Source organism: Rhinolophus sinicus, chromosome 8, assembly GCF_057876585.1.
Source record: "Rhinolophus sinicus isolate RSI-liver-muscle chromosome 8, RSI-T2T, whole genome shotgun sequence".
Taxonomy (NCBI): Eukaryota; Metazoa; Chordata; class Mammalia; order Chiroptera; family Rhinolophidae; genus Rhinolophus; species Rhinolophus sinicus.
In genome coordinates this window covers 77,254,499-77,315,446 of record NC_142508.1, presented here as the reverse complement: position 1 = coordinate 77,315,446, position 60,948 = coordinate 77,254,499, and the positions used below count along the sequence as shown (strand labels likewise).

Below are 60,948 nucleotides of genomic sequence, written 5' to 3'. Positions count from 1 at the left end.
TGTTGCCTAAGGCCACACTGCGAGCTAGGCCTGTTGGTTCCCATTTTATTGCTTTCTATGCAGTGTGCTCCTGAAGCTCGGGAAACAGGATAAAGGCTGGACTGAGGAGGGACAAGAGCAGATTGAGGCTTAGCTTTTCTAAAGACGTCCATTTCATTCTGGGTGCTTATGGCAAGGGAGATGGGTGACCTGTTTACTAGCACTGTTAGTAATCACTCATGTGACTTCTTTTATGTACTCACTGGTTTAAATTCCCCAGATCTGCAGAAATAATCACTTTCCACTGGGGAAATTTTCCCTCTCATGATTAAACACACACACACACACACACACACACACACACACACACACACACACACCTCTTCCTTCCTCAGTATTAATCACCTTCTCCTATAATTGGTACTTAAAATGTCAAAGGAGAAGGGATTAATTAACAGGAGTATCCAGTGCAGCAAAGCATGCTGCAAGCTCTGAGACTGATTATAAAAAGCACTTCCTTAAATATTTTGAGCACTTTGGGGAATCACAAACCTCCCTTCTAATTGAAAGATCCTTAACTACACCCCAAGTCCTGGCAGGTGGCCAGGGGTGCAAAGCTGAGTGAGGCGACATGTGGCAATCCCTTCACCACCGTAGGGAGACGTCCCTCCAACCTGGGATAGGTGGCCAACAGAGGTTCAGAAACAGCCAGTGTCCCAGGCCCAATTTGAGAGAGAGGAGGAGATCTAGCCTGACTGAGCTCCTGCTGCGCGTCAGGAACTTTCCAGGCGCTATTTCTCAGCAATCTTTGTAAGGCAGGTAATAGGATTATCTACATTTTACAGACAAGGCAATTGAGGCCGAAGGTGTGGTTGTCAGTCTCACACGTCAAGCAGGGTCCCACTGAAAGCACACAGGATTCAAACTTAGGTCTGATTCTAAAGCTATGCTTTTTCATGGAATCCTGATCTGCAGTGCCCAGCTCGCATCTGGACTGCTTGCCACCCCTGCCCCAAACTCTCACTCTACGGGGGGAGTTTTGACAGCTAAGCCTTGAGCCCAGACCCGGGCACCGCAGGTGGAGCAGCGAGAAGCAAGGCGCCCCGCCCCGCCCTGGTGTCAGCCAACGGTAACGCGGCACCCACAGTCCCTCGCCCAATCAGCCAGAGCTCCCGCCCTCATCCTCCGCTTCTGCTCCCCTTCCCTCCGCTTTCCCTTTGGCTCCACCGAGCTTGACGGAGCGGAAAGTCCCTACGGTCCGCTCTGAGCCGGCAGCCATTGGAGGAAGGTCTGTCACAGGGTAGCCCAATCAGAGCGTGCGCAGGAACGCAGCTCGGGCTGTGATTGGTTAGTGCGGCCGTCGCCCCCACCACCCCCGCTCCCGCTCTCTCCCCCGGGCGGATCGGAGGCGGGGCAGGTGGGGGCGGGCCCAGGTAGCAGGTTCGGTTGCGCGGGGGCCGCGCGTCGGAGGTAAATATTAGGGCGGTGGGTGTGGGGCACTGGGGCCGGCCCGGGACTGGGGCTAGCGAGGCGAGGGGAAGGGGTGACGCCCCGCCGCCCGAGGTGAGTGAGTGAGCGGGCGGCCGAACCGGCGAGCGGTGGGCCTCCGGGTCCCCTCGGGCGCCCCTCCCCGACCTCAGGGTGCCTAGAGTCGCCGCCGAGGCCGTCGGGCCCTACGGGCCGGCCCGTTAGTTGTCCGGGCTCCGAGCGAATCAGGCCCGCGGGGTGCTGAGCCCGCTGACGTCATCCCGGGCTTCCCCAAGCTCGGGGCACCCCCCCCCCCCCCCCGTCCCCGGGCCCTCTGGAGAGGGCTCCTGAGTGGTGGGAGCGCGGTCGCCGCCGTCGGGACCTCCGGAGAAGAGAGGACTTGGGGTGGGAGCAGCGTAGGAAACCGTCTCCCCCTTCGGCCCCGCATTCACGTATGGGGAAACTGAGGCACGGGCCGCTGGCCTAATCCTGACCTCCCGGGTTGGCATCGAGAGCCCCGGGCTGTAATATCTCACATCCGTGCGGTGGGGCGTATCGATGGATCGGTTCTGGGGTGTTTGTGGCTCCCGTCCAGGAAGAGCAGTTGGGGTTCAGGCCTCGTTAATGGCGTGTTCTGCTTTTTCTTTCAGTTTACCTCTTTCCAGGGTGAGGAGGATTTTCACACAACCCGGAGTCCTTTAGTTGAAAGGTGCGCTCTGTTGAAACAAGGTATTCTTTCTTTTCCTTCTTTTTGTTTTTCCTTATTTATCGTATTAAAGATCTGCGGAGACATCCTAAAGTCTTGAAGGAAGATAGTGTTCCTGAGTTTGGTTCTCAGTTGGGTCAGCTGCCCGGTTATTCACGTCCTTGGCATCTTTTCTATTCCACCCCGTGGCATTAGCGTGTTTTAGAGTGGTTGTCATCTTCCAGCCACCGAGCCTGTCAGTCTCCCAGTCCCCACCTTCCCTGCTCCCCTCCTGTCCCCAGTCTCCCTGGACAGCTGTATCCTTAGCTCAGCTAAGGAGCATTCCCTACCTTGTTTTTGGATTCAGGCTAATAGGGATCTTACTAAGATTGTTGTGTTGCAGTCATTGACTCCTAGAGAAAAATCCAGGCCGTGAGAGAGGGTGTTCATTCAAGTTTTGGTTTTCTGCACGCCCCCTCATATCCCAAGCAGACTGAATGGCCCTAAGAATTTAGCTGCCAGTTCCCCACTGGGTAGTGGGTGGATTTGAACTAGAACACTATTAGGAGGAAATGATTTGCTGGAAATTCTTGAGGAAATTCGTGTACTTTGAATGTTGGTAACACCCAGAACATTCTCTAATGATCTGCTGCAAAATTTTGTAGCATTCTTCGGAAGAAGCCTTCCTTTGGGTGGTAGCATTTGTGAGGAGCTGGGAAGACCAGGGCATTTGTTATGTAAAACAAACATTCTGGAGCAATGATTACTTGCCTAAACTGTGATTTTGTTTGATTTGAGGAAGTCTTTTAACACAAAAAGAGAGAAAGGCGTAATTATCCTGTTCATCAAACTATTAGTATTTTGTTCCTGACTGTCACACCAGGATCTTAAATTTGTTGAGGTTATTTTTATTGGTTATACAGAATTTATAGGCGAATCCATAAATTGTGAGAATCTAGGAAGCCAGTTTCAAATGAACCTCAAACAAGTTGTTTTCATAATTGTGAAATTTTCCTTATTCGCCTCTTCTTATGTGTGTAACAATGAAGTGGTGTAAAAATTGACCATAACTTTGTTGTGAATTAGAATTATTATTTTTCAGGAATTAGGTAAAAATCATTAAATACTCTCAACTCTTGAGTCTTTTACTCTTCTCTTTTTCTTCTTTTAACCTGGAGAAAGCTTTTGATCACTAAACAGTTAGGATGAGGAAATGGAATTTTGGTTTTCACTGTTGTCACCTGAGTTAATTAACTCGTTCATTTCTTATGTCCTGAATGCCTGCCATTTGATAGGCACTGGCTTGGGCAACAGAAATATAAAGATGAAGGACTTGGGGGATTCAGTCTGGAAGCGTAGTGGCCAGGTTTCACTCTAGTGAGATAGCAGAGAGTCGTGTTCTTTTGCCATGGATGTGCAGGTGTGAGAGCCAGACATTTTCTTAACCTTGTAAATCCCCCCCCCCCCCCCCCTTTTTGTTTTGTTTTGAGGGACTGCATACTTGTGTGCCTGGATCACAAATTAATCCGTGAGGAAAATTAAAGCTGTCTCTCTTCTGGTCATGGAATCTCAGCATTTCTATTCTTTTGCAGTCTAGGAATATAACAACTTGTTCTTTTAGTGAGAGAGAGAGTCTTTCTTAAAATGGTAATTATTCTAACTATTCAGAAACGTTTGGGAAAAGTCCCATTGTCTTCTTTCTTTGGTATTCAAGCTGACTTTGCTACCTCTTTGCATTTATAATTAGGGGCAGGATTTTAGTATTGTAGTTTTTATTCTGATTTAGATAGCCTCCTGTGGTCTTTAGAACAAGGTCGGATATCTCAGGAGATGCAAACTGTTCTTGAGTTAGGTCTGTCTTGTTTTCTTTTAGTGAAGTTCTTTGAACAACGTAAACCTGATAACTTGAGAATCAAAATGACACTATCTTCTGATAAGTTAACCATTATCAATTTTATATGGCTGCAAAGTGCCATTTATTTGTGCTATATATTGTCTTTTAGAATGTGGTAATCCTGACTGTTAATATTTTCTTATAAAACTGATTTCTTCATCAGCTTTTGCATAGAAAGGAAACTGATAAGTAATTGTGTCCTCTAACCCTTATCTTAGTTTAATGGCTTTATTTAATACAATTAAATTCTTCTTTACTCAGAATCCAGACCATCAACCAGCTCAGATAACCAGGTACATTTTCAGAACTTTTGACCCGGAACTGCTCCTCATCTCAAATGTTGTCCAAAACAAGGCGTCCTATTCAGTATGATTTTAGGGTTAAATGTATTCCTGTATTCCAGTGCTTTGGTAATCTTCATTTAGTACTTACAGTAATTATCACGATATTCGTAATCACTCAGTTTTCCAGCCTGCGTTAAGGACGATGGTATTCAGATGAATCATTTGTGATATATTAGTGCTCAAAGTGAAGTGCACTATTAGAGGCAATTTTTAAGCAATTAGACCTAAAAGGTAGTAAGAGAACACTAATGAGGGTAGTCACTGTGTTTTATATCTAATGTATTTTTCAGTGTCTACCTGTGCTGAGTGCATAAAAATACTAAACAAACTGACACCTTCTTGATTGATAAAGAACTCATTGGTAATGTGATTTAAATCTTTCCCAGATAGTCTCGAGTCAGTTTTACTGCTAGGGGTTCTTAAGACATAATTTAGCTGTTCTGCATATCCCAGTGAAAGAAGAATATTGGCATTATATTCTTTCGAAAGGGATAGAAAGTCTCTTATTAACGTATTTCTGCTGTAATGCCATTATATTGAGGTATTGATGACCATTACATGTATCCTTTTGTACGTCTCTAAGAGCCATCAAGATCCCCATTCAGAGTTCTCTAACTGTCAGTTGCAATGAAGAGAATCAATTTTTAATACAATAGTTCCAAACGTATTCTTTCTTAATGTATTCTTTCTAAAAGGGGAAAGACCATGCCCTTTTTATTTTTGGATATTGCTTTTTAAATATTTTATAGCTTTTGCTTTGGCTGTTCTAATTGTCTAACATGACAATTATGTCTAAGCTTACTCTCACTTGTGCTAATGCAAGTTAGAGAAAAACCACTGCTCCTTGTGTAGTTCACTATAAAATATGGTTCTTGATCACCATTGTTAAATTGCCCTTAACCTTTCTATAAACCAAAGCAGTTATATCAGATTTTACTGTGGACTGTCTCTTAAATGATTTGCAGAAAACACTCTTGTAATGAAAACATGTAACGTATAGTGTCTTAATGCATTCATATAGTAATTTAGTTTCGTCTTGGTCATATTTCATTAGCACTGATGGTTTTATTTTAAATTGTGGCATGAATCATTAAGCTAGAGAACAATAGAGTAGGCATTGTTGGCATATAATAATCATTAAGATTAAAGAAAGTTCTTCATTTTAATATTGGAAGATATAATTTTTAGGAATTAAAAAATAATTTCTTTTCAAAATAGAATTGCCATACTTAGAAATTTTGGTGGGGGCCAAAAATATTTCAAAACAGTTAAGGAGAATGAAACAACTATTCACTTTTTTAAAAGTTGCTTTTTGACCATCTCAACCTTCTGGAAGCAACCAAATATTATTTTTGCATATGTCTGTACACTGAAGCCTATGCACTTTACTCTTTAAAAGACCTGTTCAGAATTTATGTATTCCTTTTTTGTTATTGTTGTTTTGTTTGTTTTTAAGCACACACACATATTTCATCAGATGGCTTCCCAGAACTCATTAGAAGCAGTAATTTGAAAAGCAACAAGGCCATAAAAGGAGTCAATGTATATACTGCAGGAAACCACAGAAAATGGCTGGTGGCAAGGGAAAACTGGAGTCTGTCAACCTTTAGAAAGCAGACACAGGAACTCAGAAAGCACAATCTAAAGCCTTTTAACAAAGCGACAAACACCTTTGACTATTGAGAGTCACACATAATAATTTATTTCATATTGATAATTCAGTGATCAAGAAAAAATATAGCTATTTCCTTGCTGAAAAATTTAAAAAGAATTCTAGTCAGAAAGAGCAAACACTTTGTTTTGGTACTTGTAAAGGAATAGGGGCACATTGAGTGTTGGGTGGCTGTTTGCGTAACCCTCAGTTGGGGGTTTTGTTTCTGTGGTGCCAAGATCAGGGTTTCACAGGTGTCTTATGTAAGTGGCAAATAGAAATTGATCCTATTCCTGCTGAAGGAGACAGTGCCCTCAAGTGGAATTACGACAAACACATAAAAAAAAGAAAAGGAAAAAGAGAACCACTTTGGACCTTGTCTGCCCCTGCGCTCACTAAATGTTGCACAGATGTTTCAACCGTGTGGTTTTGAAGGGGTGCCCCACTCTCTACCCTGTCTTGGGGAATCTCCACGTCTCACTCTGGCTCCTAGAAGGGCAGGCTTTTAAAAACTTATCATTATAGAATAGCTCATTATCTTACAACGCATCCTAAAGGAAAAGTTAGTCTGTGTATAGATTTGCCAGATTATTTATTCAATCATTAACTTAAATGATTAAACTTAAAATTCAGTTCTTTAGTTTTAGGAGTATTTACTCTTTAATTGCAAGAGCAAAACAGATAAATATGATAGTGCTGTCAACTGGCTGTTACCCAGGGTGATGGAAATGGATCCCTCTCCGAGAAGGGTGGGATGAGTATCGTCTTTAGAAACCAAGGAGCCACATTCATGTGACAGAGAATAGATAGGAACTGTTGTTTTTCAGTGAGTTAATTCATTAAAATAATGAATTAAAGTCTCAATTTGAATTAATGAGATTGTGTAGTTTTTAATTACCAAAGTAGGGTTGAGAAGGCCATTTTAATTGTGAAAGATTAGTATTTGTGAACAATTTTAAATGAACATTTGAAACTGAAAATCATCTTTTGTGTATTCTTTTCTAGTACACATAGTTAAAATTGTGATAGACGAGCATTTTGTATTTGATAGTATACTGCAATTATATTTCCTTGTTAAGCAGTCCAAGTTCTGACTACAGAATTGATTTTTTCAGATATCTTTAATATAATCAGATTTACCAGATCTGATATATGTGATTGTGATAAATTAAATGATAGTTATGGTTAATATGATTAACATTTGCCTAAGGATGAAATATACAAGCTTAAGGAAATGAAACTGAGTCAGAGATAAAATGTTCCATTATCAAAATATGGCACACAGATAAATGAATTGTGGTTGAAGTTTCAGAATGTGATCTTATGATATTTTATTGTTAAAAGATGTTTAACATAATAGTTATGATGGATAACTTTTTACTTAAACTCTGTATACATACAGAAATAATAGCCTTTGATTTATGTGTTTTTTTGGTCCAAATGCAGCAGCTTATCTGTTTAAGTTAGGCAGGATCTATTAAAAATGCTACTTTTTGAAGTTTAAAAATGTCAGAATATACCCGGGGTGCCAAAAAAATGGGCAAGCGGACACTTTGGTCAATGTTGCCCAAGCAGTAGTTCGCCGTAATCAGAAGTGTCTGGACATTGATGGTAACCACTCTGAGCACCTCTTGTCATTGCAGAAGTCACACGTGACTTGTATTCATCTTTTGTTATCAGTATATATTGAGTATTACAGTTTTAATACAGTTTTCCTTTCTTAAAATGTGTATACATTTTTTGGCACCCTCTGTATACATGAGATTATCTTTTCCTAGAATTTTGTTTTACAAACTTCAGTGCCTTGAAAACAAATATTATATTGTGTTTGAAGATACTTTATAATTGGATCTCATTAATTAAGTATGTAAAATTATAGTAGGTACAAGTAATATATGTCTTTTAACCTTTGTAGATATTTTTGGGAGTGTGTGTGTGTGTGTGTGTGTGTGTGTGTGTGCTTAGTAGCGGAATGTGATTTTTAAAATTTTAGCTCGTGTAGCATGAAGAGTAAAGTTTCTTTTTGCTTGTCCTCCAGGCATTGCGATTTGCTGTCTTTTTACAGCATGGGCACCAAATTGCTAAAAACGTGCTTTGGGACTGCCAGTGAATTGATCTTTTGCAGTTTTCCTACAAACTCTGTAGTTCCCTTTTTTTTGAGTTAATAATTTTGGAGTTAATATCACAATGAGTTCAGGCTTATGGAGCCAAGAAAAAGTGACTTCATCGTACTGGGAAGAGCGGATTTTTTATTTACTTCTTCAAGAATGTAGTGTTACGGACAAACAAACACAAAAGCTCCTTAAAGTACCAAAGGGGAGTATAGGGCAGTTTATCCAAGACCGTTCTGTGGGCCATTCGAGGATTCCTTCTGCAAAAGGCAAGAAAAATCAGATCGGATTAAAAATTCTAGAGCAGCCGTATGCAGTTCTGTTTGTTGATGAAAAGGATGTGGTAGAAATAAGTGAAAAATTCACAGAGTTACTTTTGGCAATTACCAATTGCGAAGAGAGGGTCGGCCTGTTTAAAGACAGGAGCAGACTAAGCAAAGGCCTCCACATAGATGTGGGCTGCCCGGTGAGAGTGCAGCTGAGATCTGGGGAAGACAAGTTTCCCGGAGTCGTGCGCTTCAGGGGACCCTTGTTAGCGGAGAGGACAGTGTCCGGGATCTTCTTTGGAGTAGAGTTAATGGTAAGTTTGCTAAAACCATTGTAGTGAGCTCTGTGTGTGTGTGCGCGCGCGCGTCTGCATGCACGCACGTAGTTTTTTCCCCTTTAAATACCAGATCGCACGTAGTTTTTTCCCCTTTAAATACCAGATGTGTTCCCAGGCATCTTCTGTGGTTTTTAATATTCATAATCCTTAGGATTGACTACTTTCTAGTAATAAATTGAGATGATACAAAGACGATGCTTTGACAACTTTAAAAAAACTACTTCCCACAGTAGGAAATAAAAACAGCGTGCAATTATTAAAGATTTTCATACCTGAGAAATGTTAACATTGTCTGTGTTAAAAACGAATGCTAACGATTCTTAACTAATTAATCACTTCACAGAACTGTTCATTATCTTGTGACGTGATCATCAGTTGCTTTCTCAGTTTTTCTCTTAATGTGTGCTACTAAGTGATGGAATTTGGATCTAAGACTTTTTCTTAAGAAGTTGCAGCAATTTCAACTTGCTGATAATTGTCCCTGATGATGTATGTGAAAGTCATCTGGGAATTTATTTCTACTGAAAAGGGAACCAAGAACTCGTGATATGTTTTCAAAATTAATGTTGATTCTCGAGAACTTAAATGCCAGTTACATTTTGACATTCTTGCAGATAGAATTTCAGGACTTGTTTGCTTCTTGATTTAATTTTCTAAAGCAATGATTTTAACGCAGTTGGTGATTTGAATCCCAGCTATGTCACTTAGTAGCTGGGCTAACTGGGTTACTTACTGAAGCTACTTCTCGGAATGGGCTTCCTCATCTGTAAAATATTGATACTAGTACGCAGGTTGCAGGGTTTTTGTGTTACATTGATTCAGGATTTAGCATGGTGCTGACACATAGTATGCGCTCAATAAACGGTGCTAACATTACTGTTATTTTATAGTAACATTTTCTTTTTATGACAAAATTATTGTTAAAATGACAGTGTGGAATCCAGCCCAACTTTCTCACAGTGGAATTATGATTTGAAATTATCAAGTCATTTTATTTCCACATCAAATACAGCGTCTTCCTTATTTTTTTTAAATACCCTAAATCCAAAAGCAACTGCTAATAATTATATTTCTTATGTGTCATTTAGAATTTTTTCAGTGATTTCCCTGAAATCCCCAGAATGGATCTTTTTTCTTATGGATCATTTTTCTATTTATCTATTTTCTACCTATTTACCCAACTTTTTCTTCTTTTAAAAACTAGGAAGAAGGTCGGGGCCAAGGTTTCACTGATGGAATATACCAAGGGAAACAGCTGTTTCAGTGTGATGAAGATTGTGGAGTGTTTGTTGCCTTGGACAAGCTAGAAATCATAGAAGATGATGACAACGGATTGGAAAGTGACTATGCAGGTCCAGTGGACACGGGCCAGGTTGAACTTCCCCCTCTGGAAATAAACTCCAGAGTTTCTCTGAAGCTTGGAGAAACTATAGAATCTGGAACAGTTATATTCTGTGATGTTTTGCCGGGAAAAGAAAGCTTAGGATATTTTGTTGGTGTGGACATGGTAAGAAATTTTGGATTATATTACCTTTGTGAATATATCTATAGTTTTATGACCAATTTAGGTAGAAGTAAACACTTTGGATATTTAAAACGGACTAATTTGGAGTAATTTAAAGAACATGTTCTGATTTATCTTTGTTAAAGGAACACTGATGTTGGGGCAAGAGTCTACATAGAGAATTACATTTCTTCTTTTTTCCTGTTTGAATAAACTGGAGTAATGTTTCCCATCTGTAAATTTGCTGTATGATAGCTGACCAATAGAAAAAAAACAACACACCCAAATATATTACATAATGTCTTATTTTTCTTTACTTTGAAAAGGTTGTTTTTTTTTTGTCATCTGTGTTTCTTTTTTTGTAATATCTGCAAAATTGTATTGGCTGATCTGATTTTAATGAGTAGTGTAAAAATCATTTACAGAAAATACCTGAATAGAGGAAAAGCATATTGTTTTAGCGGAAAACACAACTGAGTATTTTCTTACACTGTAACTCACTCAAAAATTTTTTTTATTGTGCTAAAATATATGTAACATAAAACTTACCATTTTAACCATTTAAAAAAAATGAATTAGGGATTTTTATTTTTTAAAAACTTTTATTTATTTTAAGTGTGTTTTCCAGGACCCATCAGCTCCAAGTCAAGTAGTTGTTTCAATCTAGTTGTGGAGGGTGCAGCTTATAGGTCCATGTGGGGATTGAACTGGCAACCTTGTTGTTAAGAGCACCGCACTCTAACCAACAGAGCTAACCAGCCGCCCCCTTTTTAACCGTTTTTAAGTTTACTGTTCATTGGCATTAAGTACATTCACATTGATGTACAACCATCATTACCATCCGTCTCCAGAACTTTTTTATCTTCCAGAATGAAACTCAGTCCCCATTAAACACTAACTGCCATCGCTCAGTCTCCTCAGCTAATATTATGTTGACAACCACTATTCTACTTTCTGTCTCACACTCTGTGAATATGCCTACTCTAAGTACCTCATATAAGTGGAATCATACAGTGTTTGTCCTTTTGTTTGTTTCACTCATTTGTAATGTTACCTTACACTCATAATTGTTAATAATGGTACATTCCAATTTGGGAAGTTGAGTGAGACCTATGGGACTAAGAGAAGGAGAAAAAAAGGCTGAGAACAATTTTTATCATAGATTGAAAATATAGACAAGAGTTTGTTAGGTATAAAGAAGGAAATTCATGCAGAATTATTAGACACTAGAATGAGTTAGGAGAGGATGTGAGAAATAAGACTTGTACTCACGATGTTTGTGGTGATTATTTTTATTCAGGTATGCTTTTCGGTAGGGTATGAATGTTCTAGCATAAATTTCTCTTACCTGGTTCTTGGAAGTTCTAGAAAATTCTATGTGATACCCATCAGTTCGACACATATTACTATGTTGTTTAGACAAACATTTACTGAATATTTACCACGTGAAAAGTTAGAGCCAAAGTCAAGCCTGTGCTTCTGTCAGGAGGGCTATCAATTGCACACACGTTCAAACCCTTGTTCTTTCATCTTCAGTGTTAAGTTAGAGGAGAGATTGTGGGCTGGGTGGAGGGAAGGTTGGAGAAAGAGGGCCACTGGTCACTGGGGTTAGTCTCCCTGGCTTCCGGTCATTTGGGCCTCAAATTTGGCAGAAGCCAGATGGGCCTTCCTCTCCTTCGACGGCTGTCTGGGGATCACCTTGTTCACTCGGCTCAGGCTGCCCAGAGGTTTGCTCCACCAGCTTCTCCCGCTGCCTCTCTGTCCTCCAGTTGGCTTGTGCACGCATTCATTCCAACCCCGTCTCGCGCGATCCTTGAAAGGAAAGTTCCGGTAAACGCAACATTCTTCATCTCCTCTTATTTCCAGTGGCATTTAGCGTGGTGTTCACTTTGGTGCTCAGGGTAATTGTCTGACTGCCCATGTCTTCATCTAGTCCATGGACAGCACTGGACTAGTTGGTGCTACCTTGGAATATGAAATAATTAAATATGAAAGTCTCTATTTTGGAAGGAATTCCTACATACCTGTAAAATGACAAAAGAACAATTAAGAATAGACTATGTACAGAAAGGCATATGGGAGTTCAAATTGAATAAGTGCTCAGGGAATGTAAAGGAGTGTTTAGAGCAAGCTGGGGTTAATTAGGGGCAGATATCTGGGTAGAAGAGTGTATTAAAAAATCTCCTCATGCAGGTGGGTGTTATTATATAGGCTAATATTTATTATCCAGGAAAGCGTGACAAATACTTTTGACTCCTTGCTCGTCTGTGGATTTACAATAGCTTGATTATTCTTGTCTCGTTTTTGCAAAACCAAAAAAAACAACAAATGAACAAACAAAATATCTTATTGTGGTAGTTATTCCTGATATATTTACCAGTGTAAAATGTTTTGGAGGATCCTTTCATGGAAAATGCAGACTTTAACATTGATGTTTTATTGAAGAGTGTTTTAAAGTTTATTCTATTACTTAATTTCTAGGATAATCCTATTGGCAACTGGGACGGAAGATTTGATGGAGTACAGCTTTGTAGTTTTGCAAGTGTTGAAAGTACAATTCTCTTGCATATCAATGATATCATCCCAGGTATGTTTTCTTTGTGTTTTATGTATTAATTAGGCAGAGTTTGAAAGACCTGTTTTGTTATGAGGATATAAATATAAGCCTCAAGGTGTGTTTTTGGAACTTGACTTTTATATTACGGGATTGTTATTAAATAGAATAATATCCTTTCTTACCCCACAAATGAAAACAATACTTACAGATTTTTATTTCCAAAAGTATGTGAGTGTGGTGTGGCACTTACATGTATTATTCACTTTTTCATCACCTGTCCATTCTAAGTGGGGGAATAAAAGCCCTTTCTGATAATTGGAGGATTCAGAAAATATAATACACGTAAACTGCTATCAGTTTGAGTGAAAGCCTGGTTTAAACTAGAAGCTTTTAAGCAGAAGTGGTCATTTAATATAATCTAATATACAGTGGAGGGGTTCTTACCAGGTGCCCTATAAGATCCTTTGGTTTTGAGACTGTGTAATTGATCAGGATTCATGACACTGTGGTCAGAAACAGATCACTCAACTTTACATCGTAAAAAACTCTTAAGCATCCTTTCGTTTTACCTCCAACAAGTAGTAATACCTGATGGCCCCTGTCAACTAATTGATAAATTCCTGCTGATAGCTACAATAGCACCTTCTCCTGCTCTGAGTAGAATTCTAGTTATAGGCTAGTTTATTGGTAATATGTTAATCATAAAACTCACAGGCAATCAGGGGTGGTGTTTCTTACCCAGCATTATGCAACTCTGAGTAAAACGTCAGAAAGCCTGCGTTTAGTAGCCAAAATGTATCGATCCCTGAATTAGATGACCTGTACTTTTTTTATATTCTTGACAAACTCGTAAGGTAGGTCTGCATTATCCCCATTTTCCTGATAAAAAACTGGGGCTTAGCTAGGACCAGATAGGGCCATGACTGAATCGGATCAAGTAAGATCCTACTTGATTCTGGGAAAACTGGAATTCAAGTCCCGAACTGTCAAATTATAAAGCTTTGCCCCTTTCACTCCTTCCTCACCCCAAATCCTGTGTGTGTACGTGGGATATGAAGACTGCATAGGAAAACATGCTTCTCAGCCTCACGTCTATGCTTGAGAATATTGTTTCCATGGAGATGTATTTTGTCTCTAATTCTATAAAAGCTAAATTTTACTATAACAAGGATCACAACTGAACAAAATGGTTCATTTGCTCCCAGTGTTTTTCCGTTATTGCTAATTTTGACACAGAATGCTTTTGAGTTCCCCACAGGTCACTACACGTCCTCAGTTTCTTTTTTTGTAAAAATGAAGAGGCTCATAGTAGATAATCCTTGAGATTCCTTCCAGCCTGCACTGTTTGCTCCGCTTTTTTTCCCTGTTGGCTTGCAAGTAGTAAATGCTTGTTTTGCTCAGTTAGGAAATGGTTTCTACTTTAGCTTTACAGCAAGAGTACATTAATTTAGTTGGAGGTTTGGGATTCAAACGATACCTTTATTTCAGTTTTGCTTTGTAAAAGTCTGACATACTTTGCTTTTCTTGATTTCTTTAAAATCAGTTTTTAATTTCTTGCAAATTGGATTCCTCCCGTGTTTCCCCGAAAATAAGACCTAACTGGACAGTCACCTCTAATGTGTCATTTGGATCAAAAATTAATATAAGACCTGGTATTATATTTTATATTATATTATACCCGGTATTATATTATATTATATTACACCCAGTATTACATTACATTATATTATACCCAGTATTATATATTATATTAAGTCCCGGTCTTTTATTATAGTACAATAAGACTGAGTCTTATGTTAATTTTTGCTCCAAAAGACGCATTAGAGCTGATTGTCCGGCTAGGTCTTATTTTTGGGGAAACATGGTACCTATTGCTTTGCTTCTCTTTGGAAACAAATGGTTTACATTCAGAGGAAAGCATATATGCTTCATATTTTACCTAGTAATATTTAATTTGCCTTTTCATGCTTAATTGTGAAAATAACACAATTTATGATTTGATAAATTGAAATACTTTTTAATGTTGTAATTAAGGGCTTATTGTTTAAAAAGTAATTTTATAAAAAGGTCGTTCATTCACTCAAATATCAATAAGCCCTTACTTAGGCTTCTGTTAGGTGTTGAGGGTATAGTAGGAAGCGAAACACATGGATTACTAAATAACTGAAATATATGGTCAGGTAGATGGTGATTGGATGGAGCATGACAAACAATGGAAGGGGGAAATGGAGTGCTTCATACTTTATTTGGTAGAGCGTCCCATGAGCCTCTAAAGCAGCGATGTGAGGTTTGAGTTCTTGACCTGAAGGAGATTTGAGAGTGAGCCACATGGCTTCTAAGTGGCTTCTAAGGGACGGGCCTGAGGCTGCAGCCAGCTCGGCCAGTTGGAGGCATAACCACGAGTTCAGTGTGGCTGGAGCCTGTTGAGCGAGGGAGAGAGATAGAGGTAGTGGGAACTGGACAGGCAGTGCCAAGTGGGCTGGGATTCTTGGCCTTAACCTTGAGGGAGAGTCTGAGCAAAGGACAACTTAGCCTAATGTAGGTTTTTAAACGGTAGGTTTTAAAATGGTTGCTCTGGTACAGGTTAAAGGGTGGCAACAGGGAGACCAGGAAGGAGACTACTGCAGTTACCCCTGTGAGAGGCGATGGTGGCACGTGTAACGTATTGTTTAGTTTAGCCTGTTTTTAAACTCAGTATAAACAGAATCATACCGACTGTATTCTTTAATTACTTGGCATCGGTTACTTAAAATGTATTTGAGATTCTTCCCCGTGGCTGAGGGTATTGATAGTTAATTCTCCCTGGCTGCTTTATAGCACATTTCATTGTGTGACTGTCCCACGACTTAATAGTGTATTCTAATGTTAATGGACATTTGGGTTTGGGTTCTTTCCATATCCTCTTCAACACTTGGTACTGATTAAAATTTTGCCAGTCTGATGTCTGAGAAATGGTATCTCAAGGTGGTTTTAATTTGTAGTTCCCTGATTACAAGTAGGGCTGAATAACTTTTCATATATTTATGAAATATTCGTGTCTTCTATTAAATACCTGTTTGTGTCTTTGATCATTTTTTTGGTTAAGTTATTGATTTATGAGTTCTCTGTTTCAAAAATTTAACATTTCTCTGTTTTAACATTTTCTTATGAAATTGTCAAACATACAGAAAAGGTGAAAGAATTTTTTACTGACCATGCCTATTGCTGCCACCTAGATTCCACAATTAAGTTTATAGTACTTGGCTTTGTCTCATATTTATTCATCCCTCTATCCATGCACTGATTCATCTTGTTTTTTTTTATGAATTTCAAAGTAAATTACAGACATGACATCAGTACACTTCCTAAATATTAAGTGTGTATATAATTAGCTAGAGGTAAGTATTTCGGTTTTTTGTTTTCCCTTTTGAGATAAAAGACATACAGGTAATGAAATGCACATTATATCATTTGAGTTTTGACTAATGCATATACTGTTGAATTTAGTAACTCTCAATTACTAAGAAATTTTTAGTGAGAAATACATTCACCTCTCTCAAATCAAAATAATGAAGTACAGTAGAATGTCTTGTTTCCATTCTTATCCCCTTCACTTGCCCCCTCACTCCATCTCTCGCCTCCCACAAGTAACTATTTTTTAGTTTCTTGTCTATCTTTCCAGAGTTTCTTTATACAATATAAATGCATGGTCTTATTCTCCTTCCCCTTTTAATGCATGTAGCATAATATTTGCAGTATTCTGCACCTTGCTTTATTCTTTTAACTTTGTATCTTGGTGTATCTGAACAGAGAGGTTCTTGTTTTTTTACAGTGTATAATTTTCCATTGTATCATGGTTCCATAAGTTAGTCAACCAGATTCCTAGTGATGGATATTTGGTTTGCCTCTAACTTTTTGGTATTTAAATTTAAGTCTTTAATTTGTTTCATGTTCACTTTTGTGAGTGGTGTAAGGTAGGGGTGCAGTCTCACTCTTCTGCCTGTGGTTGTCCAGTTTCCCAACACCATCGACTTAAGAGACCATCCTTCCCCCACTGAATATTCTTGGTTCCCTTGTCAAATGTTAGTGGACTGTCTGTGCATGGGTTTTTACTTCTAGGCTCTCATTTGTGTTCCATTAGTCTGCACATCTGTTTTTATGCCACTGCCATACTGTTTTGATGACTATAGCTTTATAATATAGTTTGAAATCAGGAAGTGTGATGCTTCTGGCTTTTCTTTTTCAGGATTGCTTTGGCTATTTGGGGTCTTCTGTGAAAGTTTTATTTTTTCATAAATTTTTCCATTTAATATTTGTTTTAAAAGTTTTTAGCATAACATTGTTCATAAAATCCTCTTATTTTCTGTCAAATCTCAGCAGTATCAGCAGTTATGTCCTGGTATTCACGCACAACGTTATTTGTGCCCCTCGGTTTTCTTTAAAAATCTTATCAGAGTTTTATCACTTTCATTTATTCAAAAAACCCATCTTTTGGCTTTTTTAATCTTTTTTAGATGTATTTGTTTTCTGTTTCAGGAATTTCTGTTTTTTTTAGTTTTGCTTTGACTTTTGTGGATTTCTTGTCCCCTAACTCCTTGAGTTTGGATGCTTAGCTTACTAATTTTTAGCCTTTTTTCTAGTGTTAAACATCTAAGGCCATAGGTTTTCTCTACGTACCCACTTAGCTACATTCTACAAGCTTTGTTATATATAGTTACTTTGTTATAAAATTTGAAGCATTTTGTATTTGCCTTTATGATTTTTTTTTTATGTAATCCATGAGTGATTTTAAAATGTGCTTTTAAAATTTCAGGTGTGTGGTGTTTTGTTCTTGTCATTATTAACTTTCAATTCCATTGCTTTATGATCAGAGAATATGATACCAATCGTTTGACATTTGTTGAGGCTCACTTTATGGCTGAGTACATGATCAACTTTCAGAAATGTCCTGTGTCCACTTGAAAAGAATATTTTCTCCAATTGTAGTTGCATGAATTGCATGCATATTTTATATGTCCCTAAGGTCAAGCTAATTTATTATGCTATCCCAATTTTATATATTGTTACTGAGTTTTGAATTGCTAGATCTATGAGTTACTAAACAAGGTATGTTAAAACATCCCAATATGATGATGGATTTGTGAATTTCTTCTTAATTCTATAAGTGTTTAATTTTGAGATAGTTATTTGCTGCATACAAATTTAGAATTGTTAGGTACCTAGAGTTTGGAATTGTTACATCTTTCAGGTGACTTGAACCATTTGTCATTGTGTAGTAACCACCTCCAATGCTAGTAATTCTTTTTGCCTTAAATTCTGTTTTGTATGATTAGATAGGTTTTCTTTTGGTTAGTATTTTCCTGTTATTTATTTTTTTCATCATTTATGTTTAGGTATGTCTCTTATAACAGCATGTAGTTGGCAATCCTTTCTTAATCTAGTGGTTGATAAGTTTTGTCTAAGATTTTCATCTATTAATATTTATCATCACTGCTAATTGGATTGATTTCTATCATCACATGAGTTTTCTATTTGTCCTACTTTTCCTGCCCAATCCCCAGTGTGTTTGTTTTTGGATTGAGATGTACCTAGCATGGTTTTCTTCATATTTCTCCTGCTTGGCCTTTGCTAAAAACTTCTTGGATTTGTAAATTTTATCTTCCAACAAAGTAGGAAGCATTCTAAACATAATTCTTTCAAGGGCTTTTTCTGTCCCTTTCAGTCTCCTCTCTTTCTGTGACTCCGTTAGACACAGGTCAGCATTTTTGATATTGTCCTCTAAGTCCTTGAGGCTCTGTTAATTTTTTTCAACCTTCTATATCTCTGTTCTTTAGATAATTTCTATTGTTCTGTCCTCAGTTTTACTGATTTCCTGTCTATTATTGTGCTGGTTGAGCTCATCCTATGAATTACTATTTTTCAGATATTATCTTTTTAAGTTTTTAAAAGTATTTTTAAGACTTTCCACTTGATTCTTTTTTTTTTCTTTCTTTAAATAATTTTTATTTCTCTGGTGGGATATTGCTATTTTCTCTTTCACTGTGGGCATATTTTTTTACTTCATTAAGCATAATTATAATGGCCTCTTTAAAATTCTCCTCTGCCAATTCCAACATCAGAATCATCTTTGAATTAGTATCCATTGTGGTTTTTTTCTTTTGAGACTAGGTCAGTTTCCTTTTTTTGGTCTGTTGAGCAATTTTGGATTGTCTTTTGTATTGTTCCCTTTTTTTAAATTTTGTGTCTCCTCTATAGTCTGCCTGCTTTTTTTCACTCTCTAGTGCCGGAGGGCAGCTGTTTTTTGTATTTTATCAAAGTTAAATGTATTATTTGAAGAGAAATGGTCTGGTATGAGCTTGCTCCATAATAATTTTATTTTTAAGTATTTATTTTGGAATATGGAGCTCATTTATATAAGGGAAAAAAAGGGATTTCTCTGGGTAGGTATGGTAGTTTTTATGATTAGATTTTATTTTTATAGTATTTGATTGAAATATGGTGTTGTTTCACACTGTAACTATTGTTAACTATTGCCTTTTAAGTGTTTTTTTGTTTGTTTTTTTCTTTAGCATTAATACAAAACCTTTATCTTTAGCATTAATACAAAACCTTTCTAAGCCAGTTTTTTTTTTAGTTTCAGGTGCACAAAACAATGTAATAGACATTTATCATTTAAAAACCAGTCGTTCTTAACCTGGGGTGGTTTTGTCGCCAGGGATCATTTGGCAATGAATACAGGCATTTTTTATTGTGACGTCTCGGGTGAGAGCACCACCTGAATCTAGTGGGTAGAGGCAGAGATGCAGAGAGCTGACCCCCCCCCCCCCCCCCCCTAAATAGTGATCTGGTCCAAAATGTATGCTAATTTTGTAATATTAACCTGCTGGATGGCTAAGGGGAATCCCTTGTAAAATAAAATTTCATTATTTATATATTCTTGCAGGGGTAACCAATTCTGTGTTAATATTGTTTCTCCAAAATCACATGGATATATGTAATTTACTTGTCTTACCAAATCAAATGCGTTTGTGGGTTTCCTTCTTCATTTCCTTTTTTTTTTTTGGAATTTCCCAAAGGTACTTTTTGAAGCTCAAAACCATATTTGTATCACCATACTTTTTACTTACCTTAATTGGATTTCTTTGAATTTTGAATTTTACAACTGGATATAATTCATTATATTGAGTAAACTGGGAAACTAGAGAAATCATTAGTTTAGTATTATAATTTAAGAAAGAAAAAGATACCTGAAATATGAAGTTGGCTTATGTATAATTTATTGTGTTTTTCTCCGTCTGCAGCAGAATAAAGATTTGAAATGCTTTTTTTCCAAACTCTAGAGCTGTATTTCTTTCTGTATGTTTTTTTCACTTCTCAATGTGGTTTGAAATGTAAATCTTGGGTTCTACCGTAGCACTTGAAAAGAAAAAGCTACCATTTCTATTTTTCCTGCGATGGAATTAATGTATAACCTGACGAGAATTCTGTTTTAGTAGTATCTATCTTCAAAAACACTTATAGTTTATTTAAGTAATGATATAGGATTAAAATAACAAAATTAGTTATAGGGATCTCTTGGGCATCATATGTCAGGCACCCTTTGATTTTCTAGCTCAGCGGCTAACACTGTCATGACTGGCTCCCAGAGCAGTGACAAGAAGGGAAAGGCACGCTTTTCCTTTTAACGCTTGATTTTCGTAAACCCTGAATGGAAGATAAGTAAGCATGATACCAGCTTTTATAGCATAATTCACAAATTATACTTTTTTTGCCAACAAAATAAAGCTTGCAAATAGACTTTAAAAAATTGAAGATGTGTCAATGAAATTAATTTAGTTTATTTGACTGGGTCTTCATCTGTATTGTGTGTCATCATTAGCGCCCTTTTCTTAAGACAGAAAAAAAGAGTCATGGTGGCTCCTTTAGTTCCTTAGTTTCTTTTTCTTGCCAATTACCTTCATTTGTAGGACAGAATTAATATTTCCAGCACTGAAAACATGTTTTTGAAGCAGTTGAACAGCTGGTGAGATTAGGAAAGAATGCATCCCAGTCGGTTGCTTGTTACAGTGGGTTTCTGAAGAATGCCTAAAAGATGCAGGAGTCTTCCGCCTGTTACCAACTTTTCCTCTCTTCCTTTCTGTTTTCAAATGTTTCAAAACTCTAACATCTACTCTGAGATTATGTTCAGGTTCTTCAAGCTGTTGTGATGAAGTGTGTCCTTGAGTTCCACATCTAAATTATGCATCTCTGCTTTTTCTAATCCAGTCTGTGTGTTCTGTTTTAGTTTTGAGGGCTGGGAATGGCAGGCTAATTTTAGTTTTTAGATTATGGCAGTGCACTCACATTTGCACAGAATCTTAGAGAACTTTCACTCCTAACATTGACCCCCAACTAGTTTCTTTTTGTATCTTGATTGTTTTCTTTGTGTCATTCAGTGTTTGCATATTGTATCGCTTTTGCACTTTCTTTTTAAAATTGTAACAGTTTTAGTGAGATACAATTAACATACAATAAACTGCACACATTTAAAGTATATAATTTGGTATGTTTTAACGTACGTGTGTGCCCGTGACACCACCACCACCATCAAGAATGTGAGCATATCCGTCCCCTCAGAGTCTGTCCTTTGTGACCCCCCCTTCTGCCTGCCCCCTCAAGTCCCGGCATCCGCAGATCATCTGTGTGTCATTACATGTTTGTTCACGTTTTCTAGAATTTTATATACATGGAATCACTCAGAGTGAACTCCTTTTTTTGTCTGACTTATTTCATTTAAGGTAATTATTTTTTGACTCGTTTATGTGTCTTTTTATTGCTGAGAAATATTCCATTCTATGGTGTGTAATCATGTATGTGTATATATCTCTGTATATGATCTCTATATATCTATATGTCTCTGTTCCCGATTCTTGCTAATATTCACTGATATTCGGTCTTTCACCTGGATTCCTGACACAGGGAGAGCTGACTTTTGTGGGGGCTTTCTTTTGTCCATGCCAGTTGGCACTGCCAGGTTGCTGGCTTCTTCAGCTCCAAGTCTGGGACACACTAGGCAAGAAGAAAACCCAGGGAATTCTCCACCGTGTCCTTCCCTAGGCCCAGAGGTCCCCGAGGGTCTGCTGTCTCCTCTCCACCTTTCAGTCTTTTAATTGTGTTTTATGTATCCTATCCAGAGATTTTAGTTGTACTTATCAGGAGGAATAAGAAAAAGGATGTCTACTCATCTTCCTGGAAGTGGAAGTTACAGCTTTTTAAAGAAAGTTAACAATAGATATTAGGGATCATTTCATATTACTACATAAGTTGCATACTTTTATTTAAATTATGCATTGTATTTCATTTTATGAATGTATATGAATTTTTAACCAGTCCCCTTTGGTTGTTTTCACTCTTGCTGTTACAAACAGTGCCGTAGTGAATGATACGTGTATATGTAGCGGTTTGCATGTGTGCCAATATAGCTAAAAGATAACTTCCTGTCTTATTATTTGTATCTTCTTAGGGAGCTATGTGTTCATCTGATAGAAGAGTCACTATCTCCTAAAGGCAGTCAGATTATTTCATTCCAGGTCGATCTAGTTGTGAAAGTCACTCCTTGTATGATGCACGCATATATCTACCTTCCTGTAATTCCCTTTTGGATTCTAGTTCTGAACTGGGGATGAAGATAGGCCTCTTCCTCACAACAACCCTCAGACATTCAAAGACAAGTATCTTTGGCACCTACATCTTCTGTTCTCCAGCCTAAAAGTTTGAGTCATTTTAGCCATTTTTCCTAGGACATGGTATCTCGATATTCTGCGTATGGACTGGTTTGTTGAACATATCTTTCCACCTGGGCATCTAGAAGGGAACGGAATACTGTAGTCCATATGGGGACTAATGGTTGCTATAGAACAGGACGCTGACAGAGAAATTTTGGGACATCCTTGTCACAGTCTGAATTAGAATCCCAGAGACCATTGTAGGGCCTTCCTTGCATGAAGTAGGTAATATTTTTTGACTGAATGAATGCACTTATCAGCCAATGAACTAATAATGCATACTGAGCTTGTTTTAGACCCAAACCCCCAGTTTTGTCTACATGTACTTCTGCTTCTGATTGTATACGTGTATAGTTGATTTGGGGACATATGACAGACTTTACATTTGTCCCTGTCAAACTTTTATGTCATTAGAGCTAGCCAGTCTTCCAACATGGTCAGATCATTTTGGGTACTAATTCGGTCCTTTTATGTATTGCCTTTCCCTCTCAACGTCATGTCATCTGTAGATTTTTTGCCATCAATATACTCATCTGAATATTTAAGTAAGATATATTTGCTCATATTCATATAAAATATTCATAAGATCTTCAAAAAACACAGTGACTACCTGGAAGTAGAGTTGCTGGGTCCCAGGGTGTGTGTGTGCATTTTATATTCTGATAGATGGTGCTAAACGCCCTTCCGCGGAGATGCTTGGAAGCCTGAGTCAGCCTGAACGTCTGTATAAGCAGGACTCCTGCTCCGAGGAGACAGTGAGAGCCCAGGGGAAGCACTAGATCTCAGGATGCAACTCTGAGCTTATCTCATGGGACCTTCCTGCGTTTCTTGAACAGTATTTCATATAAAATTGTCTAAAATAGAAGGAAAGTATTTATTTGGATCAGTAATTCTGCCTTGTGGAGATTTTGAGATAGTTGCTATGTACAGTGTGTTTGGTATTGGGTTTTCTAATACCTCGTTCTACCCCAGTGAATGTGTATGTTCTTCAGTATATTTCTCTGTGGCTGTTAAGTTCTCATTTGGGTTTGAATTATGCTCTTGTGGCTGACGATGTTAAGCAGTGTAACAGTTAAGCGGTTTTTCTTAATCTAATGGGTCGTTCAAGTTCACAGGCATTTCTTGTGGTTCTATTGTTATTGTTCATCAGTTTATTGTTATTTCCAACCCAAGATTTTCCAAGGGATTTTTCTTTATCTGATTAACTCAACTAGAATGGTGGAGGAACTGCTGATTTTATCATTTGAATGCACTCCTGTCATGTATATGTGATGTATACTTTTGGTCTGGTTTCTTTTCTCAACACAGTGTCCACGTTGTGTGTTTCAGTAGTTTATTCTTTTTATTGTTATGCAGGACTCCATTGTACGAACAGACCACAATTTGTTTATCCCCCCCCCCGTAGAATGGGTCGTTCCAGTTTTTAGTTATTATGCATGAGGCTGCTGTGAACATTTTTACACCTGCCATTTGGTGGAAATACATGCTAGCTCTTTTAACATCTCTTACTCAGCATTGTTTCAATCCCACAAAATTGTCTACTGAATTTATTCCTTACCTTGTTTACTCCCCTATACTTTTTTCCTGAGATGGTAATCTCTTAAAATTCACTTCAAGTAGAAGGCTTTGATTTTGGATCATGAACATAGTTGTGACAAAAAACAAGAAGAAATATTTTGTGTGTAATCGCTGGAGGTCAAGCTAGACGTGCCTTTGACCCTTTACCTACATAGAATCCTGTAGGAGTGTCCTATCCTCTTAATGGTTGTTGGACCCCGACTCAGACAGAGTCTGCAGAAGATGACCACGTCCCCATCTCCAGTGCCCTCCGTGCTCCTCGTCTTTGGAGCCCAGAACAGTAGCACCGGCTCAGCTGTCACCGCCGGCCCATCCGTCTGGCCCTCTTGTCCGTCCAGGCTGCCTTAGCGAAGACCATTTGCTGCCTATTATAATCACCGCTAACTCTGTCATGGATGTAGTTTACGGTATACACGTGAATACCTTTTTTAAATGGACTTACGTGCAGTTAATAGTGGGAATTAGTTTTCTTTAGTCAATTTATATGCTGTTATTTGGAACTTTTGCCAGTGACTAAGAAGTGTTACCTTCCACAGTAGCTCTCATATGGGGTAGTTGGAGATATTTGAATGAAAAAGGCTTTTTCCTTGTATTTAAAATGTAAAAAATTTCCTGTTTTTTTCTTTCGGTTCTCAAAAATCCACTGTGGGTGATAACATTTTGGTTGATGCACACCTTTATCAAGTAGGGCTCCAAAGTGTCACGTGGGACTCCACAGATATGTTGTTGAACTTCTCAAGAGAAAAACTTCCCAGATGGACTTCTCTGCATTTGCTTGATCAATATTTGGCAGTATTTGGCATTATCGTATGAAACTGACTAGCCTTTAAGGTTTAGAGTAGTCTTTGTATCAACAAGTTTGCAGAATTTATTACACCTCTATTTCAAAAAAGTTCTGAGTGTTTTCTTCAGAAATATTACTGATATTTATCTCTGGTTCTGTGTAACATTAATCAATGTATAGTTCTCCGTGGCTTTCCTGTTTATATGTATATGTATATGTGTTTGTATACACATTTGTGTTATTAACATTAATATGTTTTTAAAAGCTGATACATATTCTTAACCAGACTTTTTCTAAACAGTGTTCCGTGAATTACATTAATCTGAGATGCTGAGTAAGCTGGTACAAAACATGCTATCAAATAAGTGATTATGTCCCTCCTGGAGAGGTTTGCAGTGCACATTAGCATATGAGGTTCTGGTGTTAGGCAGTAAAGAAGTCTGTTTCTTTGTTTATCTCAGCGTCTTCTAGAAATGTTTGCATGTGGAACACTTCAGAACACATAGGGTGTTCCGGGGATACTGATTTGGGAAATCCTGCAAAAAACTGAGTAAGGTTTTCTTGGTAGTGTTCTAACACATCAAATAAAATTGACTAAAAGTGATTAAATTTTCAAGAAGTTAAAGCGTTTGGCTGAATTGTATTTGGGGGGTGTTATCTTGTAGAGATTACATTTTGAAGTAGAGCATCTATTTCGATACTTTTGATGGCCTTTAAGAATTTGTAAAACTTGTGAAAATGCTGCTTTTTTGTTTGAAAGAGGTTTTTTTTTTTAAAGAAAGTCCTTTTTTTTTTTTTAATTGGGGAATATTGGGGGACAGTGTGCTTCTCCAGGGCCCATCAGATCCAAGTCAAGTCATTGTCCTTAAATCTAGTTGTGGAGGGTGCAGCTCAGCTCCAAGTCCAGTCGCCGTTTTCAATCTTAGTTGAGGGGGTACAGCCCACCATCTCATGCAGGAATTGATCCGGCAACCTTGTTGAGAGTTCACGCTCTAACCAACTGAGCCATCCGGCTGCCCTGAAAGAGATTTTTGTTGTTGCTCTTATTATCATTATTAGCTCAATTGTTTTTCTTCCATAAGCATTTACTTTTATTTTCAAAGAACATGTTTACTGTTTCAGATAGCGTGACACAGGAAAGGAGGCCTCCCAAACTTGCCTTTATGTCAAGAGGTGTTGGGGACAAAGGTTCATCCAGTCACAATAAACCAAAGGTTACAGGTATGGATTCATTAGAATATAGTTCTTAGTTATAACATGTAGCTGATTTACCATAGCATGGAAAAAAGGTTAAAAGGTATTATGCCTTAATGTACATGTAGATTTTCTTCTTTCAAACATTTTTAGTAGTTTGCTAAATTTTTTTTTACAGATGGTGTTGGTTAAGCCAAGAGTTCCCAACTTTTTCTAGTTGATGAAAAGTTTCCAGTGAGCACCTGTGTCTTTTGCTGGTCCCTATCTGCTAGAACTCCCTGCTCATAACATTTGTACATTGTATAGAGTTGCAACTGTATAAAATAATCACATACAGATAATGTTACATAAGATAAAGTATACTAGAGATGAATTATGTGGATTTTGCTAACTAGATGTGGTACAAATTAAATTCCAAGTTGCTAAGCAAAAATTTTTGTCTCTCCTCCAGAAACCTCCCCCAAAATAGTTATGGAGTTCTAGCTCATTTTTGTTTGTTAGCTTCACATATTTCATAGATTTATAGGGTGGTATTATAGTTACATAAACTAAACAGCTCATTTAGAAAGTTGTAAGAATTTTTGTTAACTTCAGTTATCTTAGACGGGTTAGAAGAGTATTTTTTCCTCAATTATCTAGTGAACATAACAATTTTGGCTCATTTAAAAGTAAACTGTACTTTAAGAAATATTTTCTGTGACATTGGACCCTAGGAGACTTAGAATTACATAGAATATATTGGGGTAATAGTTAATTTTTATGTTAACCTGTAAATTTAGATACAATAGCTCAAACATGCTACTTTTACTTAAATATAAATAGCTGAAAGATTTTCTTAAGACGTGTTACTTACACTATAGCGGATATTAGTTATATGTATAAAGTATAGAGCTATCTGCTTTAAATTGAAAGAAGAATCAGACTGTGTGGGTTCTGGAGACCCCACTGTTCTCGTCTGTCACGTGTCCTCTTAGTACTGAGGCAGGGTAATGTCTTGACATGTCTGTGACTCAGCGACACTAACTGTTTCTTACATTTAATAAATCTAGCGTATGAGAAATAATACTGCTTCACTTTCTCAAAGACATGAAGAAGTTAAGCAAGGAATTTGATGATCAACAATTCCATAATGTTTAAACTTTACATTTTTGAAATTTAATTTGTTCATTGATTTGTGTCCATTTGAAAATTGCCTCCTTCTAAGAGCAGCTGTTTTAAAATAATAGGTTAAATTTGTGAACCAACAGCTTCATCAAATGAAATTGGGGAATGGTGATTTAGACATTTGGAAATAAGCCATGGTACATGAAATGATTTTTTTAAAGCAGTTTACTTAAAAAAAAACCAAAAGAACCCCCCCAAAGAACAGCAAGCTTTCCTTTTAACCAACTCCTGTTCCCCTCCTCTGTTGACTCTTGGGCAGAAGAATCTTTTTGACGTTGCCAAAATGGTTACCAAATTTTTAAAAGCTGAAGACACTAATGAAATACATTGTGTTTGTGTACATGTACTGGTTGTGTGAATAGTTGTTAATACCATATGCATATTAATTTCTCTTAAGGAAAATCTTTCACACCATATTGACTTTATTTTTAAAAGGAACCTCTCTTGTTCCATAGGATCTACCTCAGACCCTGGAAATAGAAACAGATCTGAAATATTTTATACCTTAAATGGGTCTTCTGTTGACTCACAACCACAATCCAAATCAAAAAATGCGTGGTACATTGACGAAGGTAACCTATAATTTTAGTGTTCTCTATAATGATCCTTTCCTTTGAACCCATCAGAGAAAAATGGCCTTTTCATCATGATGTGTAGTTTGGGGAAACAGAATTATTAGACCATTCTTTGTTACTATTGCTGAACTGAAATACTGTACACAGTTTACTGCTCTGCTAATATTAAAAAACGTGTAGAAAACGCATTAGCAACTTGTTCTCTTCCCTTAGCTGATCTGTTGAGGGTAGAAGATCTCGAGACTCAATTAAGTCATGTAAAGACTTTTCTGTCTGGTATTTACCTCTTTATAACACTCCCTTTTTTAAAAACTCTACCTTGCCTTGGTTCTGGGACATCGTTTTCTTCTGGTTTATTCTTTTCTTTGTTCATCTGTTCAACAACTATTTTTTTGAATGCTCACGACGTGCGGGACATTCTTCTGGGCGTTGAGGTTACAACGGGGAGGAAAAATAGGCATCGTCCTTGCCCTCTCTGAGTTTATGATCAAGTTGTTAAAACAGACATTGATCAAACCACCAGAGAAACAGATGTAGAATTGCAACCGTGCTGAGTGCAAGAAGGCCCATGATGCTGTGGGAGTGTATGAAGGGATGGTTTTACTTACGGGGCTCGGGGGTGTTTCTCTGGGAAGTGTCATGAGCTTAGATTTATCAGAGGAGTGGCAGATGAAGTGAAAGGGGACAGAAGAACCTTTTAGGCAGAGGGAATAACATATGTAAAGGTCTTGTGGAAAAATGGAACCTGGTGTTTGCTAAGGACTAAAAAGAGCCAGAGTAGCTAGAACAGAGAGAGAGGCATTTTCCCTTTTGAAAAGATCATTCTGGCTGCAGGGTGGACAGTGGATTGAAGCGGGGAGTGTGTGACTGCTGTTGGAGGGCTCAGTACCAGATCACAGCAGCTGGAACCTGATTTGTTGGGGAAGAGACACGGAGAAGTGGATGGCTGTGAGCTCTTTAGGAAGGACTTGACAGGACTCACAGAGTGAAAGTGAGAGCTGAGAAAGAAAGAGGTGTCAGTGATGACTCCTGGTTTCCTGGCTTGCCTACTTAGATGATTATGGAGGAAGGTGATGAGTGGCTTTTGAATATGTTCAGTTTGAAGGGCCTTTTAAACTTCCGAGAGGTGATTTGTCAAGTAAGTAGGCAGTTGGATACACAGGTCTGGAGCTTAGGAGAGAGGTAAGAGCTGGAGAAAGAAATTTGTGGGCTGCCTTCGCATATGTGGTGATTAAAATCCCGTGAATAATATCACCTGAGGAGAGAGTGGGGACGGAGGGTGTGGCTTAAAGCTGAGTCTTGAGGAAATTAAGGTCTGGGAGGAGGATAAATTTTCACAGTAAACAGAAAAAGTGACCAGATGGATGTGGGGAAAACCAGGACGCTGTTGGGTCAGTAAGCCAAGGAGCTAGTGGCCAGCAGTATGGATGGCCCCCGAGAGGCAGGTAAGAGGAAGACCACACACATACCCATGGATTTAGCCGGTGGAGGGCACTGATGGCCTTAGGTTTTTATGGAGTGAGGAAATGGAGACATGCGTCCAGTTGCCTAAAACAGATGTGTAGGCTTTATCCTGGACTTCCTCCATCTCTCATTAGTCACATCCAGATGTCACCCTGTCCTCTGGATTTCCTCATCTTCAGTGTCACTAGCATCTTTCCCCCTGCCTTAGTTCAGATTCTTTTCTTTGTTTGTTGCTGTCTGGGTTAATACAGTGCCCTTCTAACTAGTCCTAACGGGTGTAAATGGGACGTATGAAGTAATGAAATTTGTATGGAGTAAGGCCTTCATCCTTAAATTAGAAAATAGAAGTAATTTAGTTGTAAAAGAATGTTTCTGTAATTAATTTTACTTACACATTTAAAAAATCTATTCTCTACAACATTTGATTTATTCCTTTTTTTTTCTTTTTTTTTTACAATTGTTGAGTATTTTTTTGTGTTAGTGGCTATGGATTCAACCATGGAAATGACTAGCAAAATTCTTGTTCTTAGGGAGCTTATATTCTAGTTGGCATGACGGACAATAAATCTTTAGACAGGGCAATGAAGGAAATGAACAAGGTGAGAGCAACAGGTGGAAAGCCGGCTACCAGGGGTTTGGAAAAGACTCTGAGGAAATGGTATTTAGGTTTTGGTCTGGATGGTGCTAATGAACCTGCTAGAGAAGGAGCTTGGGAAGAGCACGCGAGGTAGTGAAAATAGCAAGGGCGAGGGCCTGAGGTGAGAACGGATATTCCAGGAACAGGAAGTAGGTCAGCGTGGCCGCAGCACAGTCAGCAAGGGAGAGGGGTGCACGAGGTGAGTGTGGGCAGGTAGGTAGGAGCGTGGTCGTCGGGACCTCGTGGGTCCTGGTAAGAAATTTGGTGTTTATTTTAAGAATGTTGGGAAGCCGTTGAAAGGTTTAGACGGGACTATTATAAGATCATTTAAGATCTTTCCATTTAAAAAGATCTCACTAGTCGTTGTATGGTGAATAGATTGGAGAGGGGCAAGAAGAGGGATTTAAAAATTTTAAGTAATTTCTTTGATCCATTTAGTTAGAAGCATTTTTCTTAAGTTTTTTGGTATCTTTTTGTACTGGTTTCTAACTTAATTGTATTATGGACAGAGTATTACCTATTCATACAGTACCAATCAATAATAGACATTTTTTTTTGTTTGCACAGTGAGGTGTCATTTACTGAGGCAGCAAACATTGGAGGTGGCGGGGAGAATCGGGGACACTGTTTTGAGGATATTAAGTTTGCGATGCTTATGAGAATTCCACCACAGAGGTCAGGTGGGCAGTGGGAGTAGATGTGTATATTAGTTTTTAAGGATGTAGGGCATATTTAATATTCTTGCATACATTTCTCTAATGAAGAATAATATTTTATAGTTGCTGAAGACCCAGCAAAATCGCTCACAGAGCTATCTCCAGATTTTGGACAAGCTTCACCTCCCCTGCAACCTCCTTCCATGAACTCGTTATCCAGTGAGAACCGGTTTCACTCCTTGCCGTTCAGTCTGACCAAGATGCCCAACACCAATGGGAGTATTGGCCACAGCCCGCTTTCTCTGTCAGTGCAGTCTGTGATGGGAGAGCTGAACAGCGCACCTGTCCAGGAGAGCCCTCCACTGGCCGGAACTTCCGGGAACTCACATGGTCTGGAGGTGGGCTCGCTGGCTGAAGTGAAGGAGAACCCCCCTTTCTATGGGGTGATCCGTTGGATCGGTCAACCCCCCGGACTCAATGAAGTACTAGCTGGACTGGAACTGGTAAATTGATTTGACTTAAAAGTTGCAATTCTTTTCTGAGCGTGGTTTTGCACAGATATTTTCCTCTATTGTATGCTTTTTGGTGAAATGTTATACTTGTCAAAAAAGCCATCAGTAGAGAAAAATTTTATCACCATGTTGCCTGACTTCCTTTGCCGCCCACTGAGCATCTGACCCACTTGTTCCAAAATGTTAGTTGGTCTGTGTCCAAGGAATGAAAATAGATTATTAGGTTAATATGTTTAGGCTCATTGTATTAGACAGAATACAGTAAGGAAAGCAAATCTGTTTATCAGCTTTTCTTTTTCTTCCTCAGTCTCCCTCCCCTACTCAGTTCTAATATTTATATCATTGCCTTTAAGATTAATCACTATTTTTAGAGATCCTTTTGGATCTTTGGTAGAGGGAACGATTTTCCCTTTGGAGATTAGGAAAGCATATTGTTTCACATTTCATAATCAGGAGAGGAGACTTTGATTTTGAGTACAGTTAGCTTTCATTTAAATATGTTTCTTGGTTTTTTATTTGTTTGCATGCTGGTGAATATAGTTTTTCGTTATGGGTTGTAAAAATAAATAGTCTCTCTCCCCCACTTCCCTCCAACGCCCAGTTTTAATACTTTTGGAAACGGGGCAGGAAAGTCAGTTAACCAGGGAAGGTTTAAGCATGTATTCTGAAAGGAAATACACAGAGGACTTCATGCTGATTTAAGGCATTTATTTCTTAAATCTTTAGCTGTAGACTGAAACACTGATTAGTCAACCCCATTTTCCAATGGAGTTCTGAGCACAGGTGTGATGAGGGATTTCAGCGAAAGGGTAGACTGGAACCAAACCGTAGTTCTTTGTATACTATCTTTGCAAGAAGCAGAATAACACATACGACCCATATCTTTATCAGGAAGACGAATGTGCAGGCTGTACAGACGGAACGTTCAGGGGTGTTCGCTATTTCACCTGCGCCCTGAAGAAGGCGCTGTTTGTCAAACTCAAGAGCTGCCGGCCCGACTCTCGGTTTGCGTCGCTGCAGCCCGTTTCCAATCAGATCGAACGCTGTAACTCCTTAGGTATTTATGTGCCTTTCATTGATTTATCTACCAGTCCAGAATGATTCTAGTTCTGATCTCATGCCATTTAGCAGTAGGTGGCAGTGACAGTGTTTAGATTTGTTTCTTGCCAATGTTCATCAAGCTTTAAATCCGTAAAAGATGTTACTTGGTGTACAAGTTACAGTTATCCTAAAAGACATTTAATAAAAGTGTTAGCCAGTGAACCTTTGAGACTTACAAAGTGAAAAATAGTGGGACTTATTTTTCTCTTCCTGTTAATTAGACATTTCATTTTCAACAGCACAGGAGGTAGTCTTTTCGGCACTGACTTTTCTCTCAGTGTATTGTTTAAGTACATCAATAGACCTATTTTATTAAGAAGCCAGCATTATTATAAGAAGTACTTTTGGATTGCTTGATGAAGGACAGATCACCTCATCATTTGTAATTGGTGGCAGTTTCCTGACGCCGTCCCCTTCCAGCTCGGGGTAATAGTGGCAGTCCCTTGAAGGTTAAACAGGTGTAAATGGGAGAACCATCCTCATAAAAAAACATTTTTCATTACATTTGAAATATTACTTTGGAATTTTTGTTTTCCACCTTGAAAATGAGATATCTTCAAACAAAAAATAAAATATTTGGGGAGCAAAATATTTTACTTGGCAGATGCTTTTTAGCATTACTTAGTAGTCTAACGTGGTTTTTAAATTATGAAAGCAGTGAGGTTAAAAATGAACAGTAGCATTTTTTACAAGCCAAGCTGAGTAACAATTAAACAAAACCTACCTTTAACTTAGCGTTGAGAAATAAATTTTGCATCAAAATACAAAAAATATTTTTAAGTGAAGAAGTATATGGGAACACATAATAGTTTAAAAGACTTACTATTTTCATTTTTATCTTTTCAGCCTTTGGAGGCTACTTAAGTGAAGTAGTAGAAGAAAATACTCCACCAAAAATGGAAAAAGAAGGTTTAGATATAATGATTGGAAAGAAGAAAGGTATCCAGGGTCATTACAATTCTTGTTACTTGGACTCGACCTTATTTTGGTAAGTTTAAAATTAATGTGAGAGGACTACAGTGCCGCGACCCCTATAGTAATCATGCTTATTAGTCCAGTTGGCCTAGCTTCTTAAACTTAATTTCTCTGAAAGAATGGGAGCTAGGAAAATTTTTATTTATGGCAGGGACATGTGTGTGTGGGAGGGGATAAGAAAGAAAGGGAGATTTGCATTTCATTATGTACTCCTTGGAAGCTAATGAATGTTGTCTCATGTGCCATATCCAAAAAATTAACATAAAACTGTAATGCAGTGAATGATGGCTAACAGGTGAATGCTAGTGTCACAAGTGGAGGGAATATTCCGTGGGCGTGTGGGCCATCACATGCCTGAAGACAGTAAGCAGTGTCTTTGGGCACCTGTCAAATAAGGTGACTTGTAAGAAGCCATTGGCTGCTGTTTATATTTGTTTTACTAGGTAGAGGCAGTCATAAAAAGACTTTATTTTGAACAATTATTTTCAGTAGAAGCACAGTTACTCTTGTATATGTAGTTTATTCCAAAATGGAATAACTTAACATGACAAGAAGTTTTACACTCTTAAGACTGAACCAAGTACATTGCCAGTTAAGTTGAGTGTAATCTGCCAGCTCTGTACAGCCATGGTGTAAGAATTTGGAAGTTAATGAGATGTTAAAAATGTAAAGATAGGGACAAGAATAAAAGTAACAGGCCATTTTTTTTGGCAGGATACTTTCACTCTCTCAGATATGTTGACAAAAGCAAGAATTGATATAATATTCTTTAGATGCCCCGATAAAAATCTATTCGCCAGATGTTTTTCTTTGATATCAGCAAGTTATCGCACTTAGTCAATCACAAGTGATTTTGGCATTTTAAAAAATGTGGGGGCCGGCCCGGTGGCTCAGGTGGTCGGAGCGCTGTGTTCCTAATGCCGAGGTCGCTGGTTCGATTCCCACATGGGCCAGTGAGCTGCACCCTCTACAGCTAAGATTGTGAGCAACAGCTCTCCCTGGAGCTGGGTTGCCTTGTGCTACTGGAGGTTGGTGTGAGCTGCCGTGGGCCGCCGCGTACTGCTGTGGGCTACTGTGTGCCGCCGTTGAGTGGCTGGCAGCCAGCAAGAGCTGCTGTGAGCTGTTGACCTACGACTGGCGACCAACTGCCTCAGCTGGGGGGTGAGGAGGGCACAAGGCTCAAAATACCAATACCTGCATGGGCCGGGGAGCTGAGAAACAACGGCTTGAATCAGAGTGGGGGCGGGAGGCAGAAGAAGGGGGGGAAAAAAAGAAATGTGGGTCTCTGCAAAAGGGCATGGGGAGAGCCAAGTATAGTATTTAGAGTGGGCTACACATTGGGTGTGTGTGTGCCTTGGGGGAGTTAGTTTCCAGACTTCCTCCCCTGATGTCCATTTGTTCGATTCAGGTTTGTAGGCGTTCTTCCAGCTTTTGCAAAGAAGTCCCAGTATACCGAGGCATGTTTTTACCCTTCCACCTGTCAATCTAGAGTTTGCCTTCCTGACATTAGTATTCTCCTTAACCTGGAAGGATCTCTAGGCCGTGGTGATCGAACCTGAGCGGGAGTCTTGGGAACCTGTGTTAACAAAAAACTCATTTGTATGTTATTTGTTCTCCAGACTTTGTGGGTTTTTTTCTCTTCACATTCTTTTTAGTATGTGTTTCACACAAAAAAATACACTTATAGCATGAGGCAAAATATTCTTTTTGTTTTGCAGCTTGTTTGCTTTTAGTTCTGTTCTGGACACTGTGCTGCTGAGACCCAAAGAAAAGAGTGATGTAGAATATTATAGTGAGACGCAAGAGCTACTGAGGACAGAGATTGTTAATCCTCTGAGAATGTAAGTGAAAGACGTGTCGTTATTTTTGCCTTTATGTGGTGTCCTAATTGCTGTTTTTTGTTTTGTTTTGTTTTTGTACAGTAAGTTATGCCCTGCTTTCATTTAATGAGAAATGGGCAAAAATAAGTTCTCTTGATGAAGTTTTAACAGCTTTTTTTTAACCTTTGGTCTATGTACTGCCTTATTTCATTAAGTCTGGCCAAGGTATATAGCATGGTGCATGCTGTGAGGTGAGTAAACCTTTTGGTAGACGATACTACCATTTAGCAATTGCAGCAGGTTTAGAAAAGCTGATACAATATAAAGTATTTCAGATTCCTATCTTCCGAACTAGTTTATTTCAACACTGTCCCTAACAGTAATCATGCTTATTAATCCAATTGGTATGGACTAGCTTCTTAAACTTCATTTCATATAAGAGAATAAGAGCAAAGGGAATTTTTATTTATAGAGTAGTTAGTATTTACTTTTGTATTAGAAAGAGAGGAGATGTATTTTATTAACACATTTTTTGCTTAAAGGAATAGATTTAGGCCTTGTTGCACCGCCATTAAAAATGTGATGTTTTTGGTCATTTCCTAGTTTGAGAATTATAAATATCCCTCTGTTTGACCACAGGAAACAATTCGTAATGATAGACGCACAAGTGATAGACATCTAGTACAGACTCCTGATAAGTTGCGGTAGGAATGTGTGACAGTGTCACATTATAAAATTTAAACTATGAAGAGTTAGGGCCGTAGCTCATACAACAAATCTGTTCATTCAGGAATATAGGGAGCAAATATATAATTTAAAGTCCATATTAAAATAAATTTAAATTTTGTGCCGTAGTTTTCCTATTTAACAATTAAAGCAAAAAAATAGTTTGATAGAAGACTTTGACCAAAAAGTGCAGAATACTAAAAGATAATGAGCATTCAGAATGAGCTACTGTGTAACACGACTAGTAAATTATAAGTGAATAAACGTCCCACATATATCTTTTGTTTCCCTAAATTCTGTAGTGATGAAAATGTCTGTAGTTTTTACTTCTTAAGGTAATTATGAGTCTTTATTTTTTATATCAGTTATTTTGTATGGTTTATATAAACGCACATTTTTAAATGGGACTGTTCCCCCCCCCCCCCATGTGATTAATACTAGAACAAGACAGATCCAATCCGAAACCACTTTCTTCTTTTCCTTCCAAAACACCGCAGTCCGTTAGTAAACATTCTTTGGATACTATTGTCCAACCAGTTAAGAGCCATGCTTAACCAGACTTTGTCACCCTGTCCACACATGCCCTGTGGGGACCAGAATTCCCTCTGTCTATAGCGCGTCTGTGCCTGTATCGTAGAATTGGTTTCATTTGGCATCGAAACCTTTACTTTCTCCATTTCAAGCTTCTCAGAGGCCGTGAGCCTGTTTTTTCACTGTTCATTTTTCTGTTCCCAGCGGCTGAAATGTTAGATTACTGTGTAAGTGGTACGTACTCAATAAATGTTGGCTGCAAAGAATTACAGTCAGTATAAAAATGGCTGTAAGATTAGCTAGTTCTGACTGGCTCTTGTTAAGCCTGTGGTGGCCTCCAGCGTCTCTTCTGAAGCCATTGCTAGAATAAGAATTATGTCACAGATTGACATTAAATGTATTGAAGGTACCCCATATTCAGACAATGATGAGAGAAGTGTCGTAATTATGATGATTGGTATGATTGCAGGTTTTAGATTTTTCTTCCCCTCGGTGGCTATTTCATCCTGTATTAAAATGACTCCCTCTCAAAGTTGTACATTTTGTTTTACAAAATTAGCTTTAATTTCTTAAGCAAATAGTATTAAAAATCCAGTCATCATAAATTAAAAATATTTTTTCTTATATTTGTATGTGATAGATATTTTTAGGGTATAATAGTATCTGGAATAATTCTGCTTCTAGATTTTTAATTTTTCAAACCTCAAGAAGAACGCCATTGCATTTTTCAAAATAATTGTCTAGCGTATTGATTTATGACATGCTGGAGTTATATATAAAAAAGCGTGCTTATCAAAATATATTAATTTAATGTATATGCTAGTATTAATTAATATTTTTTACTAACATAGATATGGATATGTGTGTGCAACAAAGATAATGAAACTGAGGAAAATACTTGAAAAAGTTGAGGCTGCATCAGGATTTACCTCTGAAGAAAAAGGTGACTGCCTTAACGTATAAAATATGCGTTAAATATAATTCGAAAGCGTATGCTAAATTATTGGCTGAAATGTGTGTCTGTGTAGTTGTGGGGGTTTTATTTTAAAATAGAAATTTCTGTGTGGTACACAATTTTCTCCCCTTTTTAAATGTTTTCTCTCTTTTCAAAGTGAGTGATGATGTGGAATAATGAACCCTTTGAGAAACTGGCTGGTTCTAGGATATTGAATGGGTGATAAAGAGTTCTTTCCTTCCCATCCAGCAATGAAATTTGGATTTGCTTTCCAGAATTTCCACAGTGAAGGGCTGTATTGGGTCACCAAGTCCCACTCAGCTTTCCTTGTTACAAAGGCAGCTACAAAGTGGCGACGAGGGTGAAGTGTATGGTCAGAGTCAGTCTTCGAATCTGTTCACAGCTAGTGGATTTCCTCCAGATTCAGCTGTTGACTTTGAAAGTGTTACCAGCATATTGTAACTGGCTATAATGTTTAGAGACTTGTTATTCTTTAAATATCAGGAGCATACAAGGTTATACTTCAGGTTTTATTCCACTTATATTAAACCCCCCAAAAGAAATTATTTCACTATCGTGAATTATACCTTTTCAAATACAATACAGTTATGACAAAGTAGGACATAATACTTTATCATATCCTCTGTAGTTTTTGTTAGGAAAATTTGAGAACTATGCTCTTAATTGAAAAAATATTGATTATAAAATTGAATTCAGTGTAGGAATTTGTCTGTTATAAATAAAAAATAGAATGTTTTAAAAGCCTTGTCTGTGACTTATTTGGTTTTTAATTTTCTCCTAGATCCTGAAGAATTCTTGAATATCTTGTTTCATCATATTTTAAGGGTAGAACCATTGTTAAAAATAAGGTAACTTTTAAATTGTTACAGAAGCATTGGAAAAACAGACAGTCCTCATTTGCACTGCCATCACTCAGTAGAAATGATTTCTTTAGTGATTACTTACTATTATATTTGTTTAGGAATCTTAATATGCTAGGAACCTACAATGCAAATTAATGGTAATCATTGTCTTCTCCATAGTATTATACTTAATGTGAAGGACGAATCCAATGTAAAGTTGTGCTTTTAATTTAACCCTAGTAAGAAATATCATTGCAGATCATTTTCTTATAAAACTGTATATAAATACTTTCGTAATTTAAATTAATGAACTCTTTTAAGAGAATCTTATTCTAACCTAATCAGACACTGTGAGAACACTGATTTTTGTCTATCCCTCACTCAATTAATCTGGCCTTAAATTAGCTCTCTTATTCCCAGCTTTGGAACTTGGTTTTTTTTTCCCCATCTAAAACCAAAGCCTTGAATCTAATGCATTGAAGTTCTTAGTGAGATAGTCTAAGTGGATGAACTTTTCAGATAGTTTCAATGCTGGACCCTTTTACGTTTTAGTCTGGGTGTCTCTGTTGAAAATCTTGCTATTATACCATTTATTTCCCTAAAAGCTAATCACAGACAAGTAAGTACTCTCACTCATGCTTGTGTCCTAAGTGATGGTATTTGATGCCAGTGCTGAATTGATGGATAAGAAGGAAGAAGGGTGGGCAGTACCAACAGTTATATTTTGATGTTGTGTTGGATGTTCTAACTAATGAAATAAGGCAGGGTACATAAGCATCAAGACCATGTGATTATGATCTATGCAGAGATGGCAATAGCTGTGTGTATACCTAGAAAAGCCTAGAGAATTATTTCGAAATGACTAGTATTACCAAAAGAATTTGTAGTTTGACCATGTAGGAAATAACAATGAATAATAAATAAGTAGTATTTCTGTATACCCTCTAGCAAATAAGAAAAAGGGGTAATTTCATACTACTTAAAAGTATAAATTGCCAAAAGTCAATTGTTTTGTGATAGGTTTTTAAAAAGACTTGCAGAGGCTGAAAGGTGATTTGGCTAATTAATGAGAAAGTTTGTGTTCCAGGTAGGATGGTTAAATAACTTAAAGATGTTAATTTTTTTATAAAATAATTTGCATGTAAGCCAGATCTTAATTCAGTAAAGTGATTTCAGAGTTCTCGTCAAGATGAAAGGGAAGGAAACACTGACTTTTTAAAAAAGAATCCATTATAAGCTATAAAGGCGAACAATAGACATTAAAACAGTGTGGTCCTGGTATAAACTTAGAAATATGGATCAATAGATCTGAATAGAAAGCTCAGAAATAGAATTAACTATATGTAGTATTTCAGTACCATATAAGTCAGCCTTCAAACAAATGAGGAAGGAAAAGATATGTTTAATACATGATGTAGGAAATTTAGCAGGCAATTTGGGAGGAAAAAGTTACTTTTGTTCTTCATCTTGAATAGATAAACTCCAGATGATTAAAACAGTTGTCCTTCTTTTTGTCCTAGCCCCACACCCCTGAGGGGTGGCATGCACTCCCAGTAATAACACAGGATGAATGCTGCAGTGGTTCGCAGAGGGCGTTAGGTGGGATCAGACACACATAGGAATACATCTCAGCGTCTGAGGGCCTGTGGAGTTTGAAAGGGCCCCGGGCTGTTCTGACTCCACGCGAGAGGTGCACTGCTCCCCTCCCCTTTTAGCAGCCTCTTCATCTTGGGAATCGCTGGTTTAAATATATAAAAAGATATAAAATGGTACTTTGAAAGTTAGTCCCTTTTTCCCCAAGTGTCATTATTTCCCTCCATGAGCCTTTCCTTCTGAGGGAGAGTCAGCTGATGGCAACAAATTGGAGGATGGGTACCTTAAAAATCTGAAATAGTCTGTAAGAGACTATAGAATATTTTTAAATGATGGAAGAGGCAAAAGAAGGACTTCAGTAACCCTGGAGGATAAATGCAGATTTGGTAACAAAAATAGAATTCCCAGAGTTAGAATAAAAATCAGTGTGTATCTCTCCATATATAATATATAGCTGGAAGGGGGTACCTCACTGAATGCAGCGTGCACAGCTGAAGAGAGAATCGCTCATTTGGAAGGTAGATCTGAAGAAATTACCCAGCATATAGCTCAAAGGGATAAAGACTTAGAAAACAAGAAAGAGAGGGCAAGAGACATGAACGATAGATTCTGATCGTAGTTCTAGGAGCAGACGCTGGAGAAAATAGGGAAGAAGCAATATTTTGAGGGAAACTAGCTGAAGATTTTTCTGCATTTTGCCCAACTTAAATTCTAAGAATAAAGATGTATAAAATTCCTGAGCGAGAAGAACCAGGACTAAACTACCACTCAGAGACTTACTGCAGGATGTACTTTAGTAAGGCAAAACTGAACTTAGAATCAAGGAGTGGTATGCAAGAAACAAAGAAGAATCAAGAAGTTGGTAAATGTGGGTAAATTAAGCTTTCATATTTAAAAAACAATAACGGAAGTGGTAATAATAATGACTAACTGTGTGTGGGGTGTTAAGGTGAAACTGAAGTCATAGCCACTGAGAAGAGAGGAGGCAAAGCGTTCCAAGAAAAATAATGGAATCAAATGAACAAACAAGAAGCAAACATTAGGAGACCATTCAGATTGTGTTACTGAGTACCTCTCATTCTAGAACATGGCCTGGGTATTCCAATTACACGAGTGTATTATATTCTGCAGTGCCAGATAACCCAGAGTCTGCAAAGAATTTTAGTGGGCTGCCCATTATAATCTGTGTTATGAAGGTAGAGAGACCAATATTATACAACCCATGAATGTTTCTATCTTCTTGAGATGTCTGTTTTCCTTTTCCTACAAAAGTTAATGTAACATTTGTACCCATGTGCCCAGATTTTCTTAGTGGAAAATGGCTGTATGAATTGTATGTTTTTGTGCAATAGCACTAGCTTTCTTGCATATGCCTGTCTTGCATCTGACCAGCTAATTGCTCCAGGGCTTTAGCCTTCTAAAACGTCATTCATGAGGTTTGAATAGTTGTGTCCCCCCACTCCCCCCTTCTGTCCCAAGATCACAAAGCTGTTTGTCTTACATTCCCATTTCTGGGTGTCTTCTCTCTCCGTGTTTGTCACTTTGTGCTCCCTTTAACCATCACCTCCCTCCCCATCACCATTATTGTTTCTAATTGTTGCAATGACTGACTTCTACTACTTTCTGCGCTTTTAGTTTCCTGTCTTACGTTTTTCTGTTTCCTATTAATTTTTTTTAATGCTTTTTGGCATTCGCAGAAGAATGCTGGCCTTTTATAGTCATCAGAGCCAATTGGAATATTGATACAGCATAGCCTTCAAGTTTTTTGGTTATCATTTCTTTTTATTTGCTGTGGGTTCTCAAAACTTTCCTGCTTTGTTACCATATAAGTTGTGTGTATTTCAGGGTATACGTTGCTTTGGGAAGCTGAGGGTTTCTGAAGGTTGGTCTCTGAATAGCTGAGGTTTTACTATGAAAGCTATGTTAATATTTTTCTCTAAAAATCTTAAGATCTGCATATAGACGTATGTAGAAACCGTCTGACTCTATACACAGAAATTCTGCTAAAAAGGTAAATAATAAGTTTAAAGATTAATTCTTTGATAGAGTTAGTCTTGAAGATTAATGCATTCTATAGTAAAATACGTTCACTATAAGGGTAACACTGATTGGCATATAGTAGGCACCCACTTGGTGTTTGTTGAATGAATGAGTGACCGTCTAAAGAGACAGCATGCTTTAGTGGACAGGCTAGTGAGTGGTAGTTAGGACACCTGGGTTTTACACCTCCCTTTGCTTTTGACTTGCTGGGAAGTGATTATCCTGCCCCAGATATCAGGCCCTTCATTTTAGAAATGGAAAGTTTGGTTTAGAAGATCTAAAAGGGTGTGTCTCATCCAGGCATATAAGAATTTATTTTCCTATTTCAGGCATTGCATGCAGTTTGCCGCTTTCTAGATTTGGACACTTGAGTTGAACCAAGTGATTTTAGCTTCTGGTTATTATTACTCAGTGCTTTTTGATTACAATGTTATTCCATTATTTTTCTCTGAATCACTGAGGGAACTTTTCAGTACGACAGTTAAAACAAGACATCATTTTTAAGGTCTTATGCATAAGGACATTTAATTATTTTATCTCAATTGTCATCTGTGCCCCTGTTCTTCTGACTGTACGAAGTTGCATCATCAATTTCATAGTTTTTCTGTTCTCAAATACTTTTAAGTATTTCAGAAATAAATTACTTGGGGTTTTTCTTTTTTTCTGCATGTTTTTTAGATCAGCAGGTCAAAAAGTACAAGATTGTTACTTCTATCAAATTTTCATGGAAAAAAATGAGAAAGTTGGAGTGCCTACAATTCAGCAGTTGTTAGAATGGTCTTTTATCAACAGTAACCTGAAATTTGCAGAGGTCAGTAATAACTACTTACTGTGTTTTATATGAAAGTCCTTAGGATTTTTAAGATTCAAAAATTATTACTTTTAACCCACTGAGAACAGTTAGAAACACAAGCTGTTTACAAAGCACAAAAGAAAAAGCGCAGTGTTTCAACTTTGTCCTTGAAGAAAATGCCTTAGAATTAAGATGGAACTTTTTTGATTTTTGGTGCCAAAGAAAATATCAAGCAAATTTGTAATTTGAAAACTTTTAAGTAGTTTAAAACGAAGATTTATGTTTTTTCACTTTATTTTACCCAATTTAAAATTTTACGCAAACATACTACTCAAATATTCAAAAAAGAATGTTTACTTTTCCTCCTTCAATAAGAAAAAATAAATTCACTTATATTGGTATTGTTAATGAACAAGTGATGTAAATTATCTTACCTTTACTGTTTATTGAGTATTTTCATCTTAGTAGTACATGTTTGTGGTTTATTTTTATTGTATTCATTTCTGAAAGAGTGTCCTGGTAAAACCTTAACAGCTGCAGTTATTTATTGGTTGACTGTAAGGAATAGTGTCCTTCAGCGATGACAGTTTCTTTATTATACTTGCAAAAACAGTTTTTCCCAAACATTTATTAAAGAAAAACCCAAAGTAGAATGTCACTCTAGCTGGTTGTCCTGTTCTTTGGGACCCAGGGTTGTTGACCTGCCCGACCTCTGGGTGTCCATGTGTCCACGGGGTCTTGGACCACTTGTAGATCCTGGCTCGTTGGTGCTCTGCCTTCACCTTCCATATTCACACGTGGGTCCTGTCTTATAGGCCGTTGATGTTACGGCAAAACCAGAGCTTGGTTTTAGAACCAGAAGTATTTTAGTTTCATAGGGAAAAGGGCTTTTCAGCACTTTGAGTCTCAAAATATACATTTTTTTTTTTTTTTTAGGCACCATCATGTCTGATTATTCAGATGCCTCGGTTTGGAAAAGACTTTAAACTATTTAAAAAAATTTTTCCTTCTCTGGAATTAAATATCACAGATTTACTTGAAGATAGTAAGTATAAGATTTTTCAGTTTTGTTTGTTTTTCAGAAATAGTCTGTTGGGATTTCTTCTTAATTGCAGCTAAGAGTCTAACAGGATACGAATTTTATAAAAGGGAGTTCAGTATCTGAAGAGCGCGGGCATGTTACGCTAGTAATTTCCGTTCTAGGAATTTATTCTGAGAAAAGAACTAGACATGCAAATAAATATTTTATATGGAAATATGTTTATTGTTGCATGATAAAGAAATTAAAAGCAATCTGTGTATTCACAGAGGAGAGTAGTTAAATTATGGTGTATCTGTCAGCGAAATACTGCCATTAACCATGTGTTTGAAGACCAAGGCATATGAGCGTGGTCATGATGTAATGTTGAGTGAAAAGTATGTTGGTACTTTCTACAAGGGGAGACACACAGATGCACACACACACACACACACACTCTCTCCCTCTCCCTCACTCATATAAATATGCAGATATAAAATGATTGGAGAAAATTCACAATAGTATTGACAGTAGTTATCTCTTGCTAACTAAAACTGTAGGTGCTTTCAGATTTTTTCTTTGTACTGTCTTGTATCTTTGAATTTTCATCAATAGACATTTTATAATCGGGGAGGGGGAATACCCTGGGATATATTAAGTAAAAGAAAAGTCATTTGGTCAGACAAAATGTCTTTAAAGGTATCCTGAGTTCAAGAAAATTTAAAGTTTATGGGGATGGGGAGGAACTTTTTCAAAGTCCGTGAACAGTATCTTTTTCAAAGCTTAACTTTTTAATCTTTGTAATGGAAGAAAGCACTTTGTTAAAGGCTCCTTAACAGCCCCCACTCCCGCCGTCTCAGCCCCTAGGCAGTGCCGGATATGTGGGGGGCTGGCCATGTACGAGTGCAGAGAATGCTACGACGATCCTGACATCTCAGCGGGAAAAATCAAACAGTTTTGTAAAACCTGCAACACTCAAGTAAGTTGAACTTCATTTAATGGATACTCTCATATGAACCAGGAAATTCTTTGTAGTGGAAAACAGATTTTAGGTTTGGAAACGTTTCCAAGCTCATAATTAACTTGTAAAAGTTCATAATGAAGTGGTATTGTGTATGCCTCTTGTGTTCAGTTGAGAGACTCCTGTGAAGGGCATGGTTGCTGTCAGCAGGGATGGATTCAGTTAAGGAAGGGGAGCATTCATTCACACGCAACACTGAGTTTGGCTCGCTCCTGTTTGTTCCATTGTAGGTCCACCTTCATCCCAAGAGACTGAGTCACAAATATAACCCAGTGTCGCTTCCCAAAGATTTACCCGACTGGGACTGGAGGCACGGCTGCATCCCTTGCCAGAAGATGGAATTATTCGCTGTTCTCTGCATAGAAACAAGCCACTATGTTGCTTTTGTGAAGTACGGGAAAGACGACTCTGCCTGGCTCTTCTTTGACAGCATGGCCGACCGCGATGGTATTTAAAACCCTTTCTTCTACACGTGGCCGCATTTCAGTCCTCAGTGGGAGAGTTCACAGGGGGGTAGCCTGGCCTGAGAAGTAAAATCGTCTGTGTGAGAAGCCTTTGGGGAGAAGCTGGGGACCCAGTCTGAAACCTTGAAATGCATTCACAGCCCTGCTACTAAACTAACGATAATATCGTGATATTTTGACTTGTACATGGTCTTCGTTAAAAAAGAATCCTCAAATTCTTATTTCAGGGCTGAGAGGTGTTCTCTTCAGAAAGCTTTGTCTTCTTGCCCCTTCGGCCTCCTCTCATTTTCTAGACAAGCCGCAGTCTGCAGTGTGCAGTGCCTGTGTGCCATGCTCACTGCGAAGTACCCTAGGTCAGCGTTCCTATACCCTAGCGATCTGGGACTCATTCCTGCTCTTCGCTCATTAAACGGAGGCTTCAGGTGCCTCGAGTCACACAGCTTGGATAGAACTCAGTTTTTCTGACCTCAGTGCTCGTGTGTTTTAAATTGCAGCATGTTGTCTTCTAAACGACAAACTAAGAACAGAGGTTAACATTGTCTTCGGGAAAAAAGCAGCCTGTTCTGCATGTAATGTTTTCTTCCTAAAGAGATCAATATGCTGCACCTTTTTGGCCATTTTCTAGGAGACTCAGTCGTTATTCAGTAAATCCTTAGTGACCACATGTGAACGGCTGGAGACGCTAGTAGGTCTCAGGAATGAAACAGTTGTCAGAACGGTGATACCCCTGCCTGCCTGGGGCCTAGCGGTTAGGACCGGTCCCAGGCAGGGCTGGGAGCTGCGGCTTCCGCATTCCTCCACGCTCCTTCTGCCCTGTTTCTCCTGTGGCGGCTCATGCAAGCTCCAGGCCCCAAGTCTTCTGGTGTGGCCCTCTAATAACCCAGGACACCCCCTTGTGGCAGCCTCCTGACCACAGGCCAAGCTTTAGACCAAGGGTTGTCAACATTTTCTCAGCGCGTAGACACTGGAGGGGAACAGCACAGGCCCATCTGTGTCCCGCCCCAGGTAAAATTTCATTTACCAGTGAAACTCGAAAGTATAGGGGTTTTAGGTGTTTGGAAAAGCCATTGGGTCGCTACACCAGCAGGGCCTTTGCGGGAACCCCTAAAACCACACCCCGTAGCATCTTCATTCAGCCTCACGGTGCAGGAGACAAACCCTGTGAGAGGCACACAGGTATATCTCTAAGGACATACGGTGGTGTGTTCATTTTACTGGATGTGCTGTGAGCGGGACAGTCTCGTGGTGAAGGGTGCAGGGGTGGTCGTGTCAGCGGAGGGGTGTGGGAAGGTGGAGAGTCGGCTGTTGCGTGCCTTTGTGTGTATCACGGGGTTGCTGAGCACAGCGAGGGGCCTTTGCTCAGGACTTGTGTCTCTTTGCCCGTTTTATTCACTATTGGCCCCAGAGTCCTTTCAGAAACCAAGAAGTGAGAGAACTGCCGAGAGTTCAAAAGAGGCTTTAACTTCCGGAAGTACACACGTTTGTCTTGACTCAGATGCACGACTATGAAATTGCTTTGGTGGGTGGGGTGCGGTGGTGCAAGGTCGGGAGCTTCCCTGCCCTGAGCAGAGCTGTTCTCTCTTCCGCAGGTGGTCAGAATGGCTTCAACATTCCTCAGGTTACCCCGTGCCCAGAAGTAGGGGAGTACTTGAAAATGTCTCCAGAAGACCTGCACTCCTTAGACTCCAGAAGGATCCAGGGCTGTGCTCGAAGACTGCTTTGCGATGCGTACATGTGCATGTACCAGAGCCTCAGCATGAGTTTGTACAAATGAGGGGGGGTGTCTGCGCAGGCGCCCCCGCCCAGGGCATAATTGGAGTGTCGGATTTCACGCGAGCTGGCAGTGTTGTGCACGGTCCATTGCCGGCAATGGACACCTTTGTGGTGATGACCCTTCAGAAGAGAATTCCTGTGTTTCAAAACAACTTGCTTTTGTGTTACTGAAGTATTTAATAAGAAGCATTTTGCACTCTAGAAAGTATGTTTGTGTTGGTTTTTTAAGAAGTCTCAATGAAGTTATTAATAACTGAAGCTTTAAGTTAAGTGCATTGATCATATGATATTTTTGGAAGCATAAAATTTTAATTGTGAGAGTTTAAACCCTCTTTTAGTCCATTGAGGATGTAAATAAATGTGTCTTCTTTATGGACCAAGGATACGAAATCATTTTTCCTTTGTAGCTAACGGATGCCTTGAGGAAGAAAGATTTTGGTTGTATTAAGAGGCTACTTTCAATCCAGTTATTAAAGTTGCACTGAGTTTGATTTGCTAATTCTTTCCTATATAGTGCCCATCCCTGCATGTCTGCAATCTGCTGAGTTTCTGTGTTTCTGCAGTAGTGGTCAGAAAAGTACTTAAATTCCCTTAGTGGTGTTGTTTTCTATTTGTTTTGGGGTTGCGCTATATGAGTGCTTTTGTCATAAAATGTCCATTTTCGATGTAATTTTCCTGGGGGATTAGAATATACAGCCCTCGAAGCTGTCAGCCACAGTCGTAACTGTCAGCCTACAGGGTTTGTGGGTTTTTCTGAGGCTTCTGTTTTATGGAATGGGGCACAGTAAGTTTTATTAAAGTATTGGAGTGATAAATATAATGCTACACAAATACTTGGTCCATGAGAAAATAAATTTGGCCCATAAATGACTCATTAAAATTCCCCTGAAGATCTATTAGACGTCTACACCTCTGCCATTTTAAATAACACTGTGCAGAACCTAAGTTTCATCAGTCAGTCAGTCCCCTCACTGGATTCAGTTTGATTTCACTTGAACTAATGACAGTTACGAATCAGGTTTATTTAAATGGCAGCAGCAGCTTCATCCTTCTCCTGATTAAATAAGTAGAAAATGGATGTTTTCTTAGCTAATGTCCGTAGTGTGTGTCTGGTCCACAGTGGGTGTTGTAGACTAGAAGTGTAGATTGTAACTGTCAGTGCTGTGGCATGTGTGTTCTCCATGTGTTGTCCGTGGTGGCGTCTTTCAGGAATGGCTTTCTCACCGTGCAGAAAGACAGAAAAGTTGTTATATGCGCATAGCATATGACTTCATAAACATTTAATGTCCAAAACAATGGAATTATTTTTTTAAAGGCACGTTTACCCTTTGTTTCTATCATTCCAATTTGCTAATATTGATTAGCTTTCTAAGTCAGACTATACAGAAATTTTTTCAGCTTGTAATTTTTTCATTTTTGAAATGAAAAAGTTCATAACTTTTGCATGAGGTTTTGCCGGATGCTTGGGTGGGCTGGTGAGATGGTACTAGATCAGGGGTTGGGGCTGTGGAACCCTGGGCTGTAGGGCTGGCCCTGCCTCCATCCCCCTCGGGTAAATGAGGGCGTGGGAGGCAAGGTGTCTGAAGTCTCTTCTAGCTCTGACCATCTACAAGTCCAGTCACCCCTTAATAAATATGTATGGAATGAACAAATGGGTGAATGAGCTTATTGTCAGTGTGATTTTGAAAGATTTTCTGGGGGAAGCCAGCTGAGCCTGGATTTGGCAGTTAAAAAGCAAAAGGAGAAGACAGTTCCTTTTCTGTAAAAATTCCAACAAAATACAAGTTGAGGAAGGTCTGTCCTGCCGTGCCGGCCTCTCCTGGCACAAGACTTGAAGAAAACTTGTTTGGAAGCACGCACGGCTTCACCTGGGGGTGGGAGGCTTTCAAGCGGAAAGGGCCTCCTCCAGAAATTATTTCTAAGGACCTTGCCTTCAGGTGGAGCTTTCCATTCTTTCTGCGTTACCTGGGGGAGGGTGCAGGGCCAGTGGTGGTGGGTCCTGTGGAGGCGTGGGTCCTTCCCGGCCCTGGGGCTCCCCCTGGGCGGTCCCTCCCTGTCCCTCCCTGTCCCTGCTCCGCAGAGCTTTGGCGTCAAGTGGGCACCAGGGCTGGGCTGTGAGCCCCAGTGACCCCTGGACCTGTTGATTTATTTAATGTTTAACCTTAAACTTTCTTTAGTATTTTCCTGGTGGCTTTGTAAATGTTTTGGTTATCACATTGTCCATATCATATTTACAAACATTGCAATATAGTAGAATTATCTTATTTATAGCAGTTTCTGATTCATACCTACAAATGGAAAATATGACAAGTCATGTTCCCCCACCTCCTGATAAATACACACGTGCAAGTGTGTGTGTGTGTGTGTGTGTGTGTGTGTGTGTGTGTGAATTGATTATAGGAGAGAGAAAGAAGAGCAACCGTGTCAAAATTTAGAGGCCTAATGTATTCAGTCCCCCCTCTCAGCTTTATAAAGGAGTTTCACTCCATCCACAAAGAAGTGTTTCCTAAGACACAGTGAAAACCAAGAGAAACGGAAACAAAACTCAATAAATACAGTTGTTGCAATGGCTAAGGATCATCCCCTTAGAAAAGCTTAGGGTTTTTTCTAATTCGTGTTTGCCACATGTTAGAGGTCAATGGCTTCTTTCTCTCCTTTGGATTCATTTATTTTTTTCACGTAATTCACATAATTCAGGAACCAGGGGGAGCCATAGAAGGAACTGCATTGTCATTAACGTCCTGTTGTTTGAACATGGCATTTTCATACATTCAGGCATCCCTGCCCCCCTCAGGTGGACCTCCGTAGCCAGCTGGGTAGTTTTGCATCTGCTTGTGTGATCGTAGACAGATGTGAGTGGAGAACTCCGGCGTCGGGCCTTAACTGAGTGACTGACAGCCTACCGACGCGTCTTTATTAGACGTTTATTACCCAGGATTGCGTCAGAAGGAGCGTGAGACGTGGTCGCAGCCCCAAACGGCTTACCACCTACTTCTAACAGCACAGTGTCTACTGATGGTTGCTTAGCTTAAGTGGAAGGGTGCCAGGTCTGGGACACTCGGGGAGGCAGCGTGGGGTGACGAGAAGGTAGTGGGCTAGGGGACAAGAGACCTGACCCTAGCTCTTTCTTTGTCACTATTAGTCTAGGCTGATATCTTGGCTTCTTTGGACCTTAGTGTCTTGCTCTGTGTAACAAGAGGGTTGGAATAGTGAAATTTATAGGGGAAAATATACATATATGTATATGTATATATTATATGCATACATATATGTGCACACACATTTCTGGGCCACAGGCCGTCCCTGCTGGGTCTGCTCCGTCATGAATGGGGCCTTGGGAATTTGATGGAAAGAAGTCCTACCTGGTGAACCAGATGATCAGCCAGAGTGGAAAGCCACTAAACTAAGAGATCTCAAAAAATACCTTTTCTTTATGATTGTGCGATCATATACTGTTGTATGAATTGCTCTACACAAACACGGGTAACTGGCTTTATCACGTTTATCTGTGTTTACATAAGAAATGCATTTGAGTATATATATGCCTCAATCCGCCACTTCCTAGAGGTTTTAGCAGTCTTTGGAACCCACATCAGTCTTAAGAGGACATTTGATGTTTTTTACCTGGACATTTGCCTTCCAATTTATTTCTTCAGGGGAAATGGAGACTCGGGGAACCAAAGAAATGGGAAAAACAAAATTGTCATGCAAAGTGAAAGAAAAAGCTTCAATTACTTCTTACTATCTGCTGCTTTCTGATGAAAACATTTACGTTATAGGAGAAGAGTCTTCCTCGGGTAATAGGTCCTCTGGTCTTGTTAAAGTAGGTGGGCTGTTAGGATTGTAATGAAAAATCAGGCCACCTTCCCTGTGGGTTGGTGATGTTAGTGACACACCTACAATTCTTCAGCGACAGGAATACTTGGTTTCCCCAAGGCGCCTGGGGCTGTGGTGGGAGGAGAAGCACGACAGGGTAGAGACTCTTGTGCGAAAGGACAGGACGTGGAGGAGGAGAGAGAGGAAACCCTGGCAGCAGCCTCGGCTATGGGTCTGCGAGGGCAGCGTTTCTGTTGCCTCGGGATCCTGCGGTCATTTCACTCGTCGTCGTCAGAGACAGGAATTTAGACAGTGAGGCTTCCTGCCGGGAGTTGGCCTGGCACTTCAGAAGTTTTATTGGAGGGAAAAGAGAGAAAAAAATGCCCCTTCATCTTATTCTAAGTCCTGGGACAGCTGAGGGTCTCTCTTGAGTCAGGAAGCAGTGGCGAAAAGCAAACCAGCAGGTACGGCCCCGGAGAATGGGAAAGGGGGAAAGGAAGCTGTTCCTCCTTCCTGGTCATAGTAAACTCCAGGATGCCGAGCAGGTCACTCAGGAACCGCCTCTCATCTCCTGACCCTCTGCCTTGGCAGTGGTGCTGCTTTGGTTTGACTGTGTTTTTAAGCCTTTCATTGTGTAACATAGGTCAGGGCCTGTTATGGGGATAGTTCTGTCAGCGTGGCTCCATACACAATTCTCTTGCACTTTTAAACACTGTCTATGTTCGCTTTTTATTTCCTCCAGAGAAAAATTGTATTGGAGACTCAACTGTCCTTGGCTTTATTTTCTGAAATGGCCTACAGTACTGTGGAATTTTAACACAGAAAGTCTTAGTATCTGTCATTAACATGCACGTTTTGAAAAACCCCCTTTGAAACTTCCCAGGGAAGTGTGGTTGTTAGTAAATCTGCATTGCGTTTCCCATATCTGGTCTCTTGTTCACTATTATTTTTCCCTGAAGAACATCCTATATTTATGAAGACTGTCTTTAAAAATAAAATATCCCTTGACTATCAGATTGTTCTGATTTAGCCTTAATTTTGTTAAAATTTTTAGACACGAATGAACTGCTGCTGTGGAAAGAAATGTACGAGATACTATTTCTGTGTCATTAAAATTACATTTTTATGGTTCCTTTTTCTTGATTTCTTTGGGGAAGTGTTTTGGGTGGTGGGAAAACCGGGGTTGAGTACAACTTCTTACGTCGTCGCAGTGGTGCCCGGAGAGAAGGTCCCTGTGGGAGTGCTGTGCCCGAAAATGCACACCTCTGCCATGCCTCTGCCATCATTACAATTGCTTCAGAAAACCTGACAGACGTTTCCTGTCCTGGGAGGTGTGCTGGTCTCGGGGCCGTCTCCTGCCGTCAGGATTACATGTCATTTCTCGAGGTGATGGCATTTCCAAGCTCTGATCCTAATTAACGCGTGTCTCGACCACGCCAACCTGAAGTTACTCCCCTGTGCTTTTCATCCTCTCTAAACAGGGTCACAAAGCCATTTGCTATAAAGCAGTGTGTCCCGTCCCCACAGTTGCCAAGGAGGCAGTTAAATGCTTTCCTTGTCTGGATAATCCAGACGCATGATGCCATGATGCCATGGGAGATGAAATTTCTGTCTTCTTTTAGGTAACTGGTAGAACAAGGCTCCCCCAGGAATGACTTGGAGTTTGTCACTGATCACACCACGGCAGGAAAGGCAGAATGGCCCGGGTTGGTCACGCTGGTATCAAGAGGACATTCAAGAACTTTCCCATTTCTCATAGCTGAAGGAACACTTCGGTGATAAGGAAACGTGGCCATTTTGACATCACTCTGCTTCTCCTTGGGTCGGGCTCAAGGGTTTGCATGCTTTTCCATAGGTCCCATTCTGTCTGACTCCTTGTGGGCAGGTGAGTGTGACAGTGAGTTTGTATCCTTGTGCCCACCTGTGGTTGTGGGCATCAAGTGAAAACAGTCATTGTCAGCGGGGAGCTGCCAGGCTAGCAGGGGAACCACTGTCAGCCTCTTCCTGGGCCAGGCGCCCTCCTTCCTCCCTGACTCACTCAGGACACTGTTCCTCCCTGAAACCTGAGGCACGGATGTACTGCCTAGAACAGTGGTTCTCAGTCCTGGCTGCAAGTTCAACTCCACATCTGGAGACTTGAAAGGTACGAATCCGGTGCCCACCCAAACCTACAGGAATACACAGACAAGGCCAGGCACTTGGTGTTTTTCAAGGCTGTTTCCATTGGTCCCCGTGCAGCCAGAATTGGGTGCCACCTGCCAGGAGGAACGGAGGCTTTGAGGGAGACACAATCTACTTGTCACCCCCTGGTCTAACTCTGCCCTGCCAACGACAGAGGCTTGTGGACTTGGACCAGCTCTGAGGGGAAGTAGAAAATCTACTGTACTGCTCCCAGCCCAGTCTCTTGGAGAAAGAGCCTTGGGAATGTATGTTGGACGTGCTCTGGAGGCAGGAGAAAGCATTTGGAAGCAGGAGGAATTTCACGACTTAGGAAGAAGACTTGAGTTCAGATCCTCTCAAAGGGGCATGGGGAAGAGGCTGTTGTCTCCGATCAGGAAATACTCCAACGTGTATGGGAACCACGATGTCGTAAAAGGAACACCTTCAGGTTGTTGAGGTAAGAAGGGTTTCTGGGAAGGGTTCAGACTTTGGGCATCTCCACTCTGAATGTGGACACTCAGGTCTGTGGGAGGGGCCAGCTCCGGAGGACTGTTTGCAGTACTGAATTCTGTTGGAGGGGGAGGCGTTTCTGGGGCGCAATGAAAGTAATTAGGTGAGCGAAGACTGAACTGGCCATTGTAAAATTAGAGTAATTCATCACAAAAGTGCAACTGAAAACCACTGCTTTGACCTTACCGCTTCTCTAGGAGTTTATGAAAACTTTTAAATTCATGCAAATCATCACCTTAACAAATAACACCCAGGTCTGCTTTATTTGTTTTATTTTATTTATTATTTTTTAAACTTTTATTTAAGTGTGTTTTTCCAGGACCCATCAGCTCCCAGTCAAGTAGTTGTTTCAATCTAGATGTGGAGGGCGCCGCTCACAGTGGCCCATGCGGGGATCAAACCAGCAACTTTATTAAGAGCGCTGAGCTCTAACCAACTGAGCTAATCGGCCACCCCCACCCAGGCCTGGTTTAAATAGTGACTTTTCCTAAGTACGAGCTTGCACGTGAGTTTGAAGAGGTAGGATGCCTTCCTGAGTCCCTCTTTTCCATCCCTCCCACTTTGTGCGATGTTGAATGTGACCTCTGAGGTCTTACCTGGCGGGTTCCATTCGGTGGCTGGCAGGGTCTCACCAACCTACAGAATAAACGAGACCAGGCATTGGGCCATGATGTGCGGCTTTCTTAACTGCATTCTAAATGGTGAAGGACAGGCAAGGCTGCTCCGTGGAGTGTGGCTGGTGGAGCTATCATGTTGAAATCTATGTATTTTATATGTTTGAAGCAAATGTGTGTTTTACTCTTTCTGACCGTCTCTGCAAATGTTAGGCTGTTTTGTTCAGATATGTTTCTAAACTGCCCTGTAGGTGGCCTCTTGTGGCTGGGATGGGCAGTGGCAGATGGAAAGACCAAGTGTAGTTTCAGGTTTCTGTTCGGAGGTCACCCCCTCCGAGAGGCCTTTTCTGACCACATTAGCCAGTGGTGCGCTGGTAAACATTTAACAACCAGCTCTCCAGGGAGAAAAATGTTTGCCAATTTTGTGATGTACGTACTCTCACCATGACTGATTGCAAGCTACCAGTGTGACATCACTGGAGGTGGCATTGAGAGGAGGTGCAGGTAGGATTAGCACACAGACATACAGCATTCCTACCGTACAAAGCATGGACCAGGGGCCAGCCAACAATGGCCCATGGGCCTAACCCCGCCCACTGCCTGGTTTTGCAAATAACGCCCTACTGCAACAACAGTCAGGCCCATTCATATTTCACGTCTATGGCTGCTTCTATGATGGCAGAGTTGAGTAGTTGCGACAGAAACTGTATGCTCCACATAGCCTAAAATATTTACAATCTGGTCCTTACGGAAAATTTGCTTACCCCTGGCAGAGGTGATTGTAAAATGTAAAATAATTAGGAAGTGATGAGCTTTAGATATGACATTTAATTGCATTTAATTGTAGCTTTTAAGTACAACTTATTTAATTGTAAGTTTATATAATTTAACTTTAATAATGGATGTATTTAAGAATTGGTTCACAAAACTCCTGACTATTTAACAGTTGGCTCTGGTGACTGGGTGGGGCCAGTGCCCACTTCCCACGGGCATCATGTAAAACGCTCCTGCAGGGACCCTGGAGCCCCAGAGCTCTTTGTTTCCCTCACAGGACCTAATGGTTTATTGGGGTCTTTTTGCGCATTTTGTGGTGTGGATTAAGTGATAACAGACTCAAAAGCAGGGACTTTCTCTAGTCCTTTCTATTCCCTTTCCTTAGCATCTTGAACAATGCCGGGCACAAAGTACGTGCTCAGATATTTGCTACCTGGAAGAAGGCACTTTTACCCCCAGCCTCTTATGCATAGAAGCCACCTCATTCACTGCTGTTGGTGTGGCCGATATTGCATCACTGTCCCCATTTTTTTCTTTTTTTTTAGAGAAAATACAAGAGGTCCCAATCTCTGGTTCCCCACCTTTCCTCTCACAAGTGGCTACATTATAGATCTTGCCTCCTAAGGCTTTATGAGCTTGAAATGATACCATGTTTGCGAAGTGCAAGTGTAATCAACACGTCTCTTTCCACCTCCCTTCTCCCTGCACGATCTTATTTTCAGGTCATACTCTCAAGTCTTTAGATTCTAGCTTTTTAAGGTTTAGGTTTTCTTATGTCCATCGTCCTTCTGGCGCAGCACCGCCATCGTGTGGTCATAACAGGTTATGGTCCTAGGTCTTCCCTCCCAGTTTCCATCAGCCGCCAGATGCCAGGTCTGGGATGCAGCAGGTGATTTTTAGAAGCAAATGTGACAATTGGTCAGGCTGCACAGCCGATTACAAAATACATCCGGGAGCAATTATGCTTCCTCTGTGTCATGTCAGGACAGCTGGTCAGTGTTGGACTTTTCTGCTTGTGAGTAGGCTCACACACTGTCTCTGTGTGATCTTTTCTCTGTCCATCTACCTGGAGCTTTCGGTCTCCTTTTACAAATTTATTTAAAATGGGTTAGTGCCATCTGCTGGGCAAATGGCGTCAGGTCGGATGTGAGGTCTCAGGGATCTGCGGAAGAATGAATTACCAACCAGTAGCTTTATGAGAAGAAAACAGGCAAATAATGGCATCCTGACATCAAGCCCCTTCATTAGAGCTATTCTTCTATGGGGGCGGGGGGGGGGGACGGGAAAAGGCTGTCGATGTGGGCCTCATCTTTACTGTAGTAACTTTACTGCAGCTGAAGTCGTCAGGTTCTCCGCATGGAAATAAACCACACTCTTCGTCAGCGTTTCCCATAGAGTGGTCTGCAGACCACCTGCACCCAAGTCACAGAGGGGGGCCTTAAGAATACAGGCTCAGAGCCCCCCAAATGTAGGATCAAACTCTCAGTGAGGGCTCTGGAATCCCTCCTACTCTCACCCCCACCCCCCCATGACTCTTACACACATAGAAGTCTGAGAACCATTGTCTTAGACCCTGCCATTGTGGAAAAGACATTTTTCCATGAGCAAAATCCAGGAAGAGTTTGTGTTTGGATTAAGGCGCTTTGTGTGTGTGTGATTTTATGCAGGAATGTCTTATGAAGTCATAGTTCCCACCTTCACTCATTTTGTGGTGTGGGTTAAGTGATACCATGTTTCCCCCAAAATAAGACCGGGTCTTATATTAATTTTTGCTCCAAAAGACGCATTTAGTCTTATGTTCAGGGGATATCATCCTGAAAAAATCATGCCTCTCTCTGAGCCTCAGTTTCTCCATCCATAACACAAAAGGATTGGGCTATAGTCTCCACTGTCCTATCCAGCTGTGGCATTCAAGGGCCCCACTGCTTTATAAGCCCCCTCCCCATGTGACACTGGATCTGGTGTGTGCACGACCCCTCATTGGACTGCTGACCTCTGGTTTGGTTCTTCTAAGGCCTCCTGGCCTTAAACAATTACAGCTTGGGAGACACGTGAGCTTTCAATATGCGTGTGCTTATTTTTCAAAAGCCTTAATGTTTTGTATACCTTATACCTAGCAGCCCTGTTGCTGGGATATTTTTCTTAAGGAAGTGATGGTCAAAGGGGTTCTACGATTAGCTGTAAGACTGCAGGCAGCAGTGCTTATAATGGGGATAAACTTGAAAAACTTAAAGGTGGAGGAACTTGATCAATTTATGGTATAGCCGCTCTGCAGCCATTGAGGATTCTTCTAGAACCTCAGTTTTTTAAGGACATGAGCAATAGTCCACCATATATTAGGTGAAAAGAGTAGCATATGAAAACTTAAGTGTCTCCATAGAGATAATTTTGTCTATAACAACATGCGTATGAGTGTGCTGAAGTTTCTTAGCAGTGAACACACTGACTACATAGCATGCAGTGACTGCAAATGATTTGTATGTTTTTGTTTTCTCCCTTGCCTGTGGGATCCAAATTGAAACCCCACAGTTGACTGAATGACAGGATAGGCAGGGAGGCTGGCTGGGCAGGGGCCGGTTATCAGAAGGAGATAATGGGTGTGAGAGAGTTTGTGAGCTGTGAATGAAATACAGTGGCCTGTTTGGGAGTGAGGAGGGTACTCTGGGAGGTCACTTAGCATGATAAAGACCCAGCAGTTCCGAAGGAAGATGACACCCATTTCCTCGCCGTTCTGGGAAGACAAGGGACTTGCATTTGGGAAGAAAGGTGGGAGGGGCCAGGAGGTCAGAGGACTTTCCGACCCCAGAGAGGTAGTGAACTGCAGCTGGCACCCAGAGTGCGACAAACAGGCCGTCACCACATCAAAGGTGTGGGTGGCAGCTCAGGGTGCGAGGTGCTGCCAATGGCTGGATCAAAACCGAAGGAATCCCAGAGCAGGAGGCCCATCCTGTGTGAGGAGGTTTTTAAAGGGGCAGCGTAAACAGGAGCAGCCATCACTTCCTTTGGCATTTGATGGCTGGGTCCTGGGTGGCTTGTGTAAAACACTCAGCCTAAGTCACGCAGGGACCCTTTCTGCTCTGTTCTCCGCTCAGTATTCAATCCCCTGCCCACCAGGTAAGGGCCCAATTGTGATGCTCTGTCGGTGTGTCCAGTGTGAGGAGCCACCCTGCCGCCCATATGTAGAGAGCCTGCCATCACTCCTGCCAGGGAGGGCCAAAACCAAAGCCAAAGTCATGTACTCCAATCTGAAAAAATGAAACTGAAGGACAACCAATCACAGCCAATGAGGCTTTCCCAAATAAGGCAACTGCTTAAGCTGCAGCCAATCACATAATTTCCTGGCTTTGCTTCGTTGTCTTCTCTATAAAATCCTCTTCCCTAGCTTTTGTTGTAGAACACTCCTAACCAATTTTGGTTTGGAGCTACTGGATTCCAGTCGACTTATGCTCAAATAAACTCTTGAAATTTTTAGGGTGCCTCGTTTTATCTCTTAACACCAACTTCAGCGAGTTACATACATGCAATATTTTAAGTAAACACTTTGATGAGTTTTGACAAACTTTCCTTTTGAGTTGAAATTTAATCACTGTGTTTAGTTATTTCCAGCTAAGGTGTGTGTGTGTGTGTGTGTGTGTGTGTGTGTGTGTGTGTGTGTGTGTGTGTGTGTGTATGTGTGTGTCCTCTGTCTCTTTTTAAAACCCAGGCCCAGAGCAGAATGAGAAAACGCTCCTGAAGGTCAAGTCCGCAAGCAGGCTTTGTCTGCTGTACAGGGGCCTGGGTCATTGGGTTGGCTGAAATTAGGTTCAACCCTTCATTTTAAAGTTTGGAGAACCTGCAGCCTATGGGGGAAGGGCTGCGCCCAGGGGCATTTGGAGAATTAGAGACAAAATGGGTGCAGGGCTGAGCTGTGGGGCAATAGGTGAGTGCGGCTGGTGCTTGGTCCTGAACCCTGCAGGCTTTCCTAGTGCAGATGGCTGTGCCCCTGGATGCATGCTGGGCCTTCCCTAAGTTGCAGGAGGTAGAGTGGCCCAGATGCTGGCCTTCCTTGGGTTTCTTGGGCCATTAGGGTTCCCGAGCCGGACACGGGTGGCCTCAGATGCTCACTCCGCAGCCAGAGAGTCGGTTTCTAGCTCCTGGTCTGACCTCGTCATCTGTGGCTCCCCAGTGCCTTCACTGCCAAGGTCTTCTGGGCCTCACACCTGCACCTCCCTCCCTCTCCCTCCTCACCAACCTGCCTCAGGTTAACACAGTCAGGAAGAAGTCATGACTTTCCCTACAGAGATGCTGGGCTCACTTTCCTGAGTGCAGAGGGAGACCTGGACGCACATCAGAGCTTCAACAGCCTGCCCTTATCCCCAAGATGACCCCTTCCCCGCAGATACCCCGGGGCTCCTTGGCCTTCCACAAGGCGTCATACGTATCTGTTGGCTCCAGGAGTGGGGCCGCCAGAAGGCCAAAGCCATGTTGTCCCTGTGTCCTCTGCATCCATCACAGGATGCCCCAGTGGAGGGCATTTCCCCTTCACCGGAAGATTGAATGTTCATGTAAGGTCATTTTTCATGAGCATTTCCAAACTGAATGTTCTTTTGTGTCCATGCTATTTTGGTTGTCAGGAATTTTCTCTTTGGTCCCTTCCTTCATCCACATGCCTCAGAAGATGGGATAGGGAAAAGTGGCCCCCACTCCTCTCCAGCCCAACCTGAAGAATCTGGGATTAGCAAGACTCAGTCTGTTGTTTCCAACTGCAGCCATCCAACACCGTGGTGTTAGTCCACACTCACCCCAAACTTTCAGGACCCCATGAGCCTTGCGTGTTGGTTCACTGCACACCGTCTCCTCCACCACGCTTCAGCCAGTCTATAGCAGAGAGAGAGGACCAACTCCTGGACACGGCCACCACCCCCCGGGACCCCACGTTGGCCTAGATACTCTGTAAAACCAGCCCTACCCAGGCTTCTTGGTGACATTGTCCCTCTCTGGGCCTCCATGTCTCCACCTGTGAAATGAGGGGGTGTCCCAGACCATGGCTCTCAAGCTCACATGCCTGCAGGGGCCAGGCAGGTACTGGAAAGAAAGGAAGAGGGTTGGTGGTAAAGGAAGTGCGAGAAGCAGGCCCTGTGCGTTCTGATTTTTCAGTCAGGAATTTCCAAGAGAAGTGACATCTCCCAATTTGTAAAATTCTGGCAAAAACTGGATTTTGTTTGTTTGTTTGATGTTCGATGCTGTATGGGCCACCAATTTGTGAGCTCTGACGCAGACATTCTGTCCGGGCCCCTCTAAGAGTCCACATTCCCCCTGAACAGGCATTGGCTGCTGTTGGCAGGGTGGGAAACCCAGAAACTCTGACTGCCTCGCACCCCTCCCCAGTGCACCAGCTGTCACATCACAGGCACCCTTTGTAGTACGATCTCCTTCCTTTCGGGGCGCCCGAGCTAGCATATGAATTTTTGATCAGATTGCCTTTTGAATGAGTTGACTGTCATGAATAATAGGGCAAAGGGCGCCAGCATTGTGTCTTTAACTATAACTGTTCCAATTAATTATGGGTTTAATTAGCATACATTGAGAGCAGCCCTGGAAAATAATACTTCATGGGTTACAGATGCCCTGGCAGCTGTTACGTGAAGTGATACCGGGCTGGGGTAGAGATAGTTATTAATAAATTACTCCCATTGTCAGAGGCCCTTATTTATACAAATTAGCAGGGGATACATAATCAACTTTAACTGTATAATTTATAATAATTGATTTCATTTTGACTGACCACTAGTCGCTTACCAAATACCCTCGGAAGAAAAATTGCCCTATTAGGGTAAGTTTAATCCTAAACATAGCTAATGAATCCTATTACTTTAAGGTCATATTTGAAGCTTTTGTTAATTGTCAGAACCATTTTAAATTGATTAGAGTTAAATTAAATCAATGTAATGTTTAGAAAAACAATATTTCTAATGGATGAGGGCGGGCTGACCTCAAATAAACATATTTATCAACCGATTCCTGGTGACGAGAAGGGAAACAGCTGGGCCCATACTTCACATTTGTCTATAATATGGGAAATGTCACCAGGCAATTAGTTATGTCAGGTAATAAATAGGGAGCATGGGAGTCTGCTCTGGCAGCTGGGGTGGACAGGGGTAGAATGTTCCAGACAAACGGTTGCTCATCTCCTGATGACTTCCCTTTCCCCCAGCCTCAGCACAGCGCATCCCAGCTCCTCGTTTGCCCATTCCCCAGAGCTCACCTGGCCCACGGAGCCACTCCAGCCTTGTACCTCCCTCTCTCTTGCTTCGTCCAG

At 40.2% G+C, this 60,948-nt stretch overlaps 1 protein-coding gene across 7 annotated transcripts; it reads left to right on the top strand.

Annotated features, from left to right (window-relative positions):
• Window positions 1–1,372: 1,372 nt before the first annotated feature.
• Window positions 1,373–51,724, top strand: CYLD (CYLD lysine 63 deubiquitinase). 7 transcript variants are annotated; one of them, XM_019732335.3, is made up of 18 exons: window positions 1,373–1,449; window positions 2,097–2,175; window positions 8,059–8,711; window positions 9,940–10,242; window positions 12,721–12,826; window positions 26,024–26,122; window positions 27,715–27,831; window positions 30,715–31,094; window positions 31,995–32,160; window positions 33,051–33,192; window positions 34,898–35,020; window positions 37,108–37,199; window positions 38,014–38,080; window positions 42,386–42,518; window positions 43,437–43,545; window positions 44,379–44,497; window positions 44,770–44,986; window positions 46,593–51,724. In XM_019732335.3, the coding sequence occupies exons 3-18, from the start codon at window positions 8,208–8,210 to the stop codon at window positions 46,775–46,777; spliced, it is 2,862 nt and encodes a 953-aa protein (XP_019587894.2). In that variant the 5' UTR covers window positions 1,373–1,449; window positions 2,097–2,175; window positions 8,059–8,207; the 3' UTR covers window positions 46,778–51,724. The 7 variants fall into 7 exon arrangements, with proteins under 7 accessions (XP_019587894.2, XP_088656478.1, XP_074170998.1 ...); XM_019732337.3 differs by having other exon boundaries at window positions 1,401–1,449; window positions 2,097–2,155; XM_019732334.3 differs by lacking the exon at window positions 1,373–1,449 and adding an exon at window positions 1,456–1,542.
• Window positions 51,725–60,948: the final 9,224 nt, after the last annotated feature.

Coding starts and splice junctions, on each gene's coding strand:
- CYLD (XM_019732335.3), top strand. CDS start 8,208: ATGAGTTCAGGCTTATGGAGCCAAGAAAAAGTGACTTCATCGTACTGG. Junction 35,021..37,107: donor ATTGTTAATCCTCTGAGAAT/GTAAGTGAAAGA, acceptor TTACTAACATAG/ATATGGATATGTGTGTGCAA. Junction 38,081..42,385: donor GAACCATTGTTAAAAATAAG/GTAACTTTTAAA, acceptor CATGTTTTTTAG/ATCAGCAGGTCAAAAAGTAC.